Raw genomic sequence first — 72089 nt, forward strand, 5'->3', positions numbered from 1 at the left:
AAAACAATTTTTCGCATTTATAAATCATAATTCATTGGTAATTCATAAAAACATCATTGTTTGAAACTCAATTTATAACATATAAAAATATCCCAAGATCTCGTATCATAAAAATCATGCGCGTGTACTAATCAAGCCGGTGCCTTCGCGCGATCCTCACTAGTACCTGAAACACATAACACAAAACACTGTAAGCACAAAGCTTAGTGAGTTCCCCAAAATACCACATATAACACATATTAGCCACTCGAGGCTATAACTCTGTGGATCCGTGCACCCAAACTCTATGAACCCTCAGGTTCTAACTCTGCAAGCATGCACAACATAAATCACATAGAAGAATGCAGTACAACAAACAATATATATATAAAGCACTGTATCACATAACTCTATTTACCTACTCAAGGTAAAGTATAGTGAGAAGACTCACCTCGCGTATCTCGGTAACTCGTAAATCCCTGAAATCACTAGTGCTCGATCTCCCGAGCTATAGTCCTCCTATAACACAATACATCTCTAATTAACACTTTCCTAATTAAGGTTGACTAACCCTATCAAGTCAACACCGATCAACTTTGGTCAATGGTCAACAGTCAACCCAACTCGCCGAGTCCCTATGAGGACCCAATTCCTCTGAGTCCCTTCCGACTCACCGAGTCACTCATGCAACTCGGTTACTCAACCCCTGGTTCGAAATCTATGAACAACCCGCACCAACTCGTCGAGTCTGCTAATGGACTCGGCGAGTGCATTCCATGCACAACCCCAAACGACCTTCTGAGGTTAGATCTGTTCCAATAACTCATAGATCTAGTCCTTCCAAGCTTATTTATCACGTAAAGTTCATGTCTTAGCGCTCATATCACACCTAATGACTCATAAATGGTGTTTTGACCTCAAGCACAAAGATCCCAAACCAAAACCTCCATGGATTCATAAAAAGCTTGGACAAAGGGACACTCTGGACCTCCAAGGGTCCAGATCCAGAACCTAACTCGCTTAAGGGACCAAATGGGCACTAGATCTAGCCACAAAAGGGCTCAACAAACGCTAAATCAACATGAAGATCACCTCAATAGAAAAGGGTTCGAAAATGATACCTCAAATGTGATGTTCTGGACCTCAAATCTTCAGGAGGTTAACCCTCTTGCTTCCTCTTGGCTAAAGCTTCCTTTCCCTTGCTAGACAACACCTCCAAGGTTGATAATGGCTCCTTCTCTCACTCCAAACGCTCAAGTGCACTAGGGTTTCGCTTTGGGGCTGGTGAGCATAAATGACGGCCATAAGGCCCTTTAAATAGGCCCCAAACCCGAGAAATTAGGGTTTCATTAAACAGCACGGACTCGCCGAGTCCACCAATGCGACTCGTCGTGTCCAGTAATTAATCCAGATGAGAAATCACATCTCTACTCGGCGAGTCTACGCACCAACTCGCTGAGTTCTTCCTCAAAAACTCAAAATAAAAAGAATAAATATAATACCTGAAATTCCGGATGTTACAATTATAAATTCATAACTTCTTCATCCGATGTCCGTTTTCATCTGTCTTTTTACTGTTGCACTACCATTAACGAGATCTTCGATTCTCGTTTAGATTGTTTCGGCTAAAAACCGCTCGATCTCAAATTGAGTATTCGGGCTGCATACCGCTAAGTCAAAACTTAGAAAAATCATAACTTCCGCATACGAAGTTAGATTTGGACGTTCTTTTTATGCACGCTCTCGGTTTAACGAACTCTATGACTTTCGTTTAGATCGCTAAGGCCAAATCTCGATCTATCGTAAATTCGTATTTTACGTCATTCAGCGTCGTGTCGGTTCTGTCGTGAAACTTCAAGAGGTCATAACTTCTTCGTTATACCTCGGATTTCGGCATTCTTTATATATTCGGAAACCTCGTCACGACCACTACGTCTTCATGTATCAATTTTGGGTTTATTTAACATTTCATTTTCACGCTTATTTTTATTCTTAATTTAATTAAGACACAAAATTAAGCACAAAACACATAATACTCAAATAATACACTTCTATTTATTTCGAAACGGGTTACAAAGGTTAACCTAGACTATTACATCATCATTTATGCGTAGCCTGGAAATGCGGGCGTTACATGCGGTTACATCATTTGTTAGGGATTTTGAATATCCCGTTTTTCCTAATAAGCAGAGATCTTTTCCTTATTCTGTTCACGCCTTCTATCTTGTTCCTTCTTTCTCTCCTCTTTGACTTTTCTCTTTTGCTCCCTCTTTATACTTTCATCGTGAACCAACCCGACATCGTTCCATCTCATGCAGAGTTTGACCTTGTCACAACTGGCAAGTTTAGGGTTGAGATTATGATTCATGTACGAACAATTCCGCTATGTAACCTTATTGCATTAAACTATTGGAATTCAAAAATAGCATTGTTATATGTACATGCATGCGTAGACTAAGAATCAAGTGGTAATAACCTCATGAAAGCCCAAATTGATCCAATAGCTAAACAAAAACAAATTTTTGGGCCTTTTCTTAAAGTTCTCGGCCCAAATACCCTAGGCCAAAAACCCTTTTCCTTTGGGACTAATTGGACCGAAAACCCTTATTGGGCCAAATTAAGTTCAAAAGCCATACACACACTCCAAAACCGCAATCCCTTTAAGAATATATTGTGTTTTCGGCCACCGTAATACCGAAAACCCCCTTGGGTAGCCCACTATGGCCGAAATGTAACACCGAAAATTTTCAAAACAAAATTTTCAATTTTTATAAAACATAATTCCATTGATATTCATAAAACAACCATTTTAATTATCCAAACAAGACAATACAAAATCCCAAGATCATGATATCAAGCTCCGAATGTGTGTGTGTGTACGGATCAAGCCGGCGCCTTCCCGCGGTCGTCACTAGTACCTGAAACAATAACAACAACACTGTAAGCACAAGGCTTAGTGAGTTCCCCAAAATACTACATATAACATATATTAGCCACTCGAGGCTATAACTCTGTGGGTCCATGCACCCAAACTCTGTGAACCCTCAGGTTCTAACTCTGTGAACCTTCCGGTTCTAACTCTGTAAACATGCACAGCATCAATCACATAGAAGTAAGGCAGTACAACACATAACATACATAGCATACAAATACTCTACCACATAACTCTGATTACCTACTCAAGGTAAAGTATAGTGAGAAGACTCACCTCGCGTGTCTCGGTAAATCGTAAACCTGAAATCGCTAATCACTCGACCTGTCGAGCTGTCGTCCCCCTATAGCACAATACACCTCTAATTAACACTTTCCCAACTAGGGTTGACCACACTATAACAAGTCAATCTAGGTCAACGCTGGTCAACGGTCAACGGTCAACTTTGACCGGACTCGGCGAGTACCCAGGCGACTCGGCGAGTCTGGGCGTATACACCAATTTCCCTGGAACCTCCCTTGACACGTCGAGCATTCCCTCAACTCGACGAGTTCCGCCTGGCACGAGTTGTGGGGCCACCACGACTCAACTCGCCGAGTCTCAAGAACAACTCGGCGAGTCCAGTTAGACTCAGTCCACCTGTCCATTCTGACTCCCCCTTGACTCACTGAGTTCACCTTTCCCAACTCGGCGAGGCCACTCACAGAGTGGCCGGGCAACATTCATGCTACTCGCCGAGTCTGTTCTTCGGACTCGGTGAGTCCATGCCATGCACTGACTCAATCTTGCTCTAAAGGTCAGATCCAGTTCATTAATCCATAGATCCAGTCCCTCCAAGCTCATTTAGCACGTAAAGTTACAATCTTGATGCACATACAACCTCTATATGACCATATATGATGTTTATGACTCAAATACTACAACACAAGGTCAAAGACTCTATTGTCACTCATAAAGCTTGATGAGTGAGGCTCTCTGGACCTCTATGGATCCAGATCCATGGCCTCAACTCAAAGAGGGAACCAATGGGCATCAAATCATCCCATAAATGACCACCACAAGCCCTAAATTGCATCATGCTTCACTAAACAGAAAATGGTCCGAGATAATACCTCTAGAGTGATGATCTAAGCTCCAAATCCACGAAATAGCAACCTCCTTTGCTTCCTCTTGCCTAGGGTCTCCTTCTTCTTGCTAAATAACACACACAAGATCAAGAATGGCTCCTTTCTCTTCACAAATAGCTCAAGAACACAAGGGTCACTCACTGAGGGTTGGGTGAGCACAAATGACGGCCATAAGGCCCTTTAAATAGGCCTCAAACCCGGAGATTTAGGGTTTCATTACACAGCGCAGACTCACCGAGTCCATATCCTGGACTCGCCGAGTCCAGGCGCGCACCAATGTTCAATTCCGCATCTCTACTCGGCGAGTCTGAGCTCCAACTCGCCGAGTCCCTCTCACAATATGACAAAATTAGATTTACAAGATACCTGGTAAAATCCGGATGTTACACGAAAACCTTGTGAGGTTTCGGTTGGGAGTTTAGACAAAAAAAAAAGATAAAGGGATTAACGTTGACACTTCATGCCTTTACATCTTATTACCCTTCATGTTTCCACACCATGTAAGCATTTACCTTCCATGCATCCATGGATGGCCTTCTATTGTCCATCATGCATCAAGGAGAGCCATCACCCTCCCCATTTAAGTGTGTTCGGCCGAGAACCCCAAGGCCACACCTAAAAATTTCCAACTCAATTTTTCTCCCAAGTTTCTCTCATCCAACTCTTCCAAATTTTGTGTGCCATCCTTAAGAAGTGATAAATTCTTCAAGTGGTTCTTAACAACTTGGTAAGTATTCAAACTACCCTAGTATTTGTAAACATTTTTATGTTAAAAATTATCACATTTACACACGTTTTTCGTGTGCTTAATGCTTAGAACACCACCCATTTTCGACTCAAGCTAGGCTCGAAACCACTACTCATTTTCTTCCTACAACTCGTGAAATCATCAATGTGAGCTTCATACCCCCATGTTTTTCATGCTTTTAGGGGGGGATGCAAGTCGATTTTCGTGTACCGATTGGATATTTACGTGCACCAACTTGTTTATGGAATGTTTTGTGTATTTGATGTCGAAAACTTCATGCTTACATACATAAAAATCGTGTTTTGTAAACTTGTCATAAGTTAAAATGCGTTTGTCCGTTGGATAATTTCATGCACTATGAATATACGATGAACATGGAACATATTCTAGTATAAAAAGGTTAATATTAATTGTTAACTACATAAGAACTTTGTCACATGTGTTTGTTAACATTTTGGTTACATAAAAATCGTGATTGACTATAGATGACCCAAAATAAAAACATTTGTGTTACAAATTTACAAACCCGTAAAAAGGTGTTAAACAAAACTACAAGGTTTGATATCTTCCTTTTACAAATAATTTTATTGGTAAAATAGTTGTAGACTTGTCATCACTATTTTTAGATGGTTTAAAAACCCAAGAAAACAATGTTATGTTTACTACTAAACATAACTATTATAACTACTTATATAAAGTTTTATAACTAGTTTTGTGACATTCCCAATTTCTCGGCCAGAAAAGACCGATTTGTTTATGCTTTGTTTTTAAAATCAGAGTAATCATTTAAAGAAAATTGTTGCGGAATTTGTCCCCAAAACAAAATATGATAAGAATTTATCAAAGCATTTCTTAAAGAAAAGTATTTTCATTATATAACAAAATCTCGGGATGTCATGTTCCGATACAGACACATAAGCATAAACAGAACTTACATTTATTTACACTAATGATTTACATCTCCTTTAATCTCTTAGTGAAATATGTCTTCGTATTGATACCTGTGATACAAAGAAAACTGAGTGGGTCAGACTTGGGAGCCTGGTGAGCATATAGGGTTTTCGACCCACAATAATATAATTATTATTTTCAACCATCAAACAATCAACCCAATTACCCATCCCCATTATCTTCTTTATTTCTCAAGGTTTTACCCTAAGAATTCAACTATCATTCATTCATTCATTCCTAAGGATTGACCTAAGGAATTGACACAAAATCCATTGCTACATAAGGCGCATCTACCAACATCATCCTTTAAGTGCCTCTGTCAGGATTATGTCATACACTATGAGGCACGGTTGCCAGGTTAATGACATTCTCTATTGGGCGCATCTGCCGACATTATCCTATAAGCGCATCTGCCAGGATTATCCTATAAGCCCATCTGCTAGTATTATGACATTCTCTATTTGGTGCATCTACCAATATTATTCTCAAGCGCATCTGCTAGTATTATGACATTTTCTACTTGGTGCATCTGCCAATATCATTCTTAATCATCTTACATACCTCATCATTTTATCACATACCAACTATCTCATCTACCCATGTTCTACCCAACATATTAGTAGATAAAAATACATATACAGTTTAACTCATTTAAAAACCATATAAAACATCTATTCCACACTTATCTCAAATAAACAACAGTATATAAACACATAGCATGTATTTCATAGCAAATACTTCATATTTATGTGTTAGAAGAAAGTAACAACAATATATATACACATAGCACATATTTTATAAAATACTTCATATCTATGTGTAAGACGAAATTGACTATACAATCACTTGATTAGAAGATGATCGGACAACACTACGACTTGTAGAAGTAGTATTCTTGGGTAGATCTGGAAGATCTTCACAAAAATCAGGCTCCTTGTGGGCAGGGATTTGGCTCAGGAATCTCACTTCTCGGGATCTTTGAGACTTTGGAACTTGCTTCGGGGCTCGGGAATGATACCGGGGCTTCCGGATATAATTAGCACGCAAAACGATGCAAAACTTTGAGAGAAAGGAAGAAAATTAGCAACGAAAATGGCTAATCTCGGGTTCTATTTATAGGCTGCGGGGTCTGGGATTACGTTGGGCGTAATTTCCAAGTACGCTGGGCGTACGCTTTGGATAAGCTTTGGTATGCGTGTCACGATCTTCAAAAATTCATAACTTTCGCATACGAGCTCCGTTTTCGATGTTCTTTATATCCACACGTAGGTGAGATTATGCTCTACTACTTCCATTTAGACTCTGTTGGCTAACTTTGACTTTATTTTTATTATATTATTTTTAGTAGGCCGGGACAGAAAAACTTCGTTAGAAATTCATAACTTCTTCGTCCAACGTCCGTTTTTGTCTGTCTTTTTACCGTTGGACTACTATCAACAAGATCTTCGATTCTCGTTTAGATTGTTTCAGCTAAAAGCCGCTCGATCTCAAATCGAGTATTCGGGTTGGATACCGCTACGTCGAAACTTAGAAAAATCATAACTTCCTCATACGAAGTCAGATTCAGACGTTATTTTTATGCACGCTCATGGTTTAACGAACTCTATGACTTTTGTTTAGATCTTTAAGGCTAAATATTAATCTAACGTAAATTCACTTTTTATGTCATTCAGCGTCATGTCGGTTCTGTCGCGAAACTTCGACATGTCATAACTTCTTCGTTATAACTCGGATTTCGGCGTTCTTTATATGCATGGAAACCTTGTGACATATACTACAACTTAGTTAAGATTATTTATTCTAAATAATGTTCCATCAAAAAGTCGTTTTTGATGCTTATCGTTTCTAAATTGACTAGCCCTAATCTACGGGTGTTACAAGTTTGCACAAAAAGAGATTTCAAGGCAAACTGTTGACAGAATAATTTGCGTGTCACATAACACACGTCATAAAATGTGTATCATGAAACTGTTAAAACGCATGTCATAAACTACATGTCATGAAAACTGTAAAATGTGTGTCATAAAACGCATGTCATGAATTTACACTAGTGAAGTCATTTCATTATAAAAAGGGAGTCGAAGTTCGCGTAAATCCGTTAATGTTCTAGTGAGATGTTATCTTCACCGTACCTACCTAGTGTACACTTTAAGTCATGTAATTATTACTAGAGTCTCCTGGAGGGAGAGCGAGATAGTTGTGTGTATATCTATACGGGGATTGAAACCCCCATACCTAAGTTGTTCGCTACAGCTAGACGGGGTCAGTCTAGGGCGACAAGTATCTTACCTATTTCCGACGCCTGAAGAACGTCACAACAGGCATACCGTCATATCAAGCATGGTTATAATGACTCACATAGGCATTAACGATACTATCTTTATTTACAAGAAGCTTACACTCCACTGGTTTTATAAATTATAAAACTACATGCTATTTTTCAGTATGTTATTATCACTACTCCGGTCTTAGGGTTTAAGACTACAGATTTTCATACATCGGAAAATATTGGATTTTATGGGAATATACAAAGAAACATGCATACATACATTTTTTGTCATTGATATAAGACATACAATTCACTATTATAGAAAATATCGGATTTTTTGGAAACATACAATACTTTTCAAACAAAACAGATACAAACCGATTTTTATACAAAAATGTTTATGAAGTCACCAACATTTATTGTTGAGGATTTTCAAAATGACTTGTATTCTCAGGGAACCAGTAAGCAGGTACCTAAGCTATCGGGAATTGGATTTTTGTTGTACTTTGAAATTGTTACTTTTTAGTTAATGTTGTGTAGACTTTGAACCAATACACTATGTAACAATTTAAGTTTGTATCTCTTAATGTATGTTTTGTGGGTTGCTATATCCATTCATATTTAATTTTTATGATACTATACAATGACATCATCCGCCCCCGGACGTTTCCGCCATCCTGGTTCGGGGGTGTGACAGACCTTTTGCGAGATACTTATGGATTTTCTCCAGAAGACGGCGTAGAGCTTCCGGTTGCTGATTTGTTGATCTTATCACCGCCTCTTGGGAAGGTTGGCATTTATATGATGACCTTCGATTTTGGGCTTCATCTTCCCTTAACTGAATTTTAGGAGGAGTTACTTCAGAAGAATGGTTGCAGCATTCAGATGCTCACTCTGAACGTCGTCAACAAAATGGTGGCGTTCGAGATGATTTTCCAGGCTAACGACATCCTTCCTGTCTTTTTTGTCTTCAAGTTCTTCTTTCGGTTCAGTACCACTGGAGACAAGTTCACGTTCTTCACCCGGTTACGGTGGTCACGTCCTGGTTCCCGATGGTAAAACTCCCAAGAACCGGTAAGACAAATGGTTGTAGGTTAACCGGGAACGAGTTGGTCACAAGAACTATCAGGCGAATAACATCTCAGATGTTACCCCTAAGTTGTTTCCACACAACTAGGCTATTGCTGACTTTCTGAAGACGATCCAGTTCATTCCCGACGAGTATTCAGAAGTCTTACTTGTTGGTGTTGGAACGAGTCCCGCCTGGCATGCACGAAGGAAGATGTCTATCTTCTATGTCGTTGTTGAAGGTAAGTGTTTTTGATCTTATTCCCTTCTCCTTCTCCCCTCCCCCCTTTTTGTTTTACAAAATTATTGACTGGTAAATACTTTTATTGATTTGGCAGGTACCGAGTCTCCAGTTTCGTTAGACTTTGTTTGGCAGAAAAGGTATCGGGGGAAGTTAGAGCATCATGAGGTTGATCTCCATGATAATCCTCCGTCCTTGCATCATGTCGAGTGTATGGTTGTATTTTTGGCTCAAGTGGTGCAGCCATGGGAGGGCTCATCTACGAATGGTGGCAAGCAACTTCTGGATGTCCAAACAATATTTGTGGTTGCACCACCTTCGTCCGCTAAAGTGGTTGAATATATCAAGGATAGTATCATCTCGAGTGTCCATCGAGCCATGGCCAAGCGGAAAGCAATTATGGCCATTGGGGAGTCTTCCTCCAATGTTGGCGTTGCCAACATCAGACAACGTGTTCAATAGAGGTGGGGTCTTGCCCGTCTGCTAACTTCGATATCCTCTGGTCCTGAGGGAGTTGTAGTGATCCCCGATGATGACGTACACCTGTCTAAGGGGGATGAAGAGGCGTTCAAGTAGCGAACAGTTCAGACGAAGGTTATCTCAAGACTTACCCCTAGCCCATCCTCTTCAGGGGGAGGTACAGGGGGTGCATGACTTGAAACTCCTTCGAAGGAGGTTCTATAGGGCCTTGCTGGCCCTGGTGCGACCCACTTACTTCCAGGTTGGAATCTTTGTAACGAATCCATATTTTTCCATTCATACCAACACCTTAGAGTATGCCCACCATGCTCTTCCACCAATGGTTGTTACTGATATGGATGTTGTGGCCAGTTCCGACCTTTCTATGTTGTTGCTCAAGCCATGTAATACTTAGTGGATGGTTCCCGACATATTCAACGCCTGAGTGAGATGGAGTAGGCTCATGTTAGTTCCGATGTAAATAAGGTGGAACACAAGCATCAGAACGCAATGCTCGAGAAAGAAGCCTGCAGCTTTGGCCTAAAGTACGATCTCCTGATGTCAAAGAAAATGGTTGTGGAGGAGGTGCGTTCGGCGTTGGAAGCGAAGGTTGATTATCTCACTCAGTCTAATGAAGGTTTGATGATACAAAATGAGAGTTTGGAGCGCGATGTTGTTGATCAGGACATGCTTGTTGAAGAGACTCGGGCTAAAGTTTCTACATTGTTTCGGGACCAGGAATGACTTTTGCATGTTGGGGACGTGCACATTATGGATAAGATGATTGAGCACCCAAAGTTCACTGGCAGGGTTAGCCGTATTCACCATGTTGCTTTTGTGGCTGGGGAGGAGTCCGGTTGCGTAGGAATGAAAGCAGAGATTGACTCTGGGACTTATGACCCTGAAGCAAGTGACTCCTGGTCTAGGCATATCATGCAGTTGGATGATACATTGGTTAGCTTTGCAACCCTTGACTATGTTGCTCTCCTTGGTTTGGGTTAGCTTGGCATGTTTAGGATAAGGAAACACTATGTTCTTAAGGATGTTGACGAGCCCATGGGTGATCCTACAGGTGGAGATGACACTGGTGGTTATAGGGCAGGTGTTGTAGCGGGGTTGTGCAAAATGTTGATGAAGGTACTGGTGGTGGTGCTGGGAAGAATGCTGAGGAGGGTGCTGGTAATGAGGAAGAGCTTGTTGGTGGTGAAGATGTTGGTGGAATTTGAGGTACTTTGTACCGTTGTGCTACCCTTCATGGTGAACAAAAATTTATGAAGTTGTTTCCATCTTTTCTTGTTTTTGGATGTTTCGGGCCCTTCATGGCGTGAATTATTTGTACCATGTGTGGTCGTGAATGTAATAGTTAGATGGGTTTATCCCATTGTATGAATGGATATTACTGTCTTTCTATATCTTATTTGACATGTTATTGAATGTCTGTATTCCTTTGTTTGTGTATGCATAGTCATGTGTGTTTTTTATATTGACCAATTTGCTTGGCCTCTCCTTTGATTGACTTTGTTTTCCCCTGGTGGTTTGTTTTAAACTCAAAAAGCATCAAGTTGTGGATTATCACAACAAGCTTCACGAAAGCGAACCAAAATCGAATTCACACATCGAAAGTGAGTGCTTACAACCCTCTTTTTACCGTTTTTATTATTTTGGGGGAGAATACTTATGAATCATGTATATCGACTATGAAAAATACATACAACAACTCATGTCTAGTGTAAATGATATTTTATCAAAGTATTATATCATAACTAGTTTATCTTAACCTACATATGTTATGGTTGTTTAAACATATTGCGGACTAGAAAATATAACCTATCGTAATGTTATTATTTTATGTGACAAAAGGCATGTCATAAGTTGTATGTCATTAAAGTATCATGTTTTTCATGTGATAGTGCATGTCATAAAACATGTATTACAAACGTTTATCAACTTCGTATTATTATACCTAAATCATGCATGGATTTCTACATATGTTAAAAATGTATGTATAAGTTATAACGTCTATATCTTGGAATTTATACATGCACTTGAGAAAATTACTACCTATTTAAGTGAGGAAAATATACTTTTATGAATATATTGAACATACTCAGCTTTTATATTGAAACTTTATCGTATACCCTAGTCGATGGTCAATATAGTGAGACACCATTCATTACCTAAGTTTAACTACTTATTATACCCTATCGATTATAATCGTTAATCCTCTGAGTGAGATACGTATGTATAGATCTATACGAGTTGACACCCCCACCTGCGGTTGCTAGCTACAACCTCGACGGATCAATCGCAGCGGGTGATAAGTATCTTTAGTATTTATCCATGACGTCCAATGAAGCGTCGTAAAGGGTTATATCTAGTCACATAGCTCAGTTGTAGGACTAACTATCAACATTAACTGTATTTTTAACTAGAAACCACAAATTCAATTTCTCTCTTTATCAAACATTTTTCAAACATTGTTTTAACTACAAAAGAGATACTTCTCATACTTTTTAAAAGTATCATTACTGCGGTTAGCAGAAAACCTGTAACTCTCACCAACCTTTGTGTTGACTCTCATACTACATGTATTCTTAGGATATCACTAAACCAAATTTTAATGGAGGGAATTTGTCATGGATTTCGGGCAACCTAGTTTTCTCTAGTTTTTTTTTTTATTTCGGCCCATTTGTTAAGGCAATTCACATAGTTACTTATTATTATTATTATCTGTAAGAACCATGTATTTCAAAATTTTAAAGTGGAATACAATTGTTGTGTTGTTATTGTTGTACTTGTAATGTATATTCAACTTTCTTATGATCCATGAACTAAGTCACACAGCTCGACATGTTCTGTCGCCTCGATCGGGGGTGTGACATTGTTTTTCCCATGTACCTTGGGAGATCAAGGTTAAACCACCAGGCTTTGCTTACATTCAGTATCAAAGCCTATGGCTTGTGAAGACCTAGGGCGAGCAGTTTAAGAGTCGCTTTAAAGAAAAAGGTGTCACACCCCCAAACCGAAACGACGGAAATGTTCGGGGGGTGGAAGACGTCATGTATAGTATCACAACAATTGCATCATAGTAATCAAAGTAAACACAACCATTACATTAAGATATGAATATTTACATCTGTTTGTTTCATAGTTTGAGTACATCAAAGTATAACAAAAGATATAAAAGACGTGACTCTATACACTCTGTCTTTTCAAAAGCCTTTGGGAGTACCTGTCTACTGATTTCCTGAGAATACAAGCGATTTTGAAAGAGTATCAGCATAAAGCTAGTGAGTTCATAAAGTGTTTCTGGTAATGAAAACATGTCAATGAATCTGTAAAATGTATGCATGCTTTCCAGGAAAATCCAATATTTTCTAACATATATGTTTGTTACTGTATTTTGTTTGAAAACCCTGGCTACCACCAGTATGTATAGTATGTTATGTCTGAAAACCCTGGCTACCACCAGCATGTATAGTATGTTATATTATTTAAAATAAAAATATGTATTGTCTCCCTGGAATCCTCCAGTGTAATGTATAGTAGTTCTATTAATTAAATTAAAACTAATGAAGAATGGAGTCTCGTAAACAAAGGTTAGTTTATACTATTATGAGTCATATAACCATGCTTGATATGACTGATGACCTCAACAACGTTCTTCAGGCGTCATACGATATGATATTTGTCACCCCAAGCATGCCTGTCTAACTGTAGCTAGCAGTTTAGTTATGGGATTGTCAGTCCCGAATAGATCTATTCACAAATCTCACGCTCTCCCTATAGGAGACTCTAGTTACACTAAACGTTGAGGATTTTTCCAGTACCCCGAGGGGTACAATTGAAGAGTTGTCTTACAATCCTGTATTAACTAGTTTACGTGTAGTTTTTGTATCGTTTTCTCGTATTTGAAACCATTTGTATACTTGGTAGAGTATTAATAGTTATACTTAAATAATCATTTCGTGTTATACTCTTGTTATCCGAATGTAGTAATGAATATCATAAACTAATTTTTCATAGTTTATATGTTTGTCAATGTATATAATCTGAATCTTTAAAAGTTGTGTAATGAATTCCCCAAACTATACCCATTATAGTTTGCCTGTAATGTTATGCACTTGGTTCGTGAATTGTTTTGAAAAATATGCAATTATGATTTCAAGTTGAACGCATCCCTTATTCTCAACATGTTACAAAAGGGATAAAATATCTAAATATTTTATAAAATGTGGAAATCGTTTGACTGTATCATTTGCATAAGTTTTAAACTTGTTGAAATTCTTTTTTATTAGTTCACAAAATCATTTGTGTTTGGCTTGTATTCCCCCTGAAAACGTTAAAAACCATAAAAGCGTAGGGGTATGAACTCACTGTTAGTTGTATGCAAGCGTCGAATCAACGAAACTGGAAATGATGACCCTCGGGTTGATGTACGCGACACTTAACAGAATCCTAATAACAATTAAATACATATATGCATCTAAATTAGCGATTTCGTTAGGTAAAGTGTTAGAAAAAAAACACGTGTTTTTGGTTAAGGATGTTACCGGAGCTCGATCAAATCGGGCAAAGCGGGTTTTTAGCCACGATTCACGGTTTTGGGAGGGTTTGTGGCCGTGAAGGGGATTACGACTGTGAACTGTTTATAGCCGTGCTATGTTATCGGACATGAACAGTTCACTGCCCTTGGGTTTTCAGGTGAGGTTTTTTAGAGAGAAAAAGGGATGTTTGCAGCCAGAAAAGGATAAATGATGGTAGGAGTCGTGTATATATAGGCTGGGGGGTATCGTCGGTGATGGGGTCCACCAACCGTGAAAGGGTTCACGGCCGTGATCGGGGTTTACAACCATGATCGGATTTACAGCCGTGAACACCCGTCAGGCTGTGAACTCAATAACACGATGTTCACAGCCGACAATGCCAATTATTAGTATGGTGAAATCGTTTTAACGACGAATCTAGGCGGAGGAACATATTTGTTTCTCCCGGTGGAGATCATTGATGATGTTGTGACTTGTGTGGTGGAGATAGCGGTTGTCTGAAGTGATGAAGCTTTGGAAGTCAATGTGTGTTAAAGGAAAAGTGGCCAATAAGTGTTTGTGTGGCAAAGGAGTAATCGGGTTACCCTTTCAGAATATTTAAAAGGATTATTTAGACCTAACGAAATCCACTTTATGCCCCTTTATATATATATATATATATATATATATATATATATATATATATATATATATATATATATATATATATAGTCGTCTACCCACTCAAAGCGGCAGGCGGCGAATAATTTGATCTCTCTAGAGTTAAAATCATTTTTCGTTCACTTCGAGAAATGAATATTAAATGACATCTATTTTTCAAGAGCATTACCATACCATATTAAGGGGGTGTTTGGCTAAGCTTTTTTTAAAACAACTTATTAGGTTCCACATTACTATAAGTTAAAAAATGTTTGGATTAAAATAACTTATTCCGGTGGGGAACCTCTAATACATCATTTTTTTCATAAGTTACCATACACTTACTTATTAACTTATAAGCTAATAAACTAATAAGCAATAAACTTTTTGCCAAACACCCCCTAAATGGTTATTATTTCCCTTTATACATACCCAAACCACTTGTATTGTTTATCGTCCTCTTTTTTTTTTTTTTTTTTTTTCGTTTTTCTTAATTCATTTATTAGTTTAATGTCCTACTAAGTAAAATGCTGAAATATATAAATAATAGTTTATAAAAATAAACCTTTAGAATATCAGGTGATGTGATTCAAAAGTCGATAAATAGGCCTTTCAGAATGCCAAAATACTCAGGTGTCAACTTGTTCATTGTGATTTTAAACTAAGTTTGGTCACAAATTAAAACATTTTCAACGATGGTATGTAATTCAAGGATTCATATTGATTTAGGTTCTCGAAACCTTAAAATATTGAACAAAATCTATATAGAACCTTATCATAAAGACAATAGTCACCGTAATCAGGAAGTCCATGTGATGAAACTTGATATTATAAGGACCAATGATGAAAAATGTTTCATTTTTAGACTAAACAATATGAAAAATATACAAACTACCTTAATCATGTCAAATCTTGTGTTTAACCGTTCTTTATTGCAAAAGTAAGATGCTAAAATATACAAATTAATGATAATACAATGCTCTAACTGGCCTTCTTGGTTGAGTTCTTTGAACCAGCAAAGTCAACACATTAAAGAAACATAATAAAATCCTTTTTATGAACAAACCTGATATAATAAAGCCTTCACCCAGTATATTTATAAGATAAAAATACAAAAAATTAAAAATGATGAAATCAATTACAAGTAAGGATTAAAATAAAAACATGTTAAGAAAGAGCCATATGCAGGAGGGATATTTGAATCAACATGTATTTTCTAATGGTTTCAAATTTTGAATTATCCGAAATTCAGGGAAGGAGATAGAATTTGTTGAGAAATATAAGGATTCAAAACACAGGTTAAAATTTAATATTATTTTATTGATGACTACTTGTACTATTAGCTTAATGATTTAAACGTTTTAAAAAAATAATATTATTATATTCAATCTATTTTTAGAAATAGTAAAATTTCTTTTATAAGATTATATATATATATATATATATATATATATATATATATATATATATATATATATATATATATATATATATATAAAGGAATTAATAGAGTAATTTCAAAAATATTGTAGGTCTAACGTATCATTTACTCCTAAAAAAACTAATTATCTAATACTATGGTTCTTATACTAAAAACTACCTAATTTTGGCACATTCAAAGTTTAAATGTAACATTTCGAACATGTTCTTCGTGTTCTGAACTCACTTATTTACAAATATAATAAAAAAAAATAAACAATTAGAAGCAAATGATTTAAGAACTTACCCGTAAAGCCTTCAATTCATCAGAATCAGATGTTATATCTTCTCTGTATGCTTAGTCCGATTCCGATACATATTCTGAAATAGCTTTTGTAATGGTTTGTATATGGAACCCAATCAAAATGAATCGGACTTGATAACGTCTCCCAAATGAACTCCGAAATACCTTATGATTATTTTTCAAAAAATTCAAACAAATTATTTAAAAAACAATACAAAAGCAATTAGATTACTAAGTTTTTCTAATTTTAATTTTATATATTGATTAATTAAACTAATTGGTAAAAAATAATAAAAAATTAAATATGCCATGATGGTAAAATATAAATATTATTATTAATATAAAGTAAATAAATAATTGATGAATAATAACAAGCTAAGTGCTTTGTGATGTCGACCTTGAAGTGCTTGTTTCTCACATTGATAGTTCTTGATTTAGGATGCTTCAAAACTTTGTTAAAGAAAAAAGGGGTCTTCTAGCAGGTTGTAGATTTCTTGAGAAATTCCACGTGTACGCTCATACATTAGTAATCATCTCGTTTCAACCATTCTCAAAACTACAAGCACATTCCTTTGACGTCATTCCCCTAAACTTCCTAAACTACCCTTTAGTGGTAAGCAAACGAAGAAGGATATTTCCGTCATTACACTCTTTTCTCCCGCCCCTCCAGAACAATCTCGTATCCTTCATCTTGCTTCCTCTGCTTATCTTGATCTCATCTCACATTCTCACCTATAAAATCTCAAATCCCGATTCCAAAATCCATATCAGATTTCAACTGCAAACGAAAAACAAAAACAATACAACAAGTTTTCGATCAAAAAAGGCACTGTTTCAAGTGAGCTTACTTCTATTTTTGAAGCTTTTTTCAGTTTATCAATGGCTGCCAAACAAGATAAAGCAATTGGGATAGACCTTGGTACAACTTATAGTTGTGTCGGGGTATGGCAGAACGACCGCGTGGAGATCATTCCAAACGATCAAGGCAACCGCACCACCCCTTCTTATGTCGCGTTTACCGATACTGAAAGGTTGATCGGCGACGCCGCTAAAAACCAGGTGGCGATGAACCCACAAAACACTGTATTCGACGCCAAACGTTTGATTGGGCGGCGGTTCACTGATCCTTCTGTTCAGAGCGACATGAAGTTGTGGCCGTTTAAAGTTATCTCCGGCCCCGGAGAGAAGCCGATGATCGTTGTTAATTATAAAGGCGAACAGAAGCAGTTTGCTCCGGAGGAGATCTCCTCTATGGTGTTGGTGAAGATGAAGGAGACTGCGGAGGCGTTCTTGGGTCAAACTATTAAAAACGCTGTCGTCACTGTTCCGGCGTATTTCAATGATTCTCAGAGGCAAGCTACGAAGGATGCCGGGGTGATTTCTGGGTTGAATGTTATGAGGATTATCAATGAGCCGACAGCGGCAGCGATTGCGTATGGTTTGGATAAGAAGTCGTCGCGAGTAGGTGAGCAGAATGTTTTGATTTTCGATTTGGGTGGTGGGACGTTTGATGTGTCGTTGTTGACGATTGAAGAAGGGATTTTCGAAGTGAAGTCCACCGCCGGCGACACCCATTTGGGCGGCGAAGATTTTGATAATCGTTTAGTGAATCACTTTGTGACGGAGTTCCGGAGGAAACATAAGAAAGATATCAGTGGCAACGCCAGGGCGCTGCGACGGCTGAGGACGGCGTGTGAGAGGGCGAAACGGACATTATCGTCTTCTTCCCAAACCACCATTGAAGTTGATTCTTTGTTTGAAGGAATCGATTTCTATGCCACGATAACTCGAGCTAGATTCGAGGAATTATGCATGGATATGTTTAGAAAATGTATGGATCCGGTGGAGAAATGCTTGAAAGATGCCAAAATTGATAAAGGCTCCGTCCATGAGGTGGTTCTCGTCGGTGGCTCCACCCGAATCCCAAAAGTCCAGCAGCTTTTGATCGATTTCTTCAACGGTAAAGAGCTTTGCAAGAGTATAAATCCCGATGAGGCGGTGGCCTACGGCGCAGCAGTCCAGGCGGCGATTTTAACCGGAGAAGGAGATGAAAAAGTTCAAGACCTCCTCCTCCTCGACGTCACACCTTTAAGCCTGGGTCTAGAAACCGCCGGCGGTGTCATGACTGTTTTAATTCCGAGAAACACAACAATTCCGACTAAGAAAGAACAGATTTTCTCGACATACTCCGACAACCAACCGGGGGTGTTGATACAAGTCTACGAAGGGGAACGAGCAAGAACTAAAGATAACAACCTCCTCGGAAAATTCGAGCTCAGCGGAATCCCTCCAGCTCCGAGAGGTGTTCCTCAGGTCAATGTCACCTTCGACATCGACGCAAATGGGATTTTGAATGTTTCCGCAGAGGACAAAACCGCCGGAGTTAAGAACAAGATCACAATTACCAACGACAAGGGGAGATTAAGCAAAGATGATATCGAGCGACTGGTGCAGGAAGCAGAGAGGTACAAGGCGGAGGATGAAGAGGTGAAGAAGAAGGTGGATGCGCGGAACTCCCTCGAGAATTACGCTTACAATATGAGGAATACGGTGAGGGATGAGAAATTTGCGTCGAAGCTAGCGGCGGAGGATAAGCAGAGGATTGAGAAGGCGGTGGACGATGGGTTGGAGTGGCTGGAGAAGAATCAACTGGCGGAGGTGGATGAGCTGGAGGACAAATTGAAAGAGTTGGAAGGGGTTTGTAACCCCATTATCGCGAAAATGTATCAGGCCGGTGGTGGTGGTGATGTGCCGATGGGTGAGGGAATGGCTAACGGTGGTGCCGGAGCTAGCGGTGGCGCCGGGCCAAAGATTGAAGAGGTTGATTAGGGTTGAATGTTGATGATGGAGGAAGCTTGAAGGTATTTGCATATATTTTGTACTCTGTCTTGTTCTTGTTGATGTAACCCAATTAGGCTTGTTTTCTAAATAAAAATACTAGTACTTTTGCATTGTTTTTTTGTACAATTTGTTTTACTTTTGGGACTCAGTTTTATAGATAATTAATTTCATTATGATGTTGTAAAAATGTCTTCCTAATAATAATCTCAATTTCACAAACGATTATTTTTTATACTTGCACATAGTTTCCCTATTTTTGGGAGAATCCTAAAATTTCGTGTATGCTCCTATTTAAATATCAAAATTTATATTATCCTTAATAAGTTTTAAATATCATATTTAGTGGGTGATTGACTAAACTTATAAAAGATGTTTAACTTTTTAATTATTAGTTTATAACAATGTGAAAATGTAATTTTTTAAAAATATATATAGTTTAGTTTATTAGATTTACTTTATAGTTTATTAATTTATAACAATGTGAAAATGTAATTTTTTTAAAAAAATATATAGTATAGTTTATTCGATGACAAAACACACCACCTCATTTTTGGTCTTTCAACATCCTCTTTTAAATAACATGGAGTGTCACGTCACTAAATTTTACATTTTAAATGTTGTACGTCATTTGCACTGCCAAACGCAAGTAATTTAGAAATTAAAAAATAACGTACATTTTATGGTCTTATAAGGATTTTAAATTTTAAATGAGTTAAATTTTGTTATTTCAAACGAGTAAGAACTTTGGAGACTTTGAAGACTCCAAGATGATTATAAATAGAGGCTATCCTTTAATTGAAGACACAAGAAAAAATTTCATTCTCTAAAAAATGTTCATCCAATGTCTAAAAAATCTCCAAGAGTCTCTCTTTCTACTAGTAGATGTTCAAAGTCTTTAGATTTTCAAATAATTCTTTCTCCAGAAGTATGTACTGATTGTAATTCAAGCCTAATTCAAGAAGGTATTATCTAAAATATTCTATCGTTGTGTTATTTTTATGATAATTTCATTTCGAGTTATTCTAACTATTAATTCTACAAGATTTGAAATTTTTGTTAAAATAGTACTCGTTTTTAATAATCAAATTAATCAAATTCATGGTTAAATCATTTAATTATGTCTAGCAAAATCTTGATGAATTGTATTCCTAATAGAAATATTCTTTTAAAAATACAGCAAATCCAATAATCTATTAATAACTCTGAGCATACGGTATTACCAAATTGAAAGTTTGTAATTGAAATTTTGTTTTCCCAAACCATTTGAGGATAGTTGTTTATGTTAGATAAAGTTTACATATTCCCAAAACAATTTATGATATATATATATATATATATATATATATATATATATATATATATATATATATATATATATATATATATAAAACAAAATTTTTGGACCTAATTTTGGAAAAGCAACTACAAAAGGGAACAAAAATGTAATTTAATCTACAATTTTAAAAAATAAAAATAATCTCAAAAAGTACAATTTTATTACTGTCTATAGTTGTAATTTGGCTGCTTGCTCAACATATAATGCTTTTTATAAGAAATCATTTGAAAGTACATTGTTGTAATAAAAACAGATGGAAGTACAATGTCATGGCACAAAAATTTGAAAACTACATTGTTATTACTTACATTCAAGCCAAGATAAACAAATCTTGGAAAGTTGTAATGCATGGTTCCTGGTATGTGATTAAAATAATAATTTATTCATTTTTATAAAGCAACTCGACGAGTTGGTAGCCCCAAACTCGTCGAGTATAGATTAGAAGGGATGCGGGTTTTAAGCAACCTACACGATGATTTGAGAGCCTCACCTCGACGAGTAGGTTGGCAGGGGTGAAACCCTAATTTCGGGGTTTTACACCCTATTTAAGCATCTTAATCCCCTCATGCTAGCCTTATTCCCCGCCTCCAAGTCTCAAACCCTAAATCTAGAAACCATAATGCATTGGTGAGCTTGTCAGCCATTTTTTAGTAAAGTTTTGTTTACGCTGAAGCTTGTGAAGGAAGGAGAAGCTTGGAGAATCAAGAAGAAGCTAATAGATACAGAGACTCCATTTCATTCTCATCATTTTCTGGTAAGCAAGTCTCACACTTTCTTAGTAACTTCTTAGATCTCCTTATTGTCATTTTATTGGGTTTTTGGTCCAAGAATCTTGATCTTGGAGAAATGGACGTCCCAAGTGAGTACACTTTCAGATCTAGAACCTCAAAGGGCTCTCATGACATAAAGGTGCAAACTTTATGGCTATTTGTCACACCCCAAAACCAGGAACGGCGGAAACATTCTGGGGCGGAGGACATCATGTATAATATCAACAACAATGTAAAGTAGTAAACAAGCAACAACATCATCCATTGCATTAATAATATAATTATTATACAAATGTGTTCTGTCAAATTTTGATAAACACTGAAGCATAAATCAAAATGAAAGATAAGTCTTGAACAAGCTCCATCTTCCTTTCTCCTTGCATCGGTACCTGTCTATGATGACCTGAGGATACAAGTAATTTTGAAAGCGAGTATCAGCTTTGAAGCTGGTGAGATCATAAGTATTTTAGTGTCTTAATTTGTATGTAAGAATATGTAAGTACATGTATTGTAAGTATTGAAAGTGTATATGAACTGTAAGTGTTTGAAAAACCCTAGAATCCCTATGATTCCTACTAGTATATGAAGGTGTCTTCTACCAAGACCTAATTGTTCTGAATGTAGTCTTCTACCAAGACCTAACTGTTCTGAATGTATGTTTCTTGTACAAGTATGTATTTTCCCAAGTATAAATATCATTATCCAAAAATATAGTTTCTACATTAATGTGCGTCGTGTGAATGTTCACGAAGTGAATGTAATGGGAAAATGAAATAGTACTATGGTGTAGTGCTGTAAGAACTACTGCCGTACTAATTACCTTAAACCGGATTTTATATTAAGGCATTATGTGATAAATTGCACCATACTATCGACTAGTAACAACGACATAATGAATGGTCCTAATAACGGAATGACGTTTGGCACCCGCAGACCTGCAGGTCCGGCTGTAGCTATCAGCAAGGTGTAGGATTGTCAATCCAGTATAGATCTATACGCAAACTCACGCTCTCCCTCCAAGAGAATTCTGGCTACAACTCGAGCCATGACATTTAAGCCATGCTCCGATTTAAATCACAATAATTAACGTATTCTTGTATATGTACTTTAATGAACTGTTCTAGCTGTAATGTAATGAACTGTTCTAGCTGTAATGTACGTGCTCTCTACCTAGCAAGTATAGTAATGTAATCGTTCTAGTATAGTTGTATATGTTCTCGTCCTAGTATAGTTGTATATGTAATGTACTGTAATGTTCTAGAAAGTATTGACTCATGAATGAACTGACTCATTGTATGATATCGCGTTCTAGTAATGGTTCTAGTATCTTCCTGAACTACCCATATGGTAGCTTTCTAGTAATCTAAGTGGTACGTATGGACATGGATGTATACCCTTGCTACCCAAGGGCATATGTTGAACTGGAAGGACCTTTTATGACTATATATGTACACATGATATATAACTAATATTTAAACGACTTTCGGACGAATACCCAATATCCCCACCAGACCACATCTCAAGGCGCGAAAAGGAAATAGGGTGGATAGCCTTCCTAAGTCTTTTAAACATTTCTTATATAACTATACATATAGAGGCATGCAATTTATAATATAAAAGCATAAATAAGTTTTGTAAGACATTTGAAATATAAGTATTATTTTAAGAAAAGATCGACTTGATGTCAATCTATAAAACAATTTGAAGGCATAAGTTTAATAAAACAGTTTAAGTATAAGGAAACATTTGTTTGAAACACAGTTGTAAATAAGTTTGAAAGGTAATGTACGGAGTAAGCTGTACAGTGTAAAAAGGAGTTTAAAACATATAAAATGCTTATAAAAAGTCATTTGAAGAAAACTGTTTGGTAAAACGGCTAATGAGTAGCCAAATCATTTGAATGCTGTATATTAATCACATGTGATTGATGTAATAGGTAATATAGCCCTACTTACTAATCACATGTGATTGACATAATAAGTAGCATGATTCTACTTGTATCCCCTCCATAAAACATTTAAAAAGAGTTTAAAACATTAGTTAAGGGGTATGAACTCACCTGCAGTAAGTGACTGGAATTGAACGGACTGTTATCGTACGGAAGGATCGGACAAGTGCTTGGTGTCAAGTGGAGACTTAGACACACACAATGATCCTAATTACATATGAAAACATATGTATATAAATAATTAGTGATTATAACACTAATTATACAAGTAATAACATTTAAGCGCGAGAATAACACTTTTGGTCAAGTGTTAGGAGGCTAAAGGGTTGCAACAAAGGAGTGCAATGCCCCTAATGTGAGTTTAAGGTCTAAAGACCATATTCATTGGAGTTTACGGCCCAAGAGAGTATGCTCCTGGCCGTATACTCCCAACCAAGGCTTGGGATGGTCCTTTCAATTACTACAACCTTAGTGGGAATTGTTTCAAGGCTTTTACAAGTGTTTGGGCACCATATTGACTCCTTTGGGGAGTTTACGGCCCAAAGACCCTTTTCCCTTGGATTTTACGGCCTTAAACTCCCTTGGGAGGGTGATTATGGTGCTTTCAAGTCTCTAAAATAACTAGGAACAATTCTAGGCTTTTGTACTTGGCTTTAGGAGGATTTATGGCACCATTTGGTACCATTTCTTGGAGTTTACGGCCATAGAACATCTTGGGCCGTAAACTCCCTCAAACATGGGGTTCTAAATGTTTTAGCTAGTCCATAACTCATCTAGGTACTTGTACAAATTGTCCCTTGGCCTTAGGAAGTGTTTAGGGTGTCCTTTGACCCCTTTATGGGAGTTTACGGCCCAAGAACCATTCTTGGCCGTAAACTCTTCAATAATTGTGCTTTTCTTATGTTTCCTAGGTTCTAAACACATTAGTGTACATGTATAAAATGAAGCCTAAGCCTTTGGGGAAAGTAGGGCACATTTAAGCCCTTGAAAATGGTGTTTACGGTCCAAGAAACTCTTGGGCCGTAAACTCCAAAAGCTTTATGTTCTTGGATGGTTTCTAGCCTCAAAACATCCTACAATAAGTCCTTAACTAGTTGTCTAACAAGGAAATGGGACTAGGTGGCCTTTAGGCCTTGTTTTGGAGTTTACACCCCAAGAACGTTCTTGGGCCGTAAGCTCCCGGATCTTGTGTTTTGGACATGTAAATAATGTTATTAAGCATATAACAAGTATTAAAACACATCTAGGGAAGTAGACTCACAATCTGGGATGAAAACCCGAAGATCCGTGAGAGAGAAATGGGCTTTTCTCTAAATGGAATTCAACTAATGAACCAATTTGGTTTAGAATTCTATTTATAGTCCTGAGATTTTTGGCATAAAATATTTCTATTCTCGGAATGGATTCTAATGATCTAGGGTAATGGAATTTACAGTGTTGCACAAAATCCTAGTGCAACCACTCTCCTAATACCCCTTTTTGGTGTAAAACCCTAAAACTGCCAAACTTATATTCTAAGTCTGAATTTTCATTGTAACTGCTCTACTTCTATTGGATTGAAATGGTTTGATTAGAATGGAAAATTTCAGGTTGTCACACTATTGAACCCTCATACAAGCTTTAGTATGTTGTGTTGGCATTTTAAGCTCCAAAAGGCCATGCATGGAGAAAAAGGTGGAAGCTTTACGTGTTCTTGTAGTGTCTAGGGTCCAAATCTTAGTTTATATGCCTAGTTTAGAGTATTGATGGTATTGGGATCAAGATCTAGGTCTTAAAGAATTAGGGTTTGAGCTAAACCCATTTTGTACGACTATAACGGGTAAAGTTGAAAACTTTACCCTTAAAAGGACATTCTCAGAGTATATGTGAAGTATGAAGTTTAGACTTGAAGAATAGGGGCGTAATCCATTAAAATGACTTAACAGACAAAAGAACTCGTCGAGTCCATAGAGGAACTTGACGAGTTGGTTCGAAATGCCCCGACCCCGTAGAAGGAAAATCTCAACAAGTTCAGGATAGACTCGACGAGTTAGAACGATTTGTCCTGACTCTGTAAATGACAGAAATCGATGAGTCTCGAAGGGACTCGATGAGTTGACTCGTTTCACGATTCTGTTGAGCATGGAAACTTGGCGAGTCAGAGGGATAACTCGACGGGTTGAGTCAACTCGGGATGTTGAATTTGACTTTGACTGGACTTTGACCTTGACCTTGATTTTTGTTGGATTAGGTGTTTATAATTGGTATGTACTTGACTCGAGAGTAGCATGGTCCATTTGGGTTGCCTTCACTAAAGCAATTTGATAGGAAGAATATTTGAGAAAGAGGTTATTTGTGCTTTGTTAATATATTATAAGTATAATATATTAATTTTGAAATCATATTATTTAATTAGTATTGATCAAGAATTAATTTGGAATTAATTTAGTGATCAAAAGAGACTAATTAAATTAACGGGGGTTGATTATGTAAATCAGTGACACACATGGTTTGAGCTATTGATCCATGATGGGCTAAGTTTATGTAAGAGTCCATGAAGAGTTAGTCCATATGGATTATGGATCATAAGCCTAAGTATAAGAATTAGGGTTACATATGACTCTTGGATTCTACACCATATATATGTAACCCCTTAGCCTAAAATTGGTGACACTAAGGATCTTAGAGATACTATAGCCGATTTTTAGTGCCTTATAACCTCTCTCAAGTTCTCCATTTGTTCATGGTGCTTGTGAACCATTCGATGTATCACACTTGAGGTGCTAAGTTCTTAAAGGCTAAATACAACAAGCTACAACAAAGAGGTAATCTTCTAATTACTTTTATGATTCATATGCCAAATTGTATGCTAGTTGTAGGCTTCATGCTTAGGAAATTTTTATTGCATGTATACCTAGAGAAAACTTAGATCCAAAGCATTTAGGGTTGTATGTGCACCATAGGAGTGTTATAGTACATAAAAACCAACAGTGGTATCAGAGCCATGGGTTGTTTTCTGTTATATAGATGCATTGGTTAATTGTTCAAAGCAAAAAAAATCATTTTTTTAATCTACATGATCACCACGACGTGGTCAAACTTACCACAACGTGGTGACTGTTCAGTAGACGATTTTTCAATTTTTTGGCCAAGTTTTGGATTAGAATCATTACCACAAACTAGGGATGAGATTTAGAACCGGAAAACCGGACCGGAACCAGAACCGAACCGGAACCGGACCCGTTAGAACCGGAATATATAGAACCGGGTCCGGTTCCGGGTTTAAAAATTGGCTTTATCCGGGTTCCGGGTAATCCGGGTTTGGGTCCATTGGGTCCGGGTAAACCGGGTCTAAAATCCGGAACCGGTTTTTGGAACCGGAACCACTTTTAGGGCCGGAACCACTTTTTGTGAAACGTTTACAAGATGTATATCTTATTCGTTTCAACTCCAATTGACATACGGTTTTTTCCAACATGTAGTTTAGAGTTTGTACATGATTCTAGACTATAAATTTTTCATTTTTAGTTTTATATTCATTGACTTACAGTCCTCAAAAGTTGAGATACCAAAGCTGAAAGTTTTTAGTTTTTTAGTTTTTTTGTATTTGGTGAAGGTTTTAAAGCATGCATATCTAATTCGTTTGAAGTCGGATTGACATGTGGTTTTTTTTCAACTTCTAGTTTACAGTTTGTGCATGAGTTTAGACTATAATTTTATCATTTTTGGTTTAACATTCAATGATTTACAGTCCTCCGAAGTCGGGATATCAAAACTAAAAATGTTTTTGTACTTTATATTATGTGAAAATATTAACACAGGTATATCTCATTCGTTTAAATTCGGATTGACATGCGGGTTTTTCCAGAGTGTATTTTAGACTTTGTACATGATTTTGGACTCTAATTTTGTTAATTGTGGTTTCGTATTCAATAAGTTACAGCCCCCCAAAGTGGAGATATCAATATGAAAATTTTCAAAGTTCAACCCACTAAGTTGTAAGTAATTACCAAAAATTCCGGTTTTTTCGGGTTTTTCGGGTCTAAACCCACTTTATCCGGTTCCAACCTACCCACTTTGATGTTTCCGGGTTTTCCGGTTCTAGACCCACTTTACCCGGAACCATACCCGGAACCGGTTCCTATATACCGGTCCGATTTCCGGTTCTATAAAATCCCGTTAACCGGTTCCGGGTCCATCGGGTCCGGGTTTGGACCCACTTTCATCCCTACCACAAACTGTTTTGGACTGTTAAAATTCATTTTTCTGATATGGTAATGATTATCCCATCCATTTAAAAGATAAATTGTCAAATCATGAAATTATCACTAGTTTATATGATAAGCTAACTGTTTGTAATATTTTAATTTGAAGTTATATTGATTTAAGAGTTACATTAAGTCAAATTTGTAAAAGATAAAATTATGATTCTTTTATTGGTTTTAAAATTTGATCTAAATATTTTTAGGAGTTACAAGACTTATCATCAAGTTTTGAAACTCAAAAGTTTTTCATGGAGTTACAAATCTTGTCATCAAGTTTGGAACTCAAAAGATTTTCAAGAGTTACAAAATTTGCCCTCAAGATGGAATATTGAAAAGTTTCCAAAATGTGCAACTCTTTGGTTCATAACTTAAAAATTAATTAAAAAGTTTTTTAATTTGAATTTTTATATTTTGAACCTTGATGATTCTCTTTTAAACAGTTCAAGTTAACTCTTATGGATTGTATTAAATTAATTAAAGATTTTAATTAAAAGAGAAAATTAATAAATCCATAATAATAACATGGTTTAAGTTTAATTAAATTAAAAATATAATTTATTAATTAAACCATGAAGTATTTTAAATGTATAAAATACACCCTTATATTATATAAAATTAAAAGTTTAATATATTATATATCTATAAGTAAAATGTCAGTCTTACCGTTAGTAGGCCTCATTCACGAAGCTGGTCTATAAGGGATGTTTAAGGAAATTACCTATAAAATGGCGATTGAATGGGTATCCACTCTTACCCACCGTACTCTTGATTGGTGGAGGGTCGTTAGCCAAACGGGTAGGATATGACACAAACTTCCATTAAAAGCATAATGAAATACCAAGTAACTAAACACTTATAAATTCCTAATCTTAGTTATTTAGGAAAAATGTGAATTTGGTGCTAATCCATGAAACTGAAGTTTGCATCTTGCTAAGTCGTTAGTGGAGCGTGTGTGGTTAACCGACACACTAACTTGGACTAGTAAGGGTGGCAAAGGGTAGCTCATATTTTGTCATAGTCTCATAGATCAATGGAGTGTGTGTGGTTAACCGACACATTGATTAGGTGATAAATGACTTCGAGTATAGCAACCTAATCTGTATGGTTATTCACACCTTGTTTGTGATCCTCAGTATCCCAGTTACAAACTTGAAGGGAAAAATCGAGATTAAACATGCCACTGAAAAGTTCAATGAATCTCAAAGGATCTAGGAATTTCAATTCATTTAAAACCTAATGTTTATTTTCATTTTTCATGGCGGAAATTGGTAAATCGTCATTTACCTACATTCAAATAGTTTACAATTGGACTACGACATCCTTCTTCCGAATTGTAAATTATTGTGTTGGGTCCTAGCCTTAATATTTCATTTGGGTGTTATATTAAGGACTTAAATCAACTAAACTTGAATTTCTCCCTTGTAGATGTCTAGTTCTAACAACTATGGTCTTCCCGAATCTTAAAAAAAGCTTTCCTCATGAAGATGATTTCCCACGATTGGATCGCGGAAATCAAAATCATGCTTCACTTCCTCCACCTCCTCCAATAGTTCTCCCTAACCCACATGTTCAAAGACTTGAAAAGTTCAAGGTCACTCAAACCCTATTGGCTAGCAAATACCAAGATGGAAGGTTTGTGTGTGCACATGTCTTGGAGATGAAGTTACACATTGACAGACTGGGAATGTTAGGAGTCATTGTGTCGAGGAAGTTGGCTATTGACTTGGTTCTTCAGTCACTTCACGATTCGTATATTCAGTTTGTTAAAGACTACTATATGACAGACCACAATGTGTCCTTATTGATCTTACCTATTTGCTAATTGTTGTTGAATCATAAATGATTTGGTGCACTGGTTAAGAAAATTTGATCGGAAGATCTACCTTCCAAACTTCCATGGACATTGACAATGGAAAACATTGGAAGTCCAAAAAAGTCTTCCCTTCCCAATGTAAAGGGATCGACCATGGTCAACCCATTTGACCTAATGGTAAAGAGAAAGACTAGGTCTGATATTGTCCTGTGTGCCATTCCAAAAGAGTTTATTTGCTTCTACTGCCAAGAGAAGGAGCATTGGATGCCAAACTATCATATCTACCTGAAGGACCACAAGGATGGTAAAGTCGAAATATTTGACTCTACTTCAGGTAAGTCCACTATCGAACTCTATTAAGTTCCTATTTGGAGATTCTTAATACATGATGTAATGTAATTACATTTTGATGTTTTTTAGGATTGAAGAAAAGAAAGGAAGCTTAAAGGAAGAGTAAGCTGAATCTAATCGCGAAAAAGATAGATTTCGATCGCATGATTCGATGATTGGATTTTTGAGCTACTACTTAGGAGTTATGATAGATTTATTAGAAATATTTAGAAACAGAATTTTCATTTGTAATTAAATTGTAAGGACAATATTTTCCGCAATTTTTATAAATAAATAAATTTTTTGAAATTTATCTTATTTTATATTTCCTTGCAATGACATTTATGAAAATTGATGTGTATGTTTCTATTTTTTAGCAATATGGATTTGATTCTTTCGTTTGTGGTAGTGTCTAAATTTACCAAATAAGGAAAGATTATCATCACCTATGTTTCAAATGGATAGAAACTTGGAATCATGCAGCTTCTATTGCATGATGAATGAGAACTTTCATTTTTGGGAACTTAAGATTAATTCCTTGTTCACATGTATATGTGAGTCAAGTGAATGATTAAGGGATCTAGTACACATCATTGTGCAATGGTCAGGTCTACCACAAAGAACGATAAGACTATTCATCGTGATTTACTAAAGTTAGTAAATATGGTTATACATACAAGATTAAGTGTAATTCTGAATCATTGGAAAAAATTTCAATGTATAACATAACGAATGAGAAGAATCAAACTAGGAAGAAAGATAAAAGTTTCTCCAATCTAAAAGGAAAGGAGAGTACTTTAGTATCGTGTTTTATGATCATCTTAATGATTATGAAAACCATATCACAATTGATCCTCTAAGGACACCTTAGTACATTTTATATGGCTAAGAAGAGGAGTCAGGAATTGTTGAAATGGTTAAATAAAAAAGGTGAGTCATACTTCATTCCAAATCGAGTCTTAGAGTCATACTCCAAGATTGTGACTTGAGTGACATACCTTAAGTAGGTTTATAACACATCATGAAATATGGAATATAAATGTTTTCTAACTCTTGCATATTTCAAATTGGTAGTTGTGATGTTTTGGCTACAACAAAGACCAATTATATGAAGTGTCATTTTTGGTAAGAATCCGAACTAACTCTTGGATATTTTTTTTGTCAAGGAAAGCGTTCTTAAAAAGAGAATCTTATATGTCAATAGGTCAGTGGAAGAAAGATCTTGAAAAGTTTAAGTACTAATCAAGAATAAACCTATTGTTTATCACTAGCACACGACTTGAGGTTTGTAACCTATCAATGTTGACATATTCTTGTTTATGTGCCCATTCCAGTTAAAGTTGAGTATGTATGTGAGTTCTATGAGTTCTCAATTGTTTGCATAAGGCAAAGCACCTTGATCAGTGAAAGTTCATTAATCAGTACGGGTGATTTACTCAACAACTTTGAAGACATGATACGCACTTGTGTTGCCAGGTGTCAAGAAATTAAGATTGAACAAGTTCAGTCCATATGAGTTTGGATTTGTCACTAAGCTTGTCTTATGATTATGGTTATGAAAAATTCATATGGATAGGAACATATACACCATAAATTCTAAGTGTCATAAGGTTTGTCTCCACTTCATGAAAATGAGTGTGAGGAAATACTTTCACTAAGTAGATTTTAAGGAGATAGCAATTGTGATATTTGCATTCTCAAATTTGATTATATGATTACGACATCCCTCTTCATAGTTCAAATTGTGAGAAATGGCAAAAGGTCTAAACATGTTAGACTTATTGTTGTAAGTTCTAAAATTGTTTAGACACACATGTGAGCCATCTAAGGAAAGGTGTATAAGTTTGAGACGCCTAGATAAAGTCTTATCGAAGCATCTTGTATCAGAAATCTGAACTTTGGTATAAAATTCAATAAGTATTGATTTCTAGAAGTCCAGATGATTTTTGGGTACATGTCAAAGCTAGTGGGAGTATAAGTGTTATACTAATAAGAATGTAATTATTATGCTAGTGGGAGCATAATTATTATGGTAAGTGTTGCGAGTTAGCAATACTATTTATAGGAAACAAAGTTCTAATTTGCAAAGTTGCGAAGGTTGAAAGTTGTTTTGATATAGTAAGGGAGAGGAAACTTATACTTTATTTTGAATCTAAAAGTGTAGATTGAACTATTAATCAAACTTAGTCATGGATATATATGAATCCCATATTGAAATTGATGGTTTTAATGCAAAAGAACATCCTATGTGCTCATGCAAAACCCTAAAGCTTGGATCTAGGCTTCTCTATTGTACATGTAATTCACCCAAGACTTGTAACCCTAGATCTAGCATGCATAGTTCGAAATTAACACTATAATAACATATCTTAGTGATTACCTCTTTCAATTGGCTTGAAATACTTTGATTCTTCTTGATCTTGAGCTTATAGTCACAAGTGTAACTCGTCTAATGGCTTACAAACACCACACAAGCAAGAAGGCTATTACGAGAGAGGAGGAAGGATGCTAAAATTGGCCCTAGGGTTTCTCTTGGAGTTAAGGTAGCCAAAATTTTCAAGCAAGGGCCTCTATTTATATTGTAGGCTGCTAGGGTTTTAATCTAAACCCTAATGGACAGCTTAGTCACCGAGTAGCCCATGGAACCTTCTGGAATAGGGCCTTGGACGAAAATAAGATGGATCCCTATCATAATTTCGTTCCCCCTTAGTCCATTAGGTTTCCCAACCCAAAGCTCAACTATCACACATTTGACAGTTTAAGCCCCTTTATTAAATTAATCTCTTTTAGTCACCAAATTAATTCCTAATTAATTATGACCAATATTAATTAAATAATATGATTTCTCCTTTAATATATTGTTCTTATAATATATTAATAAATCATAATATCTTCTCTATCTCCTAAATAACCTTGTCAAGTTGCTTTGGTGAAGGTAACTCAAAAGGACCATGCACAACCGGGTCAAATACATACCAAATATAGTTACATGCTTAGACACTAATCCAACAAAAATATTTCAACATTGGAAATTCTATATACGGAAATATTATTGCAAGAGATTGGTCAAGTATCATGTATTTATGTAAGCTATTATGAATCGTATCCCATATGCTTCGGGTATAGGATCGATTGCATATGCTATAATATTTATGTGTTCTGAATTTTCCAAATGCCTAGGGAATTAAGAAGGAAAAAGGACCAAGACCGGATATGACTAAAGTTATCAAACGACTGTTAAGGACAATCCAAGGTTTGCTAAGGATTGGTCACTTGTGGGCAGTTGGAAGTATAGTAATGGATGGACCATATTGACATTATTATGAATGGACATGATTCTATTTATAATGAATTGTCATATGTCATATATGGAAATGTTTCCATATTGGGAAATGGATATTAAGAATCTATGTGTAGGCTAGAAACTTTTATGCAAGAAGGACGTTCAAAGAAATGTACTTTGAATTTGAGACTTCGCTTCCTTGGAATTGTTTTGTTATCGATCTCCAGTGGAAAGCTTTGTAATATCGTTGGAAAAGTCTATGTGACTTTGGTACCTCGACATTACAATAGGTACATTGCATGATAGTTTAGAATCTAACACATTCTAGCAGTGACAAGAATTTGGTGTTCTTACACTAAGTAATAAGGATTTGGAATTGTGAAATGAGCATCATTGAAATATTTTTCTATTGATCTATTTCACATAGTAAGGAACATAAACAAACATAGTGTGCATTCCTGAAGCATGGGATAACTATTGTTTTAATTCAAGTATTAAGTTGATTAATCGAAACATTATATAATGAATAATGTGTAATCAATATGGTGATTAAGTAAAATGTGTTTTATTTATATTCAAAAGTTTTGAGACCATATTGAATTTGATTATTCTTGTGTTTCACTTTGCATGTTTTGACTTCCCCAATAATAAGATTATTCAAACTATCCATAGTCGATCATACTTTGGAAGTAGGTATTGAGGTAAGACTGTCATGAATCTGACTGTAGATTGTCTAAATGTTTTAGACATAGCACAAGTTTGCTATGGTGTGCATGAGTACTCCTATAATAAGATTTGAGTATTAGATTAAACCCACACTCAGCTGAATCACTTTATGTATTTTATCAAGAGTGATTGGTGAGACGATAATATATTTTATTCTTGAAACAGAGACATATAGTTGCAGTTTACAAATCGGTTGCACATTGATAATATGTAAAATCACCAGTAACTTGATGTTATAAAACATATTATTGTGTGTGATTTGATGAGTAAATAGACCAAGCATATGAGTTGAATTTTATCCGTTACTTTTACCCTTAGAGGGATAAAAGCGACATCAGTAGGCCCCTCGATGATTTAGTGATGACAACCCTAAGCGCTTGGCCAAGCCTAGACTGATTTGATTTGTTCCAATTAGTCGGTCGTCATAAATCGGAAATCAGGAAACAACATATAGACAGAGAATGATTATAATCCATGTCTCATGTCCATACAATATTTAGAATGGATGAATATATGATCCCTCATCTAATAGACACGTCATTAACTAGGTTAGAGTTTGACAATGGCTTTTAATAGCTATGATTGCTAGTCAGGATTTTGGAGTTGTACTTGCGTTAATAGTTATTAGACTTATCCAAGTGGAAGACTGTTGGATTAGGTGTCTAAGCCCATAACTATAATTGGTATGTACTTGACCCAAGAGTAACATGATCCATTTGGGTTGCCTTCACCAGAACAATTTGATAGGAAGAATATTTGAGAAAGAGGTTATTTGTGATTTATTAATATATTATAATTATAATATATTAACTGTGAAATCATATTATTTAATTAGTATTGATCAAGAATTAATTTGGAATTAATTTAGTGATCAAAAGAGACTAATTAAATTAATGGGGACTGATTATGTAAATCAGTGATACATATGGTTTTTGCTATTGATCCATAATGGGGTAAGTTTATGTAAGAGTCCATGAAGAGTTAGTCCATATGGATTATGGATCATAATCCCGAGTGTAAGAATTAGGGTTACATATGACTCTTGGATTCTACACTACATATATGTAACCCCTTGGCCTAAAATTGGTGTCGTGACACTAGTGATCTTAGAGATACCATAGCCGATTTTGAGTGCCTCATAATCTCTCTCTCAAGTTCTTCCTTTTTTCATGGTGTTTGTGAACCATTTGAGGCATCACACTTGAGGTGCTAAGTTCTTAAAGGCCAAATACAACAAGCTACAACAAAGAGGTAATCTTCTAACTTACTATTAAGATTCATATGCCAAATTGTATGCTAGTTGTAGGCTTCATGCTTTGGAAATTTTATTGCATGTATAACTAGAGAAAACTTAGATCCAAATCATTCAGGGTTGTATGTGCACCATATGAGTGTTATAGTACATAAAACTCAACAATTTTGACCAATGTTGACCGGTGAAGGGGTCTTGTGTATAGAATGGTATCTATGGGGTTGTTTATGTATACGACATGAGTAGAGCTAGTTGTAGTAGCAGATACGTTCAACTATTTCACCTGACATTTGAGGTGAGTTTTCCTCCAGTAGGAACAGGCCGAAGGGACCAATGTTGGTCCATGTATGTATGTTAGCAGATGTCGGTCTAAGGTCCGATGCCGAGTTATGCTCGATATAGATTTATATGTTTTCGTACTTCGATTTGATGTCAGGGCAAGCCTGAGGGATGTTTGTATGATTGATGTCTCCGTGATTCTTGCACGTGTTTGTTTGTATATTTCCGGACTTCAGTTCGATGCTGGGGAAAGCCCAAGGAATGTTTATATGCTTCCGAGATTTGGTCCGATGCCAGGGGTGGGGGGTGAGGAATGTTTATATGTTTATGCTATGTGTTTATGTTTATATGTATTTGTTGATATTCTTATGTATACTGAGCTTTGCTCGATGTCGGGCGGGGCTCAATGCCAGATTTCGGTTCGATGATGGGTGGGCCCGATGTAGTGGGCTAGTCCCAAGTTATGTATATGTGTTTATGTGATTATGTGTATGGTATGTGGTAGTTTGGGGAGAATCACTAATATTCGTGCTTACATTTTTCAGTTTTGGTTTCATGTACTTCCGCTAGCAAGGGGAAGAGCTTAGGATGACTGCAGTGCACACACCATTTGTTTCAGCCTGGGATGTTTATACTCTGATATATATTGATAGGTGTTTATGATATTTTTGAGATACACAACTTATGATTTTTATATGATGAATGATGTTTTATGGTTTTATTAATGATTAAAAATGAAATTTTTAGACTGTATTTTTGGGATGTTTCATGTTGGTATCATAGCCTTGGTTTGAGGGATTCGGGTGTACTCTTGGGTGTGTCTGGACTCAAACTGAGGACTTGGTATAAAGATTTTAAAAAAGAAACCATTTTTATAAAAGGATTTGAAAAGTGAAAAAGGGTATGGTGCATGCAATCAATCAATCCCAAGTAAGTACTCCCAAATTACCCATACAAGTTTATGTTATGATATGCTTATGAGAATTGCATGCTAGATTAAAGCTAAGGATCTAGCAAGGATGTCTTATGTGCATATTATATGTGTCTGGGCTTTATGAATTGCATGCTAGTACTGATTAGTTAGTGATATGATGGCCTGATTAGGATATGCTTGATTATGTTTACTCAATGCTCGAATGATGCTTGCTTTGTGCTTTTAGGAGTTCTAGTTATCTTTAACTAAGTAGTAAAAGAATATGTTAAGTTACATATTGCGAGGACTATATAATTTTAGAAGGTTAGGTTTAGACTTATTTTTAAGCTCTTGTTTGAGTCCAACCATTGTAGGGTAAGACCTCTTATTTGAAGAATTATCTAGTCTTAGTGATATGTAATGGTATTCGCGAGCTAGTTAGAGGGAGATATGGACTTCTTATGCAGAGATGATGATTACCCTTGGGCAAGCCTAGGATGAGATTAGCATGTGATGCAGTAGTAGTAGAAGGGACTTGGTAGAGTCAAGGAAGTTTTTGAGGAAAGTACAGATAGATGTGGAAGGTAGTATAGGCTCATACTACTGAAAGCAGATGATCTGTACTCGAATCAAGGAATGCTTAAATGAATCCAGGGAACTTGTAGTATATGTGATCCTTCGAGATATGATGAGTATTCTGATTTTCGTTATGGTGTGTTTTTCAGTATGGTGACACTAAGCACTATACTAGTCGGCAGTTCATGCGCCGGTGAGGGATCAGGCTCGGGCTCTGGAGCTGGGCAGCTAGATGACCAAATGAGGGAGTTCATCTCATCTGAGATCATGCGTAATATTTTGGACATGACCCTCTTGATCTTCGGCACAGTCAAGGAGGGTATCCTGGAGATTCTTGATGAGAGGTTGAGTGCTTTCTACATTGAGATGGCGGCCATGATAGGGGCACGTACGATGAACTTCGGGGAGTTCCGAGCTTGCGGAGCTCTAGACTATCATGGGGATCGGGACCCCATTGCTGGTAGCAGATGGTTAGCTAATGTCGCCAATGCCTTCCATACGAGCCGATGTCCCGAGGGGGACAAGGTCCGACTTGCTCTAGACGTGATGACCTGAAGGGATGTTTCGTCCAGGTTCAGGTGTGACAACCCGATATTTTTGGATCAGTGTAATGACCTAAAAAAGTCAAGAATTTGTAATCTCTTTTAATGTAATGAAATTTGCATCAAAATTTGAATGTTCAAAAGTCTCTATTAGGTTACATAAAATGATAAACATCATATCAAGGGTTTCAGAAATATAAAGAACACAAAAATCCAAGTTATAATGAAGAAGTTATGACCAATCCAAGAATTACACCAAAAACCGGCAACACTGATAAGCGTGAAACGCGAAGTTTCAATACAATTATATTTTGCCTTAGGTATCTAAATGAAAGTTGTAGATATCATTAGAACGTATGTGTATATAAAAGAACGTCCAAATCTGACTTTGTATGAGAAAGTTATGATTTTTCCAAGTTTCAAATAAAGCAGCAGACAACTAAAATACTTGAAACAGAGATCGAGAGATTTTTAGCCGATACAACCTAAATGAGAATCGAAGATCTCAACAATAGTAGCACAACGGAATAAAGTCTGACGAGAAAGGACATCACATGAAGAAGTTATGGATTTTTAATGGACTTTTTGTGTCCCGGCCCGTTAAAAATAAATAAAAATAAAAATAAAGTCAAAATTTGCCGACGAAGTCTAAACGAGAGTTGTAGATCATAATCTCACCTATGCGTGGATATAAAGAACGTTAAAAACGGAGTTCATACGCGGAAGTTATGAATTTACAAGTTTTTGGCACAAAATCCGAGGCTGTCAGGACCACGACGACGTGGTAAAGTGGCCACGACGTGGTAATGTGATTGATGGGTTCCAGGTGCGTCACCAAACGTCTCGTCAATGGAAGAGGATAGAATCCCTCACCATGACGTGGTGAGGTGTACCACGACGTGGTGACCAAATTTGGGCTATAAATAGTGTAATGCTCCGTTTCGGGTATGTGATTTAATTAAAGTTTTCATTTCTTGAGGGGTACTCGACGAGTCTGTAGCCTAACTCGTCGAGTAGAGATGGGTTGATCACGCGAGTTAAGCTGGCAACTCGGCGAGTCCGCCTATCTAGATGAAGCCCTAATTTAAGGGTTTGCACCTTATTTAAACACACTTATACACCCCAACCTCGCCTCCATCACTCTCAGAGCATCTCTTACTGAACCCTAGCCCCCTTTTTGAGTGTGTCAGTGATTGTTGCCTTGTGAAGGAACTTTTGGAGCAAGTAGAAGAAGGAGAAGATTGAAGAGTTCAAGGAAGAGGAAGTAGATCCAGAACACACTCAGTTATGGTCATCTTTTCTGGTAATAAAGCCTCCATCTTGTTTATTGATCTAGTAGATCTTTTTTGTCCCCAAATTGTTGCTTTTAAGCCCAAAACCCCCAAATCCTTTATGATTAAGCCTTATGATTGGGTCATACTTCAGATTTGGACCCTCATTGCATTCTAGTAGTGTAAAGTTTCAGATATGGTTATGATTGAGGTCCCTCTTGAGCTTAGAACCCCATTAAGAGCTTAGCTTTGTCATTTGAAGCCTTTAAAGCCATGCTTGCACGTAAAGTTTGCAACTTTACGTGATAAGCATGCCCTAGAAGCATGGATCAGTGACTTAGAGCCGATGTATGGCTCAAATCAGGCCTGTATGGAAAAGGGACTGAATGGACTCGGCGAGTCACAAGCTTGACTCGGCGAGTCATATGAAGATAGCCTTGGACTCGACGAGTTGGATGACCAACTCGGTGAGTCCGATGAAGATTGCCTTAGACTCGACAAGTTGTTCTACAACTTGGCGAGTCGGATGAGTTTTTCCCGAGAAAAGTAGTGTTTGAGTGAAATGGCTTCATTCCTTTGTAGTTACATGTAAAGTCATCAACTTTACGTGTTCAGATGGTCCCAAGGGCTCAGATCTACGAGTTAGAGGCCCTGGAATGGATTAGAAATCGATTGCATGGAATCTGCGATAGGACTCGACGAGTTATTCTTCGGACTCGACGAATCGAGTTGCGAGTCCCCGTTTTCCCTTCGAGTTGTGAGTTCAGAGTGAATCAGTGAGTGGGAAAGGGGCTCAGTGAGTTAAAGTCAGAGTTAGTAAAGGAGGGACTCAACTAGTCTGTGCCCTGACTCGGCGAGTCCGGTCAACTGGAAGTTGACTTTGACCAAGGGTAATATAGTCATTTGACCCCAAGAGCATTTACCAGTAATTGATCTAGTGTTTTTGGAAATTGTAGCCGGACAGTTCCGGAGCGGCGGTCAGCCACTTTTAGAGTTAGCATCACAACAGCCAGCACTACGAGGTGAGTTTTCCTTCCAGTAGGAACAGGTCTACGGCCACAATGCCGGCCCGTCTAGTTACCAATAGTTCCGGACTTCGGTCCGATGCAGTAGTTTAGTGTGCTTGATGTCTTTGTGATTCAAGCATGTCTTTGTGTTATGTGTTCCATACTTCGGTTTGATGCAGCATGCAGAATATGTGTTTATACTAGTTGATATGTTTATGCTATGCTATGTTATGTTCAGTCAGTCTCCGAACTTCGGTTCGATGCAGGGGACAAGATCCCAGTCAGTTCTAGATTTCGATCCGATGCAGTTAGTTCTGGACTTCGGTCCGATGCAGGGGACAAGGTCCCAGTCAGTTCCGGACTTCGGTCCGATGCAATTTCTGGACTGCGGTCCGATGCAGAGGGCAAGGCCCTGGTTAGTTCCGAACTTCGGTCTGATGCAGTTTCCGGACTTCGGTCTGATGCAGTGGGCAAGGCCCAATATGTGTTTATTTGATTGTATGGTATGTGGTTGTCTGGGGGAGCTCACTAAGTTTTGTGCTTACAATTTCAGTTTTGGTTTCAGGTACTTTTGCTAGTAAGGGGAAGAGCTCGGGAAGATGGCATGGCACACACCACAGCTTCAGTTTAGTCTGGGAATTTACTCTAATATTTTGATGTGATTGATACAGTTTTTGTTTTGGATACTATTACTACGACTTGGAGTTACTCGTTCCATGGTTTTATTACATATGACGATTGACGTTGTGATTTTTAGTAATATTAAAACAAAAAATTTTCGGTCGTATTTTGGGTCGTTACAAATAGTAGCCGAAGGTGTTGGGTTCCAGTGCTCATTTCTTCTCTATCTCGTGTCGAAGCTCTGCGTTTAAACCCTCGAAGCCATCCCGAAGCCCCGGTCTTCATATCCAAGTTCCGAAGGAAGGTTTTTGACTCCCGAGATTCCCGAGAATCCCGAGAAATTCAACTTTCCCTAGTCAAAGTTCTGCTCAGTTTTCGTTTCACCTTCTTCTGTCTATCAAGTGAGTTCATACCCCTACAACTACGTTTTCAAATGTTTTATAAATGCTTTTATACACTTTAAAGGGGGAATATACAAGTAAACACACGGTTACTCTCGTGTGGAAGACATTAAGCTTTTACTACACTTATCTTTGTATGACAAATCATACGTGATTCATAACTATCATATAAAAACGTTCACATGCAACACTTATTTAATAACATTTTGTCCTTCAAGAGTAAAAACATGTTGTTATACAAATATCAAACACTTTATTTATATATTGGTGTATAATGTTCAATAATGTTATTACAAATGTTATACTTTCAAACCAAGCTGATACTGCACTAGGGTTTATCATACAAACGAATCATACATTTAAGAAAAACTATAATAGGTATAGTTTAATAGATATTCAAGAGATTTTACATACTATGAGTACTATATAAGGGAAATACTTTCATATACAGGAACAAATGAACTTTTCATATGTAAATCTATTTGATACTAAGTTTTGTGAGACATTCAACTTCACATACTTTCAAGTATGCGGTTAAAGTCCTGTATTATATACCATAATCTCTTGTAGGGAGAGTGTGATACTTGTGTATAGATCTATACGGGATTGACAATCCCGCACCTAAACTGTTAGCTACAGTTAGACCAGCAGGTCTGGATTGACAAACGCCATAACATTCCAACACCTGAAGAACGTTGTTACAGGCAGTCAGGGTCAATAGTATGGTTATAAAACTCACATGGAGTATTAAAAACACGTTGATTTACGGGGTTATCTAATGCCTTATCGACATCTTTTACATACATAAATCTGCTATTCTAGGCATGAAAAACACTAATGCATAATAATTTTTGGAACTTTATAACTACCTTACACTTATGGAAAAATATTGGAATTTTAGAAACAACATTCGAAACAGTCGGGTCTGAGTAGAAGACTACTTTTATACTAGTAGGAAATATGAGATTTTCTAGGAGTTTTCGAACATCTACAAACAGATTCATTTAAATTTATACAAACATTGACATTAAATACTTATGAACTCACCAGCTTAAATGCTGATCTACTCTTTCAAATCTACTTGTATTTCTCAGGGATTCAGTAATACATGTAAACTTCAGCTTTTAGAGAAGTGATGCTATGGCGTCAGTTTTAAACTCATTTTGTCATCATATTGTAATGTGTTTTTGAAACAAGTATCATTCAACAATGTAACTCTTAAATTATATATATGGTGGTTGTGTTTACTTTCTTTACTATGTATTCAACTGTTACGATACTACATGAAGTCATCCACCCTCAAACGATTCCACCGTTCTGGTTTGGAGGTGTGACATCAGGGTTGAGTTTGCACATGTGATTAAGGTGCAACAGCTTTCTAGGGAGTTCTAGGATCTCCAGTAGATGACTGAGATGGTGATTGAGATCACCGCCATGTTCAGGGAGATGTGCCTTCTCGTTCCGCAGCACGTGGTGGATGAAGAGATGAAAAAGGCCCGATACCATGAGATGATGCAGAGTGATATCTACTAGTATGTGAGCCGATCTGGTTGCAAGACGCTGGAGGATATGATTGCTAAGGCGCGCGCGCATGTGAGAGAGAGAGAGAGAGAGTGAGAGTAGGTGAGAGAGAGAGAGAGAGATAGTTTGATTTGGAGATGGAGAAGAAGAGGAAACCAGTGGGGTTTAGTCAGGGAGTGCGGGCAAGAAGCCCAATGTATCAGATCATATATCTAAGAGCCAACAAGTCCGCATCCATTGTGGCAAATGCGGAAAGTTACACTAGGGGACGTGCAAGGCAGGGAGTTCAGGCTACTTTAAGTGCGCCCGAACCAGTCATGTGAGCAGAGACTATACAGATACCACCACCACCATGACAATATCATATCTGATTTGATTCTAGTGCAATCATAGGGGATACAAGCGGTCCCAGTGCCTAAGTTTAGCAGCAGCACGGCAGGTGGCAGTACCCGCTCCTGCTACACTGAGGATTACAGATGGCCGTCAGGGCTGGTTAGAGGCGCCTGTGGCATAGAGCAGGGCCTTCCAGTTGACAACAGAGGAGGCACATGCAGCTCCCAATGTGGTGACGGGTATGTATCTTCTCCTTATCTCTTTATTTCTATTGATTATTGCTCATTTTATGTGTTTTGTTATAGGATCGTTCTTAGTGAATGATATATCAGCTCTGGTACTATTTGATTCGGGGGCTACCCGATCTTTTGTGTTGCTCGCACCGAGCAAGTGATTTGTTGGAGCTCCAGGGGAATTGGACTGTCCACTAGATGTCGAGATAGCAGATGACAGGACCATTCGGGTTGCGATGGTTCATCGATGATGTACACTACAGTTGTTTGATGAGCAGTTTTATGTGGATCTAGTCCCTATTCCCCTGCGAGGGAGTAAGGTTATATTTGGTATGGACTGGTTGAGCCCCAATGGGGTAGTGATCGATTGCGAGCAACAGTTAGTGAGAGTTTGGACTCCTAGTGGGGGAGGGTTAGTGATTCAGGGTGAGAGGTCATATTGTGGACCAACTTTGTATTCAGCAACAAAGGTTAGGGGTTACCTTCAGCAGGGTTGTGTAGGTTACGTCGCTTAATTCATGGATGCCCGAGATAAGGGTAAGGCGACAGTGGATGGTGTACCGATCGTGCAAGAGTACCCGAACGTATTCTCGGAGGATTTGCCTGGGATACCTTCGGAGAGGCAGGTTGAGTTCAGGATTGACCTAGTCCATGGTGTGATTCTTATATCTTAGGCACCATATCGGTTGGCTTCTTCCGACATGCATGAGTTGTCTACACAACTGCTAGAGATCTTAGACAAGGTATTTATCAAGTCGAGTAGTTCGCCATGGCGATCCCCGATCCTGTTTGTGAAGAAGAAGGATGGGTCATATCGCATGTTTATAGACTACTGGGAGCTAAATAAGGTAACAGTGAAGAACCGTTATTCCCTCCCGATGATTGATGATTTATTTGACCAGTTTCAGGGTGCATCTTGGTTCTCCAAGATTGATCTGCGATCGGGTTATCACTAGATGTGATTCATGGATGATGACGTGCTGAAGATAGCTTTTCAGACTCGCTATAGTCACTATGAGTTCGTGGTGATGCCGTTTGGACTTACCAATGCTCCTGTCGCGTTCATGGATCTCATGAACCACGTGTGTAGACCGATGTTGGATCAGTCTGTGATAGTCTTCATTGATGATATTGGTTCATTCCAAGACTCAGGAGCAGCATGAGGAGCACCTGAAGGAGGTGCTGTAGACACTGAGGAGGGAGAGACTTTTCGCAAATTTCTCAAAGTGTGAGTTCTAGTTGCATGCGGTCTAGTTTAAGGGGCACCTTGTCAATTAAAAGGGTATTATGGTCAATCCAGCCAAGGTAGAGGTTGTGATGCAGCGGGAGGTTCCGAGGTCTCCAACTGAGATTCAAAGTTTTCTTGGTCTAGCGAGTTATTATCGAAGATTCATCTAGGATTTCTCCTAGATCGTTGTTCCTTTGACCTGACTGAGCAAGAAGTTGGTGACATTCCGTTGGGGGCTTGAGAAGCAGGCAGTGTAACACCGTAAATTTCAAAACAAATTTTTTTCAACTTTTATAAAACATAATTCACTTAATATTCATAAAACAACCATATTTGAAATTCAATCCAAGTAATACAAAAATCCCAAGATCTCAAAATCATAAATCCCATGCGTGTGTACTGATCAAGCCGGTACCTTCCCACGGTCGTCACTAGTACCTGAAACAAATAACACCAAACACTGTAAGCACAAAGCTTAGTGAGTTCCCCAAAATACCGCATATAACATATATTAGCCACTCGAGGCTATAACTCTGTGGGTCCGTGCACCCAAACTCTGTGAACCCTCAGGTTCTAACTCTGTAAACATGCACATCATAAATCACAAAGAATAATGCAGCGCAACACATAACATATATATAGCATACAAGTACTGTATCACATAACTCTAGTTACCTACTCAAGGTAAAGTATAGTGAGAAGACTCAACTCGCGTATCTCGGTAACTCGCAAGTCCCTGAAATCACTCGTGCTCGATCTCCCGATCTATAGTCCTCCTATAATACAATACATCTCTAAATAACACTTCACAACTAAGGTTGACTATCCCTTAACAAGTCAACATAGGTCAACACTGGTCAATGGTCAATGGTCAACTTTGACCGGACTCGGCGAGTGCACTATAGCGACTCGGTGAGTCTATGCGCATACACTTATTTCCATGGGATCCTCACTTGACACGACGAGTATTCTCCTAGCTCGACGAGTTTCACCTGGCATGAGTTGTGGGGCCTCCACGACTCAACTCGCCGAGTCTCAAGAACAACTCGGCGAGTCCCAGCTTGACTCATTCCACGTGTCAACCCACTCTGACTCTCCCTGACTCACTGAGTCAATCCCTTAACTCGGCAAGACCACTCGCTTAGTGGTGCTGGGCAATCTTTATGCTACTCGCCGAGTCTGTTCTTTGGACTCGGTGAGTCCATGCCATGCAACAACTCAAACTCACTCCTGAGGTCAGATCTGTTCCATACATTCATAGATCTGGCCTCCCCAAGCATGATAATCACGTAAAGTCCAAACCTTAGGGCTCAAACAACAACTATTTGCTCATAAATGATGTTTTAGCCCCATATCTCATAACTCTAGGCCAATACTCTCATGAATACTCATAAACCTTAAGGAATACAACTCTTTTGGACCTATATGGATCTCATCTCAAGCCTTATCATGATTAGGGACGAAATGGACATCAAATCTAGCCAACAAAGGGGTCAAGAAACCCTAAACCCCCATGTTCATCATAAAAACGAAAAAGGAAGCCAAGATATACCACCAAGATGATGCTCTGAGCTCCAAAATTGCAGAATGTCCACTTCCCTTGCCTTCTCTTAGCTAGAATCTCCTTTTCCTTGCCAAACCAAGCTCCAAAGGTCAATAATGGCCTCTTTTCTCTCCCAAAACGCTCAAATCTCTTTAGGGTTTCTCTTTAGGGGTTGGTGGCCGCAAATGATGGCTATAAGCCCCTTTAAATAGTTCTCAAACCCTGGGAATTAGGGTTTCATTACACAGCGTGGACTCGCCGAGTCCACTCTTGGACTCGCCGAGTCCAAATGCGAACCCGCGTCAAAAATCACGATCCTACTCGGCGAGTTTGAGCTCCAACTTGCCGAATCCACTCACAATTCTCCAAAAATACACCAATAATAAATACCTGGAAATTCAGGAGTATTACAGGCAGCCTTCGAGACTCTCAGACAGCGGCTACGCGAGGCATCGATTTTAAATTTTCTAGAAGGCGTTGATGACTTTGTGGTTTACTGTGACGCTTCTATCATGGGCGTGGGTGCAGTATTGATACAGCGGGGCCAAGTGATAGCTTACGCTTCGAGGCAGTTGAAGCCTCACTAGGCGAACTATCCGACGCATGATTTAGAGCTAAGGGTTGTGGTTTTTGCCCTCAAGATTTGGCGGCATTACCTCTACGGGGTTCATTATACCATTTACACGGACCATTAGAGCTTGAGGTATCTCATGGATCAGTCTAATCTAAACATGAGGCAGTGTCGGTGGTTAGATGTGGTGAAGGACTATGATTGTGAGATCCCTTACCACCGTGGCAAGGCCAATGTGGTGGTCGATGCTCTGAGCCGCAAGGCAGTGGTGGCCCCGATTTAAGACATATGTCTAAGGATGACAGTAATTACTTTGTTGCTAGAGTAGATCCAGAAGGCGCAAGTCGAGGGCTTGAAGGAGGAGTGCCAGAAGTGCGAGCGGATCATAGGCCAGGTGGACTTATTTGATTATGACAACCGTGGGTTGTTGACCCTGCATGGGAGGGTCTAGGTTCTGTACTGGGGTGGTGTATGACAGGTTCTGATGGATGAGGCTCACAAGTCTAGGTTCTCCATTCATCCCGGAGCGATGAAGATGTATCGGGATTTTCGCCATGATTATTGTTGACCCTGTTTGAAGTGGGACGAGCATGGTATATGGAGCGATGCTTAAAACACAGGAAGGTCAAGGCTGATCACCAGTGACCTCACAGCAAGATGCAACCGTTAGATATTCCCGTGTGGATTTCATCACCAAGCTTCCCAGGACCGCACGTGGGTTAGATTTGATTTGGGTCATTATGGATCATTTGACCAAGAGTGCTCATTTCATCCTGATCCAGGAGAGTATATCGACTGGGTAGCTTGCTGAGATCTATGTATGAGAGGTGGTGGCACATCATGGAGTGCAAGTTTCGATTGTATCAGACTGAGACATCCGTTTTACTTCCAGATTTTGGAAGCAGTTTCACGACGAGATGGGTACTCATTTCCACTTCAGCACCGCTTTCCACCCTCATATGGATGGGTAGAGTGAGAGGAAGATTCAGACTCTCGAGGACATGTTGCGCATGGGTATTGGATTTTAGTGGCAGTTAGGATAGGTATCTTCCGTTAGTGGAATTTTCGTATAACAACAGTTACCACGCCACCATAGACCGACATGCCTTCAAGATGCTCTACGGGAGGAAGTGTAGGACACCAATCTTTTAGGGCGAGGTTGGACAGAGGGTCATGGGGAGTATAAAGGTAGTACTCAAGACCACTGAGAGGATCCAATAGGTCCGGAGCACGCTCCAGGATGCTCAGAGTCGGCAAAAAAGTTATGCCGACAAGCATCGTTCAGACTTGGAGTTTCAGGAGGAAGACATGATCCTCCTGAAGGTGTCACCTTGGACAGGTGTCATCTGGTTCAGGAAGTAGGGCAAGCTGGGCCCCAGGTACATCGATCCTTTCAGGGTTATATCCCGATTGGGCAAAGTGGCGTATCGATTGGATCTTCTAGTAGAGCTCAGCCAAATCCACAATACTTTTCATGTCTCCCAGCTGCGGAAGTGCTTGGTGGATGACTCTGCAATTGTGACTTTAGAGGATATACAGGTTGATGACAACCTTAAGTATATCGAGAGACCGGTAGCCATTCTCGACAGGAAGGCAAAGGAATTCAGGAACAAGAGGGTTAAACTGGTATAGGTGCATTAGCAGCACCGCAAGGGCTCGGAGTTGACTTGGGAGCCAGAGGGGGAGATGAGAGAGCATTACACAGAGTTATTTGAAGCAGCAGATTTCGAGAACGAAGTCTAAGACAAGTGGGGGAGAATTTTAATGTATGGCTCCATGTTATGTAATTAAAATAATAATTTATTCATTTTTATAAAGCAACTTAACGAGTTGGTAGCCCCAAACTCATCGAGTAGAAATTAGAAGGGACGCGGGTTTTAAGTAACCTACTTGACGAGTTAAGAGCCTCAAGTCGATGAGTAGGTCGGCAGGGGTGAAACCTTAAGTTCAGGGTTTTGTAGCCGATTTAAGCATCTTAACCCCCTCATGCTAGCCTCATTCCCAGCGTCCAAGTCCCAAACCCGAATTCCAGAAACCCTAATGCATTTGTGAGCTTGTGAGCCATTTTTAGTAACGTTTTGTATGTGTTGAAACTTGTGAAGGAATGATAAGCTTCAGGAATCAAGAAGAAGCTAGTAGATCCAGGGACTCCATTTCATTCTCATCATTTTCTGGTAAGCAAGTCTCAAACTTGCTTAGTAATTTCTTAGATCTCCTTATTGTCATTTTATTGGGTTTTTGGTCCAAGAAGCTTGATCTTTGAGAAATGGACATCCTAAGTGAGTATACTTTCGGATCTAGAACCTTGAATGGCTCTCATGGATATTGAACCCCCATGCAAGCTTTAGGATGTTATTTTGGCCTTTTAAGCTCCAAAATTCCATGCATTGAGAGAAAAGTGGAAGCTTTACGTGTTCTTGTAGTGTCTAGGCTCCAGATCTTAGTTTATATGCCTAAAAGTCGAGTCTTGTAATCTCTTTGTGAAGTAATAAGAATATCATCAAAAATGATATGTTGAAAAAGCTCTGTTTGAGTACACTATGTCGTAGATATCGTGATAAGGTTTCCAAAAATATAAAGAACACTAAAATCCGAGTTATAACGAAGTAGTTATGACCAATCAAGGATTCATAACACTACCGGTAAAGCGTTGTTAAGCATAAAACGAGAAATTTCAATAAAATACGTTTTAGCCTTAGGTATCTAAATGAAAGTCATAGATATCATTCAACCGCGAACATACATAAAAAGAACACACAAATCTGACTTCGTATGAGGAAGTTATGATTTTCCAAAGTTTCTAACCTAACATTAGACAGCTAAAGACTCGAATTAGAGATCGAGCGATCTTTAGCTAACACAACCTAAACGAAAGTTGAAGACCCTGACCATAGGAATATAACAGTAAAAAGATAGATAAAATCGGACGCCGGATGAAGAAGTTATGGATTTTTAACGGACTTTAGCAGTCCTGGCCTACTAAAAATATACTATTAAAAATAAAGTCAAAACTAGCCGACGGAGTCTAAATGAAAGTTGTAGAGTACAGTATCACCTACGCGTGGATATAAAGAATGCCAGAAACGGAGGTCGTACGCGAGAGTTACAGAATTTAGAAGTTCTAGAAATCGATTTACGCCCCACGTAAAGGAGTACGCCCAGCGTACCAGGTGATAAGGGCGTAGTCCCTTCGGCAGCAGACATCCCATCGTCCGTCAGGAGGCTGACGTATGCGCTGACGTACGCTACACCCCGCGTAAGAGCGTACGCCTAGTGTATGGAGGCGGTTCAGCCTCCTATAAAAGGGAGGCTAGGGTTTCGAGTTTCTTGTTCAATTCTTCTCTTTTCCCGTACTTTTGCTCTGCATTTTTACACTTGAAGCAATCCCGACACCCCAGTTTTCATATTCAAGATCAGAAGGAAGTTCTACACTCCTGAGATTCCCAAGAATTCAACTCTCACTGGTCGAAGTTCTACTCGATTCTTCTCTCGACTACTTCAAAACAACCACTTCAATCAAGTGAGTTCATACCCCCTCTTATACACCTTCAAATACTTTATAATGTACTTTTAATACATTTCGGGGGATAATACATGTAAACACATGGTTAATCCCAAGTGGAAACGTGATAACTCTTATTATACTTTGCATCCATTAGATTTATACAAAATGCATAGTATCCAGGGTAGCCATCCTTGTTAAACCATTTTATGCATTCAAAGAACTTATGATTTATGTTTTGTCAAACATTGTGAAAGGGGTTAAACATTGCATACAAAACTATTATTTTAATACAGACTTAGTTGAGAATCCGTGAGACGATTACATATTCAATGCTACCTTTTGTTAAAAGGTACTACCTAAAGTCCTATCTATTATAACCAGAGTCTCCCGTTTGGAGAGTGTGTCAAATGTGTATAGATCTATACAGGAAGTCATGATCCCACGCCCTGACTGTTAGCTACAGTCCTTTGGGTGACAGTTTGTCATAACGTTTCGACGCCTGAAGACCGTCGCTACAGGCATATTATGTTTAGTATTGTTATAAAACTCACCGGATAGACAATTATTATGGTGTTCTGATTTTATGAATGAGTAGTTATTAAAACTATTCTTCATCTAACGAGTGCGATCTTCTTATAGCTTTATTATATAAAACTATGCCTCAACCTTTTAAGCATTTCGGTTGCTTGCAATTTTCGGTCTTGGACATTAGAGACTGCCTGTTGCTTTAGGATAATAAGGAATTTTCCTATGTCCAAAACAATCAACTAATAGGAAAATAAGAGATTTTCCTGATACAACTATTTACAATTCACAACACGAACATTCATATGCATTTCATACTTTTATAAGGAAATAAGGGATTTTCATGGAAATGCACGAACTTTGGAATGGTATACATTTTCTCAAAAACCGCTTATGAACTCACCAACTTAATTGTTGACACTTTTTCTTGAAATAACTTGTATTCTCAGGGAACCACTAAGCAGGTTTGGAAACCAACTTTTGGGGATTAACGCTCTGACGTTAATTACTTCTTTTGAAAGATGTTTATGTATTTATCTTTTGAACATGTAACAAATAAAATTATGTAAACATTTTGAAACCTTTATATGTATGGTGGTGTGTACTTTCCTTACTATGCACTGTTATAATACTGAATATGACGTCCTCCGCCCCCGAACGTTTCTGCCGTTCTGGTTTGGGGGTGTGACACATAAATATAACCCTTTTCATTATCAAATGAATATCTAAAACTTTATATATATAAACAATGAGATGAAATGATGTTTCTTGCCATATCTAGAAAATAGCAACAATTGTTTAAATCTAAACCTAATCCAATACTAAGCACTAAGGAATAAACTCTAACCTTGGTGACAGAAGACGATCTTCTGTTTCCCATGATTAGATTTATCCTTCCATGCTCCACATCTCTATTTCTTCTTAGTCCCTACAAATCATAACATATGTGAAAACCACATCCTGTATCAAGAACCCAAGAAATAGCATGCGATGAATCATTAGATTTAATAGTGTAAATACCTGTAAAGGATGGCTTAATCTTCCCATCCTTGATAGCTTGCTGATATTTTGGGCAACTTCTCTTATAATGCCCTATCTTGTGGCAGTGGTCGCACTTGGCCTCCTTAGGGTTAGAGTTCGGTTTAGCAAAACCAACTTTGGTTCCACTAGAAGAGGTACCATCTTGGGACTTTCCCTTGTGGTGACCATTTGAGGGAGCCTTCCTCTTCTTACACTTCACTTGCCCTATTGCCAATACATGGGTAGCAGCAGGAGTAGGAGTTGGTGCAACAGACTTATCCTTGAGATTGCTCTCAGTAGTCCTTAACAAGCCTTGAAGCTTGCTCAAGGTGACCTCTTCATTATTCATGTGGTAGGTCATGCGGAACTGGTTGTAGCAGGGAGGCAAGGAGTGAAGGATGATGTCGATTGCGAGCTCTTCATCGAAGTTAACATTTAAATTCAGCAGGCGATCAACACATTTCTGCATCTTTTGTAGATGAGCAGTAAGGGACTCTCCATTACCCATTTTGGCAGTGATCATCGAAGTGATGATCTCGTACCTTTCTTGCCTAGCGCTTTGGTTGTACCGGTCCAGCAAGTCTTGATGCATTTCATAGGGATACATGTCCTTGTAGGACTTTTGGTGTTTTGCAGTCATAGTCGCCAGCATGATGCAATGGACTTTTGTGGCATCACGCTCGTGAACCTCAAAGGTAGCGATCTCTTCAGCAGTGGCAGTGTTGAAGTTGATTTACATCAGTTTCTCATCTAGGACATACTATTTGTGCTCGTAGTGAGTGACCATTCGAATGTTGTGGCTCCAATCATTGAAATTGGTCACATCAAAGATCACTCTCCCACACAAGTTCATGAGTGAGAACGAGCTGGAGGAGTTCGAGACGGAAGCATTATTGTTGACGTTCGACATCTGAAATAGAAAATGACAAAGTTTGATTAGAAATGAATCCTCAATTAAACACCCAAAAGAAATATTAGGGATAGGATCCAACAACATTATTTACAAATTAGAAGAGGATGTCGTAATCTAACACACAGATAATTTGAAGCTAAGTGAATGACGATTCACTAATTCTCCACCATAAAAACGAAAAAGATTAAGTTTTAAATGTTTTGAAAACTCCTAGATTCCTTTTGAGATTCAATGAACTTTTCAATGGCATGTTTAAATCTCGATATGACCCTCTAGTTTGTGACTGGGATGTCGAGGATCACAAAGCGGGTGTGAATAACCATGCAAATGTACATGGTGCTCTCATTGTTACAGTCACCTATTTGATGTGCTGGTTAACCACACACAATCCATAGAACTATGACAAACAATGAGTCGCCCTTTGCCACCTTTGCTTAGAACCCTATTAGTGTGTTGGTTAACCACACACGCTCCACTGATGTCTTAGCAAGGGTGCAAAGTGTAATTTCATGGAATTGCATCAATTCACTTTTTCCTAAAGTAACTAAGATTGAGAATTGTTGTAAAAACATTTAGTTTCTTTTATAATTCATTATACTTTTAACGAGGAAAGGTTTGCCCTATCCTACCCGTTCGGCTAACGACCATCCACTAATCAAGGAAGCGATGGGTGAGAGTGGATACCCATTAAACGACCAGTTTATAGGCCATAACCTTATACCCCCTTATAGATCGGCTTCGTGAATGAAGCCTACTAACGGTAAGATTACCATTTTAAGTTATACATACATACATACATATATATATATATATATATATATATATATATATATATATATATATATATATATATATATATAAATCTTGTAATAGTATAATTGTATAAGGTGTATTAAACATTTCAAAATACTAGGTTTTTAATCAAATTTAAAATTTCTAACAATTAAAACCTATTAATTTAAATTTTTAAATATTTAAAACTTTGATTTAATAATTATCCCAAAATTAAACCATTAATTTGAATTATCAGATCTTGAAAGATTATCTATTAAATTAAATAATTAATTTAACCTAATCCCATAAATCCCCTAAAATTCGAAAATTGGGATGGGATAATTCAAAAATCTTTAATTACCATATTAAACAATTAAAGGGATAATTACAAGATATGACACTATCCAAATGCCTAAAATTTAGGAGTCTTATCTTGGGGAGGAGGAAATTCGAAAACCCTAGGGTTGGATAACCCTAAAATTCGAAATCTTGGAGGCTAAGGAAAGGCTTTGGGAAACCCTATCAAAATTTCAAAATCTAGGGTTTATGAACCCTAAATTCGAAAATCAAGCCTTTAGAGTTTATTGGCTATAAACCTTAATATGTCAAATTCATACTTTTGTATAAAATCTAATTAAAAACAAAACCAAAGGCTCTGATACCACTGATGAGTTTTATACAAACAAATCCTATGTGTGCATGCAACCCTAGATTCGGATCTATGTTTTCACTATTAGTCATACAACATTATGAACACAAAAAGAAACCTATCATGCTCCTAGTATTTTCGAAAATCATATAGAAGAGTAGAATACATAACTCTAGTTGTTATGTAGTAATAACAACTTGTTTCTTGAATCTCTTTATCTTTGAAAGAATGTACCACAAGTGTAGTACCTCTAATGGCTCACAAACACCAAAAGCAAATGAAGAAGCAAGAAATAGGAAGCGGGAGGAGAAATTCGGTTATAGGAACTCTAGGGATCAAGTGGCCAAATTTCCCATGCCAAAGGATCCTTTATATAGGTGTAGGAATTATGGTTTTAGTCCTTATCCTTATCTAGTTACTTGGTCACCAAGCAGCCTATAAGATAATTCTAGAACCCTTAGCATGGACGAATTCTTAAGGCTTTATGCCTTGAATTCGTCCACCCTATCAACTAGGGCTTCCTTGCCCAACTTTGTAACTATCACATAATTACAGTTCAGTCCCCCTAGTTCAATTAACTTCTTTTGATCACAAAATTAATTCTTAATTAATTATTGATCAATGTTAATTAAACTAATATGATTTCTATTTTAATTTATTATTCTTAAAATATATTAATAAACCATAATAACCTCTTTCTCTAATATTCCTCCAGTCAAGTTGCTTTAGTGAAGGCAACCCAAAAGGACCATGCACAACCGGCTCAAGTACTTACCAAATATGGTTACGGGCTTAGACACTAATCCAACACTATACACCAAGGTAGAAACGCAATCACCATTTTTTGTGCCATTCTTTCACGAGTGTGTTCGGGATTTTACCCTTGGCTTTTTTGATGTCCAATTCTGGAGGACCATAGAAAATCACGAGTATAATCCGCATGATGCAAGTGAGGGATAAATTAGGAGTCCCATTCATCGATTTTTGCATCGCCTCATCACTTTTTCCATCAATCACAAACATCAAGGAGACAAGGTGCCAATCCAAAATTTGTTCTGCTTGTGGAGCATGATCACACCCGGGATTTGTTGTGATATTCCTTATTAGCGGGCAAAGTTTTTGGGAAAGAAGACAGCTTTCTAGGCCCGGGAGTCCTATAATGGGTGCACATTTAGTCACCCGCCTTGCCCGGTCTTAAGGGATTTTGTCTCCTAATTTTATTAGGAGCCTTACTCGTTTCTCGGAACATGATTTGACGATTCAATTCTTGGGTATTATGAGGGTTGTAGTGAATCTAGGGGGAGGATATGTGATACCCCCGGAGGATGGTGAGCAACAACATGGGCAACCTGAGCAATAACCTCAACCAAGGCCCCAAAGAAGAAATGTGAGAGCCCGGGGAGATGTGGAGAAAGATCATAGAGCGGAGCAACAATATGCGGGTGGAGTACCCATCGACCTGTTTCAAAGCCGGGTTGGTTCTTATTTAGATAATCTTCGTGCTGAGATGATTTACAACACTCAAATCCCTAAAACCATGTTCTCTCATATGAATGTGGTGCGACCACCCACCGTAACACCTCAGTGCCCGTATATCCCGATGTGGGAATAACTTTGGATGCTGAGGGGCGATGAAGCAGGAATGAGTGGAGCCCAAGAAGATGAAGATGACGATTGATCGCTTTATTTTGTTTAGTTTTTGGTTCTTAGTTAATTTGGTTTTTCTTTTGTTTTTGAACGTTGATTTGGTTTGTAAGACTCTTTAAGTTATTATGTTACTTTTCTATTTCCTTTTGTTAATTTTTAGATTTGCTAAAGGAGTCACAGGAAGGAAAGTCGAGATGAGAGTGTTTACGTCTAGCCAAGCGTCGTTTAGAGTTTAGAGTCGAGACCCACAATTTTAAATAAGTGTGGGGTGAGTCCAGAGATAGGATAGAGTTAGAAAAGAGTCATAAAATGTTGCAATTAAAGAATCTTATTCAATTAATACATTGGGTTGAAGACAATAGATGAAGGCAGGATCATTTCCTGACTTCCCAGTTTTCACGTCGTGAATACTTATTATTCAAGTCGTGAGTCCCGTATTAATGGTTTTCCAGAACATGCTTTTTAGCGACATCACGACGTGGCATACCCCTTTACGTTGTGAATTCGTATGTTTCAAAAGAATAAAGTCTTTGATGCATATTAATTCGTGTTTCACTACACAAAGATTATTTTGGCTCGTTTCCTCTACCATATAATGTGGCGTATGCTTTCCCACATTATTCTTCACACTTTGGAGATTTTCACCACTTTTATTGAAGGTTGAAGTTTTGATTTCATATTTTGTTGGCGCCTTACATTTTTTGCAAGTTCAAGATCTAAGTTCCTATCTAGAAGAAGTCCATATTCAAGATGCATATTTCTTCTACACGTTTGGAGTACGATCATGCCACTGCTATCCCAGGGGAGTCTGTTCCTTTTGCTCCCTTTTATTGTTTTTAAATTATGTCATGCATACAATGAGGCATTGTATGTAATAAGTGTGGGGTAGGAGTAGAAAAAGTAAATTGCTAGAAAATTTGGTAAAATTTCAAAATTTAGTAATAAATTTTTATAGGTTTGAAATAATAATCTAATAATTTAATCTAGTAATAATAACTTGAACTTAAATTGCTGCTATTATATGGGGTGATCCAATGAGAGCTCAAATGTTTAGTTGAGCCAATATACGTTATAATGCATTTGTGGCCCCCTTTATTCTAGTGAAATCATGGGACAAAAACACAACCTCACTTAGTTTGAGGGATGCAATATATTTAGCAGTATGTACTTGAAATGTGTCCATGAAAGCTTATGTAGTCATTGCACATAGACTAATGTCTTAACCAATAAGGGTTTAAGTTAAGCGCCCCTGCTTAAGCATGTAGGTTTTTAAGTGAAAAAAAAGTGAGTACATGTAAAAAAGAGAGAGAGAGAGAGAGAGAGAGAGAGAGAGAGAGATTGAAAGAAAAAGTTGAAGAATTTTTGGAGCGATCAAAGTATAAAGTTTGAAGATCAAAGATCAAAATTTTGAAAAATCAAAAGTTGAAGATACCAAAAAGCATACAAAAAGGTGATGGATTCGAAGAAATTGAAGATCAAATATCAAAGAAAGTGATGAATTCAAGAGCTCCATATTGTGGTATCTTAAAGTTGTAATTCTCCAGATTATATATGCTTGGGTAGCTTTATAAAAAAATACCTTGAGGTTAGAAAGTTTTATGCAGATGGATTCGGAGTGATACATAAACTGAGCATTGTTCAAAGGAAGTGGGCAGGTGTTTATGAGGATTGTGAGTATTTAGAATTAAGGGGGGTCCATAGGAAAACTTTAGACACAAATGCACGTGTTATGGTCTTGGCATAATGGTTGAGTTTGAAATGGATTATACTATGTGATGTTGATGATGAATGTTTGAATTAAAATAATTAGATTTGCTTGAGGGCATGCAAAGAATAAGTGTGGGGTATTTTGATAGTGCCATATTTATACATGTTTTTAGGGAATATTTATTTACATTTTTATTTATATTTTGGTTATTAGTATAGAATAATGGTACTTATGAGGATAAATTGTTCTTTGCAGCCAAGTATAAACATTTTTTAAGGAAAAGGACTGAAAATGACAAAACATGGAACTTTGGAGATTTGGAGAATAAAAAAAGAAGAAACCCACGAAATCAGCTACATTCACGATGTGAACCACAAGTTCACGATGTGACATGAGAATTTTGGAAGATAAGTACGCGCGAAGTAATAATCGTTGCCCGATAAGGATTTCTCCTAATTTACGATGTGAATGAATTATTCATGGCGTGAAGTGCAGATTTTGAGAAACTAGATATATCCTTACTTATTACAACTTTTGAGACTTTTTGGCTGCTTTGAGGGTTCCTGGAGATGATTTTCAGAAGAAGAAACGTTCTGGAATTGGCTATTAGCATCTAAGGAGGGAGAAGTTCATATTAGTATAAGAATTTGGTACACTTTAATTATGTCTTTAAATATGAGTTATTTGTGTTTGTTAGCTAGTATGTCCAACTAAATCTAGCTACTTCTATTAGCTAGATGAAGCTGGAACTCATGGTGTAATACTTAGCTTTGATTTACTTGTTGGTTAAGACTTGTGTTGGATTGATTGAACCTAGTATGTTTGACTTAGTATTTGATTGATTTGATTTCTTATTTTGTGTAGTTGATGACCATTAATTTGCATGAATTAGAATACTTGGTAATTTAGTGAATATTAAATTATTAGAGTTGGGATCAAACCAATCATTGTTAAGCAATTAATTATTGAATTAGGTTGTGCTAGAGAACTCATATTATGACTGTAGTTGTGTTTTGTTAATCAATCTTACATTGCTCCAATTCATAAAATAATTGATTATGTGTTAACTTAAGTGTGAACATAATTTGATTTACATGAATTAATTAATGTTAGTAAATTTAGAACTAAATTTCTAATACTATCTTAATTGGTGATCAATAGTAATTGTTATAGCTAATTTATAAACCATTGAGGGAAAGTGGATTCGAACTAACAGAAGTGTTTTGTTTACTGATTGAATTTGTGTAAAAGAGTTAAGTTCATCTAAACTTGCAAAATTAGATAAATACCATTTCTTTGTTAGTAATTAGGTTAATTTAGTAGTAGATGGATTAATTAATCAAAATTGTTCCTTGTGGTCGACACCCGACTTACCGACTATTCTATAATTTGACTAGGTACACTGCCTAGGTGCAATTTAGTTAGTTAAGTTAGTTAGGTTATAAATATAAAATTAGGTGTAGCTATTTGCACGCATCACTGCATTCGAGACTTTGAGGCAAAAGTTATATGAGGCCCCATTGTTGACCCCCCATGAGGGTGTTGAGGATTTTTGGTATTTTATGATGTGTCCATCATCGACATGGGGGCAATTCTTATGCAACCGGGGGGATTATTGCTTATGGTTCTCAACAACTGAAGTCGCATTAGGTTCGTTATCCGACTCATGATTTGGAGTTTGAAGTAGTGGTGTTTTCTCTTAAGTTTGACAACATTATTTGTATGGGTTCAGGTGTACTATCTACACGGATCACAAGAGTTTGGGATATTTCATGGATCGACCGAATCTGAACACGAGACAGTGTACGTGGCTTGACGTGGTCAACGATTATGACTGCGAGATTATATACCACCTGGGGAAGGAAAATGTGGTCACCGACGCTTTCAGTCACAACTCGGTAAGTTTCTCGGCTGGGAGTTTATATATGAGGATTTTGATTTATTTTCCACTTTTGGATTTGATTATAGAGGCACATTCCAAAGGGGTCAAGAAGGAACATTTGAAACAGGAGAGGATCGGGGGTGAGATTGACAAGTTTTCCACCGATAATCGTGGATTGTTGGCCCGATGTGGTCCGATTTGGGTCCTGGATTTTAGTGGGATCAGACAGAGGCACACAAGTCCATATTTTCGATACACCCTGGAACCACCAAGATATCTCTGGATTTACGACTTAACTACCGGTGGCCGTGTATGAAGAATGAGATAGCTTAATATGTTGAGAGGTGCTTGACCTGTTGGATGGTCAAGCCCGAGCACCAGAGGCCGCATGGAAAGCTTCAACCTTTGGAGGTTCCCATGTGGAAATGGGAACAAATCACCATGGATTTCATCGGCAAGCTACCTCAGATGGCTAAGGGGTTCGATGCGATTTGGGTAACAGTGGACCGTCTGACCAAGAATGCCCACTTCATAGCTATTCGAGAGAATTCCGCGGACGAGAAATTGGCCGATGTGTATGTCACAACTAATATTTTAGGACTAGGAAATTCTATCCATGTACAAATAGTTTCTTTGTGTAACTAAGTGACACTACGTGTAGTATAAATCAATGTCATTGTTATATAAGTTTATACATTCAAAAATTGTGATTCACGTTGAAACTTCCTTGTGTACCCCAAAAACTTAACCCAATGAGCTATATCGACTTAACTTTGGGCCTTACCCCAAGTTTTCTTAATCCAAACCTCTTAATGGTCCAAGATCTTCTTATTGGGCCCTAACGGGCTGGAAGCCCTTCCAATTGATCTTTTGGGTCGTAAAACCCTTATTGGGCCTTATTGGACTGTGACGAATTCTTTTAAAGCTTAATGGGCCGAATACTCCCATTAGGAAATGTTTTGGACCAGAAAACTCTCTCATGGAGTGAGAGTCTAATAGCGAGTCGCGGACCATTAGGGAATGTTTTGGGCCGAATACTCCCATTAGGAAATGTTTTGTGCCAGAAAACTCTCTCATGGGCCTTCCAAGGCCGAAAACCCATTAATGGCCCTTTTGGACCGAAAACCTTCACTTAGTCTTATTGGACCAAAGACCATTCTTTTAGCCCTAATGGCCCAAGACTTTCTATTAGACTCTCACTCTAAATCAAAAATCCTTATTGGACACAAACTCGTTTCTTTTGGACCTAGTATTGGGCCGAAACCATTCTTGGGCCAATCCAAGCCCAAAAACTTGAGCAAATCGCAAACCTTTATTGGGCTTAAGGAGTTCTCCACTACCCATGAAAAACAAAGCCCATTTCCTCCTTCTCTCCATAAACCCAATCGGTTTTGATAAAAAAAAAATTGCATGGGATAAAAAAATGGTGACTACTCATTAATATACAACAAATAACAATGTGGTTATCCTCCTAGAATCACAATGTGGTTATCCTCCTAGAACAACAACAAAAAAAAGATTATTCCTCAAACAACATCATTTTCGTGTTTTGCCTCCTAGAACCATCTTGGTTTCGGAAATATCCTCAAAGAAGAAATCTAGGCTGAAAACCACTTCCATCTTCCTCTTCAAAACTGAAAAAGCCCCAAGGTGAGATTCATACCCCTTATTTTCGAGTTTTTTCCTTCTTTGGGGGATACAAGTCAAAGTCGTGTAAATCTTTCTATATTTTCTTGCATGTGCATGTGTTGTATGATATGTGTGTTAAAAGTTGTGATATTCATGCTAAGAGTCTATAAACTCGAGATTTTTGGTTGAATCTCAAGTTGTTGGACTTAGTTAACTTGATATGTTGTTAAAAAGGAAAACTAGATTCTAAATGAAATTTGTTTCACTTGATGCATGGTAAATATCATAAGGATTAGACCAAGAATATGTTTTAAACAAATATTTGGCATGAAAACATGAAAAATGATAAAATATGGAAGTTTCACTAAAAACGGAGTCCTTATGTAGAAGTTATGAATTCTACATGGTTGTTTAGAAGTGTAATCCTCTCATACCATTAAATTTAAAATCGGTCGAGAACTAGCCGATGGAGTTTGAATAAAAGTTGTAGAGCATGTTCTCACGTACGCGTGGATATAAATAACATCGAAAATGGAGCTTTTGTATGAAGGTTACAAATTTTAGAAGTCGGAGGTGCAAATTGCGAAACTGGATGCGAGGCTACGCCCCGCGTAGACTTTGGACGCCTCACGTACCAATTACGCCCCACATACACCGAAGGTACGCTCAGTGTTTTGAATTTTTCTGCGATTCCTTAGTTTGCCATGTCGTTCCACCGAAGATTCGACACGTATGTACGAACCTTGATATGCCCCGCGTCCGAGCTGTGGTAAGCCTAGCGTACTTTCGAGGCCTCGGCCTATAAATAGGTGCGAGGGTTGCCGAAATTTTTGCTCATTTTCTTCATATCTTTCACTATCTACTCTCTTTCAAGCCTTCTAAAACCCCCCCTAAAACCCCCATAGCGCCAAAGGGAATCCCCGGAGAGCCCAAAGTCTTCGAGAAAAAGAGTTTTTCGGTTTGAAACCCTGCACCCGTAGAGTCCCATTTTCAAGAAAACTTCCCGGTTTCGTCAAAGAATATTATTTTTACGAAGCGAAGTGTTGTCTGAATCACCCCTTATCAGGTGAGTGTATTGTCACTTTCATCTTACATATAGATATGAAGTATTTTATGTGCTATGTGTATATGTATATGTATATGTTAGTTGTTTACTTGAGATGTTGTTGAATGAAAGATCTATGCCTCTTTATTTCAGATATGAAACTTTTTCATTCAGATCTACACTTTATCTTTCAGATCTAAGACTTCTCATTTAGACCTGAAACTTTTTCCTTTAGATCTACACTTTTTAATCTTAGATCTAAACTTTTTCTTCAGATCTAGACTATTTATGTATTTTATGATTTGAAAGTTATGTTGGATGAAAGATGTAAACATTGTTGTTCAGATCTAGACTGTAAATGTATTTTATGCTTTGAAAGTTATGTCGGATGAAAGATGTAAACTTTGTTTTTCAGAACTAGACTGTGTATGTATATTATATCTACAAATATACTGGGTAAAACATGGGTAGATGAAATAGATTATGCGTGATAACATGATGAGAGGCCTCGATGTTTATGATGTTTAAGATGATCCAGTCATCTAGCAGAGTATAGATGACGGCCGCAGACTTTTCAAGGCAGTCCAGTGGAACGCTAGCAGGCTCGCAACTTGTAGGTGTTTTTGAAGATGTACTCCACCCCCCTAATGGTTGCCTTATTTGACATATATTTATGAGGAATCCCCTAAGCAGTGTTGTCATCCCGAAGAAAAAAATCATTAGGCTAGGTGCCTTTTTATAGATGCTTTAGGGACGTGAAGTGAGGATAACGGGAACAGGTAATCGGGTTAATGATTTGATGAAAACAATAATAAACTTATTTATTGTGGGTTGAAAACCCTATATGCTCACCAGGCTCCCCAGCCTGACCCATTCAGTTTCTTATATTACATGTAGTGGAAAAAGCAAAGTTGGATGATCTGACGGGAGATTATGGATTTATATAAAAATGAATAAAATGTTGTAAGGACTATGATGTTTTGAGGCTAATTTTTGTGGCCATGATGTTATGTTTATGCTTTTGTTTTGTATCGATGATGACATCCCGAGTTTTGTAATGTAATGAAAATACATTTCTTTAAGAAATGCTTTGATAATTTTTTATCATATTTTGTCTTTGGAAACAAATTCCGCAACACTTTTCTTTGAAGATTACTCTGATTTTATTATAAAAAACATAAATGAAATCGGTCTTTTTTTGCTATAAAAACGGGGATGTCATGGTTGGTATCAGATCATTAGTTTAAGCGAACTAGGAATTTGTAGGATTTCTAAACTTAAACTTAGAATGCTAAGCGATGATTGTGAGATGAGTGTCTTCTATAATTTAGACACGAGCACTAGTTTATTTTAAGAAAGATGCCTAAAATGCTTTTATGTGCTAAATGTTATGTATTTGCTGTATATGTTGTTATTTGTTCGGATCTATGGTCTGTTGCCGACCGGGTCTGGAAATCTTATGTGTTTAGGATTCTAAGCATACAAATACAATGTTATAACTAGCTTGTAAAGTTTCGGAGTGATAAGGAGAATTAAAGCATTTACCGTAAATAAGGATCTAAATTCATCTACTTTGGTGTATAGATCGAAATGGAAAAGACCCAAAGTGGTGCTGGAAACGCAAATGAAAACAGGAATTAGCGGCCTCATCCCCAAGTGAACAAGAGGTGTCGATAGTAGAAGTCGTACCAGAGCCAATCACTATGGTCGTAGTTCAAGCCTTGATTCGGGAAATGATGGCTGAACAAAGGGAAGAGATGAGAAAACTATTGTTGAGTAACAGGGATGAACCTTCGATGTCTGTTGAACAACCCAAACTGAATGATTGACAGTCAGATGAAGGGAATAACAGGCGCACTGCCGGTCAATCAGAACCCCCAGTGGCAGAAAGTTATGACCCTAAGAGAGGAATTGACAGAGATGGGTGTATGTATAAGAACTTCTTGGGTGCCAAGCCACCAAGTCTTTCTAGGAGCCTGAAATTGGTGGAAATTATGGACTGGATCTCCAAAATAGAGATCGTATTTGCAAGCTGCAACTGTAGTGACAAGCAGAAAACCGTCTTTGTGGTCACATAACTGAATACTGGAGTCTTGAGCTGGTGGAAATTGTTGGCGCATATGATGCCATGAAGGGGAGATTTGAAAATGTCTTGGGAAGCATTCATAGAGCAGTTGAAAATGCAATACTACTCCGAGATAAATCTGATCGATCTAAACAATGTTATTGCGTTTACTGAGAAGATCAAGCTATTTCCATACCTGGTGCTGACTGAGCTCGCCAAAATAGAAAATTTTGCTAATGGATTGCCATCAGACTTTGGCCCAACAGTCAAAATGGCAAGCACGTTGAAGGCAGTTGTCAAAGCAACCAAAATGTTGAGACCCAGTTGAGGGAAAGGGGTCTAGAGAGATCCGATGTTGCTGAGAAAAGGAAGTTCGATGGATCATCAAAATCCAACTAGAAGATCAAGTCTGGTTCAAGGAAATCTGTAGGAAAGGGAAACTAGGTAAAGTGGTGCGAGAAGTGTAAAAAGAAACACTCGGGGAAATGTAGCGAGGAGGTGACTTGCTACAAATGTGGAAGTATAGGGCACTACGCCAACGAGTACACATCCAACAAGAGGGTGTGCTATGGGTGCAATGAAGAAGGGCACATTGTTAAGGATTGCCCGAAAAAGAAGGTGGCGGAAAGGCATAATGTTCCACCAAAGCAAAAAGTCAGAGCTTTCCAGATGACATTGGAAGCCGCTAAGGATGCTACCGATGTCGTCTTAGGTACCTTTATTGTAAATGGATTGCCTGCCAATATATTGTTTGATTCTGGAGCTAATTACTCCTTTATATCGCATAAATTTGGTGGAAGATTAGCATTGTCTATCGAAAAACTTGATAATGCCCTAGTAGTAGAAGTTGCCAATGGTAAATTCATACCTGTTAGCGATTGCATTAGGAATATCGTTGTCGGATTGAATGGAAACGAATTCCATGAGGAGTTGTTACCAATTGAGTTGAATGGTTTCGATACCGTACTGGGAATGGATTAGCTTAGCACTAATGATGCCGAGATATTATGCAAGCAGAAGATAATAAGGGTAAATCCTCCCGGAAAGGAGTCATTATGGTGTATGGGGACAAACGCAGAGTAAATACCAGAATCATTTCCATGATGAAGGCCAAAAAATGTTTGTCTAAAGGATTCACATCGTACTTGGCATTCGTGATCGATGATATGAAAGAGAATAAGGAAATGCAATGTATACCAGTGGTGTGTGACTATTCGAAACTCTTTCCCGAAGATCTTCCTGTATTGCCCCCTGATAGGCAAGTGGAGTTCCGAATAGACTTGTTACCAGGAACAACACCAGTGGAAAAATCACCATACTAATCAGCACCAACAGAGATGAAAGAGCTTATGACGCAACTTCAGGTGTTGTTTGACAACGTTTTTATCAGAACTAGTTCATCACCCTGGGGAGCTCCGGTGTTATTCATGAAGAAGAAAGATGGAAGCCTACGAATATGCATAGATTACAAAGAGTTGAACAAGGCAACGGTGAAGAACAAGTACCCATTACCGAGGATTGATGACTTGTTTGATCAACTGCAAGGTTTGATCTACTTCTCGGATATCGATCTTAGGTCATGATATCATTAGCTGAAGGTGAGATAACAAGATATTGAGAAAACTGCGTTCAGAACAAGATAAAACACTATGAGTTCTTGGTTATGTCATTTGGACTAACCAATGCTCCAGCAGCATTCATGGATTTGATGAACAGAGTTCGTAAACCATTCCTCGATAAATCTGTGACAGTGTTCATAAATGACATCATGGTTTACTTAAAAAAGCGAGCAAGATCATGGCAAGGATCTACGAGAGGTGCTAGAAGTTTTAAAGAAGGAGAAGTTGTATGCCAAGTTCTTCAAATGTGATTTTTAGATTCAGGAAGTTCAATTATTGGGTCATGTGGTCAACAAAGAAGGAATAATGGTTGATCCAACCAAAATTGAAGTCGTGATGAAGTGGGAACGACCGAAAAGTCCCACTAAGATTTTAAGCTTTCTGGGATTAGCAGGATACTACCGAAGGTTTATTCAAGGCTTTTCTTCTATAGGTGCTCCATTGACAGCTTTGACCCATAAAGGAGCTACTTACACTTGGAATGAGAAGTACGAGGAAGCATTCGAGAAGCTAAAGAAGAAGTTATGTGAAGCACCGATTCTTTCTCTACCTGACGGAGTTGAAGAATTTGCAGCTTATAGTGATGCATCTGGAGTTGGGTTAGGTTGTGTTCTGAACTAAAGGGGTAAGGTGATAGCGTACGCATCGAGACAATTAAAAGAACACAAAAAGAACTACCCCACTCATGATTTAGAGTTGGCAGCGGTAGTGCTCACATTAAAGATACGGAGGTATTAAATTTACGATACGAAGTGCAAGCTTTTCACTGATCATAAGAGTCTTCAGTATCTCTTTGATCAGAAGGAGTTGAACATGAGACAACGACGCTAGCTAGAGTTGCTTAAGGATTACGATTGTGAGAGACTCTACCATCCTGGTAAAGCAAATGTCATAGTCGATGCTTTAAGCCGAAAAGTGAGTCTTGCAAGGAGAAGGCCAAGAGTTTTAAGAATTGAAGTTGTCTCAACGATTTTGGAAAGCATCAAGAAAGATCAGGAAGAAGCTTCATAGAAAAATGATCGAAAGGAAGAGCGTTTGGGAAAAATGTTGGTGTTCGGTACAAATAATCAAGGATTGAAGGATTCCAATATAGGATTTGGGTACCTAAGACAGGAGGAATAAAATATCTTCTGATGGAAGAAGCTCACAAGAACATGTACTCGATTCATCCCAACAACACAAAAATATATAGGGATCTCAAACCCTACTATTGGTGGCCAACAATGAAGCTCGACGTTGCAAAGTATGTGGTCGAGTGTATAACCTGTGTGAGAGTTAAGGCACAACATCAGAAAGCATACGGTAGTTTAGAACCTTTACCTATACCCATAGGTAAATGGTAAGACATCACTGTGGATTTTGTCACTAAACTGCCCAGGACGAAGGACGGTCACGACATGATTTGGGTGGTCGTTGATCGGTTCACTAAGAGTGCACACTTCATAGCCGCCAATGAAAGATGGTCAAAGGATAAGGTAGCAAATGCTTACGTGAAGGAAGTAGTAAGACTTCATGGTGTTCCTTTAATGATTGTATCAGATCGTGATAGTCGTTTCACGTCAAGGTTTTGGATACAAGAGGAATTGGGTACGAAGTTGTGTTTAAGTACAACTTATCATCCGCAAACTGATGGCCAGATCGAAAGAACGATTCATACGTTGGGGATATGCTAAGAGCATGTACCCTAGAGTTCCAAGGTAACTAGGATGAATACTTACCTCTGGTAGAGTTTTCCTACAACAATAGTTACCATTAGAGCATTAAGATGACACCTTATCAAGCCTTGTACGGACAAAAGTGTCGTACGCCATCATGTTGGCTTGAAGCTGGAGAAAAGCAGTTTATGGGCCTCAAAATAGTCCATTAGACTATTGAAAAGTTGAAAGTAATTAGGGAAAGGATGTTAGCAGCTCAGGATCATCGAAAGAGCTATGCCAACAAGAAAATACGACTGGTGACATTCGAAGTTGGGGATTCAGTTTTGCATAAGGTCTCACTGTGGAAGGGACTTATAAGATTTGGGAAAAGGGGAAAGTTGAGTCCAAGGTTTATTGGATCGTTCAAAGTTCTAAAGAGGATTAGGAACCAAGCCTACAGGTTGGAATTGCCTGAAGAACAAGATGATATTCATAACCCTTTCCACATGTGCTATTTGAGGAAGTTCACATGAGAAGTTCATGACATAATTCCAATTTATGAGTTAAGGATGGATGAAAATAAGATCCTAATTGAAGAACCGGAAGTGATTGTTGACCGTAAGACTAAGAAGTTGCGACGTAAGATCGTCGACTTAGTGCTAGTGCGATGGAAACATTCGAATGGGCTAAATCTCACATGGGAAACAGAGAGTGACATGATGAGTCGCTATCCGCATTTGTTTGCTAATGCATGGTTCTGAGGACGGAATCGTCCTAAGGGGCAGAGAATTGTAATGCCTATGTTTTTGGGAAAAGCATTGATGATGATGTAATAGTCTAGGTCAACAACTATAACCTATTTTAAAGTAATAAATATGAATTACTTGAATATTATGTGATTTATGTGCGTTTATATGATTGTATACTTGTCTGTAAAGATGTAATAAAATAAGCATCAAAAATAAAATGTTAGATAAGCCTGATATCGATGAAGGAAGTCGTAGTGTTAGTTAAAGCAAGAGCATGCATAAAAAGAAATCCCAAATCTGACTTCGTATGAGGAAGGTATGATTTTTCTAAGTTTTGGATCAGCAATGCACAACCCGAAGTTCGTATTTTAGATCAAGCAATTTTTGCCGACACAACCTAAATGAGAATTGAAGATCTCATTTATAGTAGTTCAACAATAAAAATATGGTCAAAAACGGAGTTCGTATGTAGAAGTTATGAATTCTACACGGTCATTTAGCATTGTAATCCCCTTATATCGTTAAATTTAAAATCGATCGAGAATTAATCGATGGAGTCTAATTAAAATTTGTAAAGCATGTTCCAACCTATGTGTGGATATAAAGAACGTCGAAAACGACGCTAATATGCGAAAGTTATGTATTTTAGAAGTCAGAGGTGCAAATTGCGAAGCTGCATGCGAGGATACGCCCTGTGTAGACTTTGGACGCCTCGCATACCAATTACTCCCCGCATACACCGAAGGTACTCTCAGTGTTTTGACTTTTTCTGCGATTTTGGAGCTTACCACGTCATTCCACCGAAGATTCGACACGTATGTACGAACCTCGATACGCCCCGCGTCCGAGCTGCGGTACGCCCAACGTACGTCCAAGGCTTCGGCCTATATATAGGTGTGAGGGTTGCCAAAACTTTTGCTCATTTTCTTCATATCTTTCACTATCTACTCTCTTTCAAGCCTTCTACCCCCCCCCCCCCCCCCCTAAAGCCTAGGAAAACCCCCATAGCGCCAGAGGGAATCCCTTGAGAGCCTAGAGTCTTCAAGAAAAAGAGTTTTTTGGTTTGAAACCATGTGTTGGGCTTATTGTGTTGCATCTTAGGTCTTTTGTATATATCCGGATTGGGCCTATCCATCCGTCATTATCTCTTAGGGTTAGATTATATATATGCATGCATGTATGCATTATGCGTAGACGTTCTTTTGTATACGCTTGAGTTTTGTAACCCTAATACACCTCCACAGTCGAAGTTCTTAATCGAGATCTTATGAGGTTTTGAAGTATTTAATCATTCAACATATTCAAGCCATATTTGTGTTTACTTTACATACTTATTTGTTTGCATGTTTAGAATCAATCGATCCTAAAAGAACTACGTTCTAACAATTGGTATCATAGCAGGAGATTGTGTGATCAATACACATTCCTTCTGTATTCAGAATTCGTTAGGGTTTCCGCTTTTATCGTATAAATAACAAGTCGTCTTCTTTGTTTCGACGACAACTTTGTTCTAGGTAAAACCCTAATCTCAAGTTTACAAGTTTGATTCTAAAAGCTCATCATGTCTCAAACAAATCCCATCAACATCTCAAACATCATTGGATCTACAACCAGGATACCCATTCTCTACACTTAAGACTATGAAGTATGGGCACATCACGTCGAAGATTATGTAGTTGGATCTGAAGAAAACAGATACCTCATCTGGGAAGCTATCACTCTTGGGCCATTTGTTCATTCAGGAACAAGCAACACTATCAAGACGCAAAAGGAATACAACAAGTTGATTGCTAATGAACAGAAGAAGCCACAGGATGAAAAGGACAAGATATTGTGTAATGTGAAGGCCATGAGAATGATAAGATTCACTTTGCAATCTGACACTTTTCGATTGGTAAGTTCATGCACGACGGCTAAAGAAATCTAGGATAGGTTGAAGGAGCTTTACTCGACTGATGAAGATCTAGAACACTCCATTCAAAGCTTGTTGTTGTCAAAATTTGGAGTTTTCGAGCAGAAACCTGAAGAGAAGCTCATTCAGACCTTTGATCGATTCAATCATCTCTTAAGTAAGATGATAAAGCATGGAATAGAGAGGAAGTTGATTGAGCAGAAAGTAACATTCATGAACGGACTCATACCATAATGGATGGCTATGGTTTATACTATAAAAGCGCATGAACAATTCAAGTCTTACTTGCTAGCGAAACTAGTTGGAATACTCAAGTCCCATGAAAGTGTTGTAACCAAAGAAGCAAAGGTGGTTTCTGGTGTAGGATCTTGGGCTCTTGTCTCAAAAGCAAAAGGTGTTGCAGAAGAAGAAGAAGAGTCGGATCTGTCTGAGTGTGACCTTACAAGTGAGGAGTATGCTATGATGGTCACCAATCCGAAGAAGTTTGCAAGAAGAAAATTTCCGATCAGCAAGAACCGAAACTGGCAGGGAAGTTATAGCTCTGAAAATCTGAAGGATGAAGCGAAGGTCTCTTCTCAAAATGACGAGGACAAGAGGGAGAGCAAACTTGCAAGAGACTCTAGATACGACTGCAATTATTGTCATGGCAAGAACCGCTTTGCCAAGGATTGCATGCTTAGAAAGATGGCTGAGAAAAGAGATGATGAACATGATGAGGCGTACTACAAGCGCAAGCTGGAAGAAATCAAAAACAAGAAAACAGCTAACGGAACAAAAGGTACAATGAATGATTTAATTGTGCAGGAAGATGCTGATGAAGATAAGTTTGGTGGTGTAGAAGTTTGGTCAACCGACTCTGAAGATGAAGAGGTGAGAAAACCCTCTCATGGAAAGAATTATGTAGCAAAGGAAAGAGGTTCGACTGGGAAGTGCTTTATGGTCACTGCTGGATCATTAACCGAAAGTACAGTTGAAGAACCGAATCCGACTGATAACAAATGTTTTGTAGCAAAGCCAGTCAGTGAGCAGATCAACGATTATGATCGTTTGATCAAAAAGGTACAATCCATTCTTGAATCACTTAGAGTTCCAATAACCAATTATGAAGAAGAACTAAATGAATTAAATTTTAAATTCACCAACTTAAGTGGTAGTCTCTGTTGGGTTATGAGCATTCTAACACTCCTAAGTGTACATGCAACCCTAAATAACTTGGATCTATGTTTTCTCTATTATACATGCAAATATGAACATCCAAGGTATTATCCTAATCAAGCATACAAAACAATGAATATAACAAGATAGAATACATACCTCTTTGATGTAGAATGTCTTCATGAAGCTTGAGTGCCTAGTGCCTCAAGTGTGACACCTCAAATGGTTCACACAACACCAAATACACTTGGAATAACTTGAGAGAAATCCACAACTCATGAAATCGGCTAGCCCTTCTTTTACACACACTAGTGGCCGATTTTGGTGAATAATATGATGCTTATATAGTGTGTTACAATTAGGGTTACAACATGTAAGCCCTAATTGTCATGAACTTTCATTTCCATGACCCATGGGTTATGTAACCTCCATGGAGCATCCATGGAGCATCCTATGGGTTTAAACCAACTTGATTATCCATGGAGCTTTGGCCCACTATATAAGTTATGGATGATTTGCACAATCAACCCATATATTTAATTAGTCTTCTTTTGATCACATAATTAATTCTAAATTAATTCTTGATCAATACTAATTAAATATTATTATTCTTATTATTAATATACTAGAACTTATAATATATTAATAACCATAAGTGTCTTATTTCTCTCATTTAGTCTATCCACGTGCATGATGCCATGCAACCCAAATGGACCATGCCGGGTCGGGTCAAGTCTTACCAATTATAGTTATAGACTTAGACATTAATCCAACAGTCTCCCACTTGGATAAGTCTAAAACTATTATTGCGTATGACTTCAAGAACCGATTGGCAATCGTAGCTCTCAAAAGCTTCCGTCGAACTCTGAGCTTATAGATGAACTCTGACCTTTGTCAATGACTTGTCCATTAGATAAGGGATCATATATTTCTTCATTCTAGATATCATATGGACTGAGACATGGATTATAATCATTCTCTCTGTCCATTTGTTGTTTCCCGATTTCCGATTTATGACGACTGACTAATTGAACAAATCAAATCAGTCATGGCCCAACCGTGCACTTCCATTTGTCATCATCAAATCATCGAGGGGCCTACAGATATCGCTTTTATCCCGAAGGTAAAAGGAATGGATAAACTTCGACTCATATGGTTTGTTCTACTACTTGTTGAATCATACACTAAGGCACGTTTTATAACATCGAGTTACCAATGTGTTTTCGTGCAATTAATGTACTATCAACTCATAGTAACAACTCATATCTCTAGGTTTGAAGAATATAAGATATTATCGTCTCATGATCACTCGTGATAAAATCCATGAAGTGATTCCAATGAGCGCGGGTTGAATCCAATACTCAGAACTTATGAGCACTCATGAGTGTTG

General features: G+C 37.9%; 1 protein-coding gene across 1 annotated transcript; it reads left to right on the forward strand.

The window, feature by feature from the left end:
- Positions 1 to 17279: 17279 nt before the first annotated feature.
- LOC144997771 (heat shock 70 kDa protein) lies at positions 17280 to 19743 on the forward strand. The gene has a single exon (XM_078957637.1). The coding sequence runs from the start codon at positions 17563 to 17565 to the stop codon at positions 19510 to 19512; it is 1950 nt and encodes a 649-aa protein (XP_078813763.1). The 5' UTR covers positions 17280 to 17562; the 3' UTR covers positions 19513 to 19743.
- The last annotated feature ends 52346 nt before the right edge of the window (positions 19744 to 72089 follow it).

The sequence above is a fragment of the Lactuca saligna genome, chromosome 5, assembly GCF_052625555.1.
Source record: "Lactuca saligna cultivar CGN05327 chromosome 5, ASM5262555v1, whole genome shotgun sequence".
In the NCBI taxonomy this organism is placed as follows: Eukaryota; Viridiplantae; Streptophyta; class Magnoliopsida; order Asterales; family Asteraceae; genus Lactuca; species Lactuca saligna.

Bases quoted from the DNA above. Each gene is read 5' to 3' on its own strand.
- LOC144997771 (XM_078957637.1), top strand. From the start codon at position 17,563: ATGGCTGCCAAACAAGATAAAGCAATTGGGATAGACCTTGGTACAACT.